The following is a 66,539-nucleotide window of genomic DNA, read 5'->3' as shown; positions in this document are numbered from 1 at the left end:
TGCGCCTTGGCCTAGGTCCCCAGTCCTGATGCCCCCTGCCCCTTTCAGCCAGAGTCTGCCAGGGTCTCTCCTGGCATGTGTGGTGGCTCTTGCTGAGGTAAGCCAGCAGTTCTCAGAGGATGGGGTTTGGATCTCACCCCACCCCAATTAGAAACACCCCAGAAAATTCCATGACAGTGCGGCTTGAAGAGGTGAGGGAGGGGATGAAGGCGATTATCAGGGGAGGTGCTGAGGAAGGACTGGCAAGCAGAAATAAGAAGTGTGTCTCCCCTGAGCTCAGGCCCAGGTTGCAGGGCAGTGAAGAGAAAGGGTTATGAAAGCGTAGTGGGGAGGGGTGGGGCGGGAAGAGAGAAAGTCCGACAAGCTCCTCTGGTGGGTCTGCCCAGAGGTTCCCTGGAAGAGTTTACCAAAGCAAGGACTTTCTGTGGGAGCCCATCGTGGAGGGAGGAGGAAACCTGCTCCATCCACCCGTCCCCTCTTTCTACTTGCCTAGCAGTAGGATTCGGATGCCACGGACTGACTGGAGCAATCCAGAGTCATCAAAAGTGCTAACAAGGGGCGCCTGGGTGGCTCAGTTGGTTAAGCGACTGCCTTCGGCTCAGGTCATGATCCTGGAGTCCCGGGATCGAGTCCCGCATCGGGCTCCCTGCTCAGCAGGGAGTCTGCTTCTCCCTCTGACCCTCCTCCCTCTCATGCTCTCTCTCATTCTCTCTCTCTCAAATAAATAAATAAAATCTTAAAAAAAAAAGTGGGGGGGCGCCTGGGTGGCTCAGTCGTTAAACGTCTGCCTTCGGCTCAGGCCATGATCCCAGGGTCCTGGGATCGAGCCCCGCATCGGGCTCCCTGCTCGGCGGGAAGCCTGCTTCTCCCTCTCCCACTCCCCTGCTTGTGTTCCCTCTCTCCCTGTGTCTCTCTCTGTCAAATAAATAAAATCTTAAAAAAATAAAATTAAAAAATTTTAAAAAGTGCTAACAAAAGTCCCCAGGCAGCCTCCATCCAATCTTGGCCTGGAAGAGAACCCACTGGATTCTAATCCTGGATCTGCCATTAATTAATTTGCTGAGTGATCTCTGGCAAGTTCCTCAGCTTCTCTGGGCTTCCCTTTCCTGTCCCCCCCACCCCACCCCAGGAACAGGTGCCTGAGGGAGGAGGTGGAGCCTCCTCCAGGCTGGCTCTGAGCCAGGAGCATGGATGAGATGACCTCCTGGGTCCCTTTCAGCGCTGGGGGTTAGAGCCAGTGGGATGGTCCTGGGCGCTTTCCCTGGTCAGTGGAGGAGGTTGATGAGGGGAATACAGGGCCATTTCATTCCTGATGGGAACATTAATCTCTCCACACCTTCTTCCTACCACCGCCCCCTTCCCCCCTCCCCAGAGCCTCCCACTGAATCCCCTCCTGTGCTCTGGGCCCCCTCCCCTGACGCTCCTCATCTTCCTGCCCACCTGGGGCCTTGCATGGGAGTAAGAGCAAACCCTGGGGAGAGAGACTAGCCCAGTGCTCCTGATGAGCAATAATTTGTTTTATGACAGAAAAGGAAATTGTCTTCAGTTTCACAAGAGCGAAACGAATTCGTTTGAAGTAGTTTGCCCTGCGGCAGGCAGGAGAAGGTTTCTCTCCGAGCTTGCCTTCACTCTCCTCTCCCCCTCTCTCCCTCTTCCCTTCTAATTACTGCAGCTTCCAAGCTGTTGGCATGAGTTGATGCCAGGCTGTCAGATGCCAACTGCCCCAGGATCTCACCTCTTGGGTGTGGATGGGGGGGATGGAGCCGCAGGAACAAGGTGGGGTGGCTCTCGGTTCAGCCTCTGCCGTGCCCGAAGCCTCGCTTGGCACCATCACCGAGGGCGGAGGAGGGCTGGGGCAGAGGGCGGCTCGCCAGGACCCAGGAGAGCAGTCAGCTCCCAGGCCTTGGGCGACCTCCAGGGAGCACCTCGATTCCCCAGGGAGGGGCCTGGAGGGCTTTCCTGCACGCTCAGCCCCTGGTGCCCCACCAGCCCGCCTTCCTCTTCCTCTGATTGCAGTCTAGAAGCAGAAGTCCTGGGGCGCATCCCAGCAAGAGAATGGACCATGGCTACCTCCTAGAGTCAAGACTCAAATATTCATGTGGGGGCAGCTAAGATGGGGAGAAGAGCATCTGTAGACCATCAATGTCCTCATTAAGAGTCCAGTGGACTGAAAAATCCTGGGGTCCTACTAGACCCATTCAAAGCGTTCCTTCCTGCCTGCTTGCCCGCCTTCCACCTATCCATCCTGACTTCCATTCATCCACAAACCTCCAACGCCCTCAGAGAATGCCAAGCACCATTCCAAGCCCTGGGAATGGAATGGACAGAAGCCCCTGCCTCCCCGGAGCTTCCATTTGAGTGAGGGGTGTGTTAGAGACACAGGGAAGGGACTGTGCCCAGCACGTGCCTGGAATGGAGTTGGCACTCACAGGTATTTGCTGAATGGGTGACTAAAGGCCCAGGGTGAATCAGAGGCGACACTACAACAGTTCAGCTGGGGAGGAGAAAATAGAATCACTGTTTAACCACTCCGCCACCATGCCCGGCCTCCCCGCTCCCTTCCTCCCCAGGGAGCCCTCCCACCAGGGTCCTGAGTGAGGGTGGGAAGGGGCAGCTGGCTGCTTCGTGGGGGGCAGGCAGACGCCGCGCTCCGGGGCTGCCAACCTGGCACCGTGGCTTGGCGCGGGGCACCCTCTGAAACAGCAAACTTCGTGTCTCTAATTCGGCACTTCCTGTTTGTCTTGATATTATCTCCTGTCCTTGAAGCCCACAGGCCCAATCAGAGACGGGGCAAAGGGCAGGAGCCTTGGGGACTCAGAGAGAGGGAGAGGCACAGCTTCTCCCCTGCAGGTTTCTAGGCTGTGCCCCCCGAGGGTGGCTGGCCAGAGGTCTGAGGTCTAACTAACGCTCCCGGGCATCAATGAGGAGAGCCCACACTACAGGAACTTCCTGGATTCTGGGTTCTGGTCGTCATGGGTTCTTGGATCAGTGACACTCCTGCTCCTCCAGGACTTGGCTTTCTGAACGCTGCAGTAGAGGGTGAATTCGGGGTGGAAATCACCAAGCTGCACTACCCTCTCTTTCTCATTGCCAACATGGCTGGGAAGTTCTTCTTGATGTCTAACTTCAGGACCTTTCATCGGCCTTTGGGGAAGAGCTCTGATTTGGGGTGAACAGTCTCAGGTTCCTGAATCAATACTGTAGGCGCTTTATGGATAGATGAACCTTCATTCAGATTTCGAAGTCTCCCTGGAACCAGCTGTCTCCCATAAAAACAGACCCTCACCCTGAGTGTGTCCACTATGCTAAGCATCGGGATGGCTGTCCTGTGGGTGGTAGGATCAGGGCAAATTCCAGACAGGCCCCCACCCGGGCCAGAGGGGCAGCCTCTGCCACCCCCAGAGCTCCAGGTAATAACCCAGGGGCCACGCCAGGCTCGCCAGCACCTGAGCCACCGGCAGCAGATAATGATGGGGGAGCTGGGCAGGCAGAGCCAACCCCTCAATCAGGAAGCAAATTAAAAAGGGGAGGAATCTCCCAGACAGACCACAACAATGAGACCGGCCCCCTTTCCAGGGCACTGCCCGCCCTCCCCACTACCCGCCTGATTTCGCCTGCCAGGTCCTGATACCAAGCCCTCCCCTCTAACTTCCCTCTCATGGGATCCTGCTGGAGGTTCTCTGGGAGACCCTGGTTGCAGGTTGGTGGTCGTGCCCAGCTGGCCAGGACACGGGATGTGGGGCCTCTCAGTGCCTTGTTGCCAGCCTGATCTTGGATTCCTAAAAGGACACTGGTCACAGTGGTGGGGGGTGAAAGAGGAAGGGTCAAGGCACACTTTTCAGGCAGCATCTTCATGCCCACAAGGCAGACGATGGGTGGCTGTGACAAAGGGATTTGTAGAGAACCCACCAACCTCCTGCCTGGTAGCCCCTTATCCTCTGCAAAGGATACAAATGAATCCAGTGCAACATATATCTACTGTACACTCCATACTAGTCACTGTATGAGATGCTGGGGTGGGGGTACAAAGATGACCAGAGAATGACCAGAGAAAATTCCAGCTCCTGAGGGGCTCACAATCTGACACACACACAACTAATGCTATCACCCACCGGTGGTAAGCCCTCTGTGTTTTAGGACTCTGGGACACAGAAAAGGGTAACTTGGAGAACTGCAGAAGGCTTCATGGAGGAGGGGGACATATGAGTTGGGCTTCAAAGGATCAATAGGAGCTCCCAGGCAGAGAAATGAGGAAGAGCATTTCAGATAAGGAACAGGATGTGTCATAAAAATGTGTGGGCAGGGGCATCTGGATGACTCAGTTAAGCGACCAACTCTTGATTTCAGTTCAGGTCATGCTCTTGGGGTTAGGGTTAGGGGTGAGACTGAGCCCTGAGTCAGGCTCCGCACTCAGCGGGGAGTCTGCTTGAGCTTCTCTCTCTCCCTCTGCCCTTCCTCCCCCTCTAAAGTAAATAAATAAATCTCAACAACAACAAAAAATGTGTGGGCAATAAGAATAAGGTAGAAGCCCCCTGTGGCAGGGACCCGGGGAGGGAGAGGGATGAAGCTGGAAGGTGGGCTGAGATCAGATGGGGAATGGGGCTTAACTTCCAGGCTGAAGGGTATGGACTTTCTCCTGTAGGTAATGGGAAGCTATTGAATGTTTTTGAGCTGAGGCATGACATAATCAGCCACCCTGGTGAGGATTTTAAGTGCCCACAGAGGGACAAAGAGGACTCTGCTGTTTCTTTCTTTCCTTTTTTTTTTTTTTTAAGATTTTATTTATTTATTTGACAGAGAGAGAGAGAGCACAAGTAGGCAGGCAGGCAGGCAGAGGCAGAGGGAGAAGCAGGCTCCCCGCCGAGCAGGGAGCCCGATGTGGGGCTCGATCCCAGGACCCTGGGATCATGACCTGAGCCGAAGGCAGACGCTTAACCGACTGAGCCACCCAGGCGCCCCGACTCTGCTGTTTCTGCCTCTGCTCTTCTCCATGGCTGCCGGCCCGCCAGTGCTTTCTCCCAGCTCCCGCTCACTGTCCCTGCTCCCTTTGCTCCAAACCTCCAACTCATTGTTCCAAGCAAGCTGACACGGCAGAGCCCATCACCGTCCCTCAGCTCTCACCCAAGCTCTGCAGGTCCCAGACATCCTGCTGGGTCCCTCCACCTCCATCACACGAGCAGGGGCCAGGGTGGGGGAGGGCGGCAGGGGTGTGTGTGTGTGTGTGAATGTCTGGGAAGCTGGGCTCACTTCCTTCATGGATCTTTGGGTTTCAAGGCCTCTGTTGTGTCTTCCCAAACTGACCCAGGCTTCTGCCCTCACTGCTACCCTCCCCAACTGAGGAGCTTCTGGAAGCCTTGATTCCAGGGAAACAATTTTCTAAGTCACTCAGCCGTGGCTTATCCACCTTTCTCAGAGAAAGGTGCCTGGCGGAGTACACGGCATTGAAGAGATTGCCCCCGCCCTCCAGGAGCCTACTGACCGGTGGGAAAGATAAGAAAACAATTCCATGGAGGGCACCTGGGTGGCTCAGATGGTTAAGCGTCTGCCTTCACCTCAGGTCATGATCCCAGCTTCCTGGGATCAAGTCCCGCATCGGGCTCCCTGCTCAGCAAGGAGCCTGCTTCTCCCTCTGCTTCTCTCTCTCTGTCTCTTCTGAATAAATAAATAAAATCTTTAAAAAAAAAAAAAGAAAACAATTCCATGGAAACGGGGCATGTGGCAATTAGTACTTGGGAAGTTCTGAGGTGCAAGCCAGTGATGTGCTAATAAGGGAAGAGCTCATTAGAGAAAGCAGGCTTTGAGCCAGAAGCTGGAAGGCTGATATGCTTTCCTGGGGCAGAGATAGGGCAGCAGGGGCGAAAAGAGTTGGAGCAAAATCAGGAAGGCTGGACATGTTTGGTGGCTGGACGTGCGGGGCTGGGCTGGAGGGCTTGTACAAGGACCAACGGAGGTGGAGGTTGCAAAGGGGACAGAGGCCAAATAGGGGGGTCTTCCCAGGTAGCACTGGGGAGCCACTGGAGGTGTTTGAGATGGAGAGGGCCAAGCCGGAGTGGCATTTCAGCATGATTCATCTGTTATTGGTTTAAAGGACAACATAGGTGGTTGGGCAAAAGTGGCAGAAACCCCATAGGAGACCTGAAAAATATTCCAGGGGAGAAGTAATTCCTGTCACCAAGTTGCCACTTCCCTAGAATTTTCACAGACCAGTTGCCCACTTGCAATTCCTTCCTTCCTTCATTCAGCACATATTTATTAAGCACTTACTAAGTACCAGGAGCCATTTTAGGCTCTTTCTTCATTCCCCCCTCTGTCTTGCTGACTTTCGGATGAGAAGACAAAGGTAAACTCTCACCCACGGCATCTGGGGGCCCTCAGCCCAGCCTCCTCGTCTCTACTCAAACTAATTCAGTAGCTTTGGTCTTTGGAGCAGGTATATGGGGAAAAAAATGAGAGCCACATGCAGTGAGGGTTTGTGGGGTTGTGTGAGGTAAGAAAGTTTGAGTGGAGGAAGGTGAGCAGCTGGGGCAGCAGAAAGCTGTTGGAGAATGGGAAGAGCAAAGTTGGCCACGGAGTGTGGAGGAGATGGGGTGCCTGGAGGAAGGAGGCTGGTAAGGAGGAGAAAGATGGAGGAGCAGAAGGAGGCAGGCCTCTGGGTGAGGATGGGGGCCGGGAGGGAGGGACAAACCCGAGAGCTGGAGGAGGAAGTATGGTCTTAGTTGCTAGAGGTGGGTGAGGGAGGAGGTGGGGGCTAGGAGGCGAGGGCAGAGGAAATGGGCCCAGGCACTGGAGACAAAAGTCTGGGAGTCTGAGCCTCTGAGGAGCCACCTGGAAGGTGCAGGCAGCGGCAACATCAAACTTGGGATCCAGGGTTGGCTCTGGGAACGACTGCAGTTGGGGGAGGGGGTGGCTCCAGGGGGAGCTGAGAGCAGGAGAGGGGCCTGGATGCGCCATTAACCCCCGCTGGTCTTCGGCCTCCTCCACCGCTCTACTCCTCCCCTTCCCTCCCAAGCGCCGACGCCACTCCAGAGCCCCGCCTCCAGCACAGAGCTCCAGGCCCCCGCTGTGCCCACCACTGGCAGTCCTACCTCATCTCTCCCTCCCACCCCTCATCGGTGGTGGGAAAGCACGTTGTTCGGTTGTTCTGGAGGTGCGAATAGAAGAGGAAAGGGGGTCCCCTGCCCAATAGGGTCTGGGTCGTGTTAATAGCTCCTCTCTCAGCAAACCAGTCAGGGTCTCCATACACCCTTTACTGATCCAAAGGCTGGGGGAAGGGGTGTGGGCCAGCAGGTCCAGGCCAAGGACTGAGTCTTCTTCTCTCCCCCCAACCCCCCCCACCCCAAGATTCTCCCATCTTTTGGACTGGACCTGCTACCTAAGCATATGGAACCAATTGAAAGAATTTGTATGCTCACCTTATAATTTATGCAAATCAACTCTGTAATTAACTATAATTTGGAGGCATCCTTTGGTATTTGAGACATTTATCCATGAGGAAATGCCCTAGTGATAATGCTCCTGTATTAACATTATTTACTCCACCTGTGTGGTCTCCCCAACTTGTTTCCCCCCCCCCCAGTCACTCTGATTTTCTGGGCTGGAAGGTGGGGAGGGACAGGGAAGCCCCTCCCTGGAGCCTGCCACAGTCCTGATGCCTGGGTCCTCCGGGGGAAGTTGTGCTGGCCCTGTCCTCCCCACTTGGCCCAGGGCTGAAGGAAGGGGTGCAGCTCTGCCTCCCAAGTCCCCCGCCACTGCTCTACTCTCTCCCGCCTGATGGGTAGCTCTCTGCTGAGCTTTTTAGTGCTCTTCTGGGCTTCGGTGTTCTCATCTCTGAAATGGGGAGAGGAAGGACCTGTCAGGGCCTTTACAGGATAATTACTGAAAAGCTAATGAAGGGACTGGGAATCCCCAGTCTAGAGATTTCTGGGGGTGTAGGGGGAGGGACAAGAGTTCAGGATGAAGGCTCCCTGACTCACCCTGTGCTAGACTCCGTGGGGGGAGGTGGCACTCGAGGCCCGGGTCACTGGGGGGTGTGCAGGTGCAGAAGGGTATACGGCAGCGCCTGGCCTCAGCGCCAAGGGTGCTGGGCTATGGCTGAGCGTGAGATGTGACCCCTTGAAAAGTCTCCAGGCCACTCTCTGATGTGGGTCAGAGCTGCTAGCTTCAGAGAGCTCTCGGAAACTGGTCTTATTCTGTTTCATCTCCTTTCTCCTTCCTGGTCTGTTGTCCCCCTCTGCTCCAGGACATGCTCCTGTTAGCTGACAGGCCTAAACTCACAACCACCCTAAAATTAAGTTCATGTAAATAGTTGGGGATGTGGGGCCACCACCTAAATTCCACTCCAGGCCCCATCTCCCTTTCCAGGCCGTATTCCCAGCATTTTCACTCTCCTGGAGTCCCAGCCTTCCTGACCTGTCTGTAAAAGTTCTTGGCTGGGCTCCGCCTCTGGTCTTAGGTGACCTCTTCTTGTCCAACCCAAGCTGCCCCGCCCCCATCTGAAGTCGGGGAGACGGTCTTGGTCTTCCCACTCCATTTCACAGTGAGAGATCCCAGATCCAAAAAGTGGATTGTTTTGGATCCTGGGGGTTCCAAGCTGGAAAGTAACTGAAAAGGGGATGAAGGAAAGGAGAAGAGAGGCCCCGGCAGAGGCAGGAGAGCCCCACTTGAACGGCCTTCTCTGATGGGGAGCCCTACAGGGAGGGGTCGATTGGCAGGGAGGGATCGATCGGCTAGAAGGGGGTGTGTGTCTCAAATCTTAAAAGTGGTACTTCTTTCTTTCCCACCAAATCCACGGAGAAAACCTCAGAAGGAGGGAGATGGAATGTGGAGAGTTCCAGCCATCCCGAGATCTCTCCACTGGATCCTGGGAGAACCACTTTGTCCCTCTCCCACTGCCATCCAACCTCGGGGGAGGGAAAGAGGGAAGGAAGTCGTGTTCCTCCATTCCCCACCCCCAGCTGCCTCTTCTAGCTGAAATCCTCCTTTCCCGGCAGACCTCAGAGACTCAGATCTCACCCCCTACCACTCCCCCAGGAGAGCCGGGGGCCACTGTTTCCTGGATTATCCTAAAAGCTTCCGAGAGAGGCCGTGAGGACTTGGCAACAGCCCTGCCCGCGACTCTCACCTCCCCCCTCTGGCTCTGGCTGTCGCCTCCTTTATAAAGCCTAGCTCTCCCATCACCCGCACTTGCCCCTCACTGCCGCTGCCAGCTCTGGGCTCCATGGACTGGTAAGAGGGGCCATTCCCTGTCCAGTTCAGGGGGCAAGAGGATCAAGTCTCCACTCTAGAGGGATCATTGAAAAGGGTTTGGAAGGCTTGATTCTCTCTGTATCTGGGAGGAAGAGATAAGAGGGAGATCCTGGGGGGCTCTATATGGAGAACCAAGGAGGATTCCTCTGGAGGTCTTTGGACTGGGCCAGGCTGCGATCTGGGGGAGAAGGGGAGTGGTCATTAATTGACGGCCAGGGGCTTCACTCTGAGAGAAAAGATGGGCAGATATTAATAGACGCACAGGGCACACACTGGCCACATGGAAGTTCATGCATGATAGAACACCTGCAGAAGTGGTAAAGGAGAAACCTCTGTGCATATCTCATGGGGAACTCCCTTTATGATGGAGGAGAGGGGACAGACACCCACCTCCAAGCCTCTGGTACACACAGGCATGATGGGTACACATATGAAAGTGTTACACACACACACACACACACACACACACACGCACACACCCCAGCATACAGATGCACTATCCTCACTCAGCTGGCTTCATCTTTTAGACTGAAAACAGATGTGGACACTAGTGATATTTGGATAATATTGAATTTGGATAATAGAATTAGTGTCCAGTGTAGTGCCCGGCCCTAGGTAAACCCTCAGTAAGTGTTGGCTGAATGAATACAGATGCACGAAAGAAAACCATTTTGGCCCCAGCTCTGGATTCTGTCCAGTTTCCTAGAACATGGGAGGGCAGGGTGGGAAGAGGGAAGGAAAAGAGGAATGTGTTGGTGTCCAGGATCATTAGTTTGCAGGTTTCCAAGTGCAGCCTGAAGGTGGGGGTGGGAAGTGGAGAAGAAGAGTGAACAACCAGGAATTAGGAGACCGGGGTTCTGGGCCCTGCTCTGCTTCTAACTTTCTGATGACTTTGAGCTACTTGCCTCCCTGTTCTGGGGTTCGGTTTTCCTACCAGTAAAGTGAGGACTTGCACTAGACCATTTTTATAGGCAGACCAGCTTTGATATTTTCCTAGTGCAGTCTCCATAGAAGGACAACTGAAGTTTAGAAAGGGCCACAGATAGAGCTGTGACTTGTCCCAGCAATCCAAGATGGGACCAGTTTGTCCTATTAAAGGCAGGATCATGGATGGCTTTGATCTGGACATCAGCTGAAGAATGCTATCCTCTTTACCTTCAGCATTTAGGGGAGCCGGACTCCCGGGGCCCAGCACTGCTGCCCTAGTGAGGCCAGATGGAGTGGCAGACAGAACAGGGCTTTGGAGCCTGACAGATCTGGACTTAGTTTCCTTCTCTGTCTCATTTAATAGCTCTGTAATCTTGAGCAGGTCATCGATCTTCTTTGATCCTTGGCAGAATTCCTCATCTGTACAATGGGAATAATGATAACAACTTTGCTGCATGCCCATGAGAATTCGAGATATATTTTTTAAGATTTGTTTTAAAGATTTTATTTATTTATTTGACAGAGAGAGAGAGAGAGATAGCGAGAGCAGGAACACAAGCAGGGGGAGTGGGAGAGGGAGAAGCAGGCTTCCTGCTGAGCAGGCAGCCCGATGTGGGACTCGATCCCAGGACCCTGGGATCACGACCTGAGCCGAAGGCAGATGCTTAACGACTGAGCCACCCAGGCACGTTTAAGATTTTATTTGACAGAGAGAGACAGTAAGAGAGGGAACACAAGCAGGGGGAGTGGGAGAGGGAGAAGCAGGCTTCCTGCTGAGCAGGGAGCCCGATGTGGGGCTCGATCCCGGCACCCTGGGATCATGACCCAAGCCGAAGGCAGATGTCCAAAGACTGAGCCAGCCAGGCGCCCCCAAAACAGGTATCATTTTTAGAGATTTTATTTATTTATTTCAGACAGATAGAGAGAGAGAGAGCACAAGCAGGGGGAGAGGCAGAGGGAAAGGGAGAAGCAGGCTCCTGGCTGAGCAGAGAGCCTGATGCAGACTCGATCCCAGGACCCTGGGATCATGACCTGAGCCAAAGGCAGATGCCTAATGACTGAGCCACTCAGGTGCCCCTCAAGATATTTGTGTAGAGTGCCTGGAACATAGTAGATGCTCAGTAAATAAATGGTGGTCATGAGTAGGAGACTAACCTGCTCCAGGTGCAGAATGATTGCTGAGTATAAATGAGGTGTGAGAAGAGGGGTGGCGGGATTGGACACTTGTGGCAAAATCTATTTACCCCTTTGGGGAAATGAGGGAGAAAGACCAGAAATGGTCCAACTCCTGGGCAAAATCTCAGTTTGTGTGGGAGATGAGGTGGGCAGCATTGCTCAATTTTGAGAAGACATAAGAATACTGGGCAGTGGTGATATTGGCAGTCGAGTCAACATCAGACCGGGGCACTGTTTAGTAGGAAACCATCTGGCAAGTGGGAAATTGGAAAGGACTGGAATCAGAAGAAGGCAAGTAGAAGGGGACCTGGAAGAAAGACAGTACCCTGAGTCAGAGGCAGAATGCTAGGCACGACAGGAAAGCAGGATGGCTGAGTTTTCTGAGACAACTGTATTAGGAACCACAGGCAGATGGAGGGTCTTTGCTCCTGGGAACCCTAGGTGGCTGCCAGTCAGGGCGGGGTGGGGTTAAAGGGGTCCTAGGATAAAAGCAGGGTGGGAAATCTACCATCGGGGGCTGGACCCCTTTCCCTGTTGCTTTCCAGGGAAAGACAGAAGGAGCCAGGAAGATAAGATAATCTGGTGCCTAGGGGAAAAAATGGGAGGGGGGACTCAGATCCCTGCTTAGATCCCTTAAAAGCAGTAGCTTCAGGAATAGCCAGAGGCCAGTGGGCTGCAGGGAGGAAGGAGGCAGAGAATGCCTACGGGTCAAATCAGACTTAACACAGGGGCCTGAGTCACAGGCTCTATTCTGGACGTGGCTGTGAACAGAGATAAAACCATGTTGATAGAGAGCTGTCAGTGTGGCAGTGGCCACAAAGATCCAGAGCAGTGCTTGAGAACCTACATCGCCGGGGTCTGAGTGTTCGGAAGAAGGAAATGCCACTGATCAGAAAGTACAGTCCTGGACATTGCCACAGCTCCTCCAGGCTTCCCAAGTGCCTTTTACCCTGCAGGGCAACTGCTCTAACTGGTTTCTAACCCAGGGGGAAACTGAGGCTCAGGGCAACCTGACCCACCAGATCAGCTTAGCAAGTCCAGGGTCGGGGCGAGAATTTAGGTCCACCAACTTCCAGTCCCAAGATCTTGCGAATATACCCTAATCCAATAAACATTTGCTGGGAACCCCACTTATTTAATAATTATAACAACATCTTCCCTTTACTGTGAGCTTGCCGGGGGACCCGGGGGCTAAGTATTTTAGGTACAGCAATTACTTTAAGCCCCGGGAATGTCTCCTAACTTGAACTCTGGTGGACCAGATGAAGAAATTGAGTCTTAGAAAAGAGGGAGATGAACCGACGAATCAGACATTGACTCTGGATATAAGACCGTGTGTGTTTGGTGGTGGTGGTGGTGGGGAACCATGCAGGCAAAGGCTGCTTTTCAAGGGGCTTGTGGATTCAGTTTAGTCGTTTTGTAGTGGCACTTAGAGTACGTCCCCAACGGAAATTCGAGCCGTGTAAAGCAATGGTGGTGGAAATCGCGGTGTAGAGGTGAGATTGAATCATCCTAAATTCTGGTCCTGCTGTGCGTGATAGACTGTCAAGACAAGAAACGAAATTTAAAAAGCCGATGGCAGAGCGCGTAGGGAAAGCCAAACAGCGCAAAGAAAAAAAAATATGGAAATCGATCAGAATTCCCTTGCAAGAAAGGAGTCACTTCGGGAGGTCGGCGAGGCGGGGAGGAGGCACCGATCCGGAAGGGAGCATCGGACTCCCCAGGCGCACAGGCCAGGCGGGCGAGGAGGAGGAGGAGCTCCTCTCGCCACGCGCGCTTGATATGTCCACCAACTGGGACCTGGAGAGAAGTTTTTCGGTGGGCGCCGTGAGCGCCCTGAAATTTTGCCAGAATGGTGCCTTGTGTATGTGCATTTGTTTTCCTTAAAGGAATCCCAGATTCTTCCCCAAACTTAAGAACCTTGGGTTTAGACATTCAGGTGAGAATCGTGGCCAGTAGGTCGATCAATTCTTTCCAGAAGTGTCCCTTCCCAGGGCCATTCAGGCGCCTGCCCCGACTTTCAGAGCCGGGTGCGCAGGAGGGGGCAAAGGTGGAGGGCGTACGGAGGCTGAGCAGCTCCCGGACCCAGGGGGTAGCGTATTTGAGAGATGGACTTAGGACGCGCTGGGGTTGCTGCCCAAGGGCAGATGGGGAGTGAGACCTGAGGGGGGCCTGGGAGACGAACAGGGGCAGGCAGGGGGAAACAGGTCAAGTGGAGGAGCAGGGGAGTGGGCAGAGGAGAAGAGGTCACCCGAAAAAGGCGAGTGACCGGAGAGGAAGAGGCAGAAAGCCGGGGCGAAAAGGCCGAGGGGAGGATGGTGGTGGCGGAGAGAAGCGGCGCGGGGCGAATGGTGAAAGAGGGCGGCAGCCCAAAGTTCTCACGGCCTAGGCCTGCGGTAGACCGGACACATCCTTGGCGCTCAGTCCTGTTTCCTTTTCCTCTCGGTACCGGGGGCAGCGCCGCGCGGCCGGGCGGGTGGGTCGAGCGCGGAGGAAGCAATCGGCGCCCAAGGGACGCTCCTAATCGCCCCGAGGACCCGCCCCCTTCTCCAGGGCCCCAGGGTCTGAGTCCCGCGTCCCCCGCCAGACCCAGCCGGCTCCCGGGCAGTTTTGCACCCGAGGGGCGGGTCTCGGAGCCTGGGAAACGCCCCGCCCCGGACCCCCGCCCGAGGAGCTGAGGGGCCGGGGGGGAGAGGGAGGGGAGGGAGGCGACCTAGTTAGCGAGCCCGCCCCCTCTCCGCCGGCCCGGCTGCGCGGGCCTCGGGTCCGGCCGAGCCCGCAAGGGTTAAAGGAGGCGGCAGGTGAGGTGGGCGGGGCCGCGGACTCGGGGAAAAAGGAGCGCAGGGCAGAGGATGAAGGCAGAGAGCGCGGGTGAGTCACGGGCGGAGCTGGCCTCGCTCGCTCACTCCCTCGCTCCCTCGCTCCCTCGCTCCCTCGCTCGCTCCCTGGCTCCCGCCCGCCCTCCGCCCTCCCGCCGGCCCTCCGCCCCTCCTCCGCCGCCCGCCGCCCGCTGCCGGGTCTGGTCGCGGCCCCCGCTCGTCTTCGGCTCCTGCCCCTCGCCGCTGGAGAGCCTGCCGGCGCGCAGGGCCCATGAGCGCCCGTCGGTAGCGTGCCAGCCTGCCGTGCCCGGAGCCCGAGCGCAGCCTCGAGGTAGGAGCCAGGGTCGGGGCGGCGAGGGGTGCGCGCTCCGGGGATCCTCTCGGAAAGACGCGCCCGGAACTCGCCGCAGCCTCCGGTGGCCTTGGGGGAGGTGGTCCTAAAGAATCCGAGGGGCTTAAGAGTCCCGGCCGACCGACAACTGGGCTGACGGGCGAGACGAGGGACCGAGGAGGCTGAAAACCGGGGAAACTGGAGCGACTGGGACAACCGGAGGACTGGAACCTTGAGGACCGGGAGTACGGAAGTCCTGACCACCTGAGCGCCGGTGATCGGGAGAAGGAGACGGCGGAAAGGGGTTAGAAGGGTGTCTCTACCCGGCTTCCTGCGTTGGGAGCGGGCAGCCGAGAGTGTGCGCCCGGCTGTCTCCCTTCCCGAAACCTTGCAGGCAGGCCATTGCATCCCCCTGGCTCTGCATCGGGAGAGGCCACTCTAGAGCCTGGGTCGTTGGCCTCCCCAACCCCTAGTCCCTGGGGCAGTTCCCAGACACTAAAAGCTATTAGGGTCCCAGGCCTCACTGTTCCCGCCCAGCCCCTTCTGGGCCGCCCCGCCTGGGCCTGAGGCTCCGTTCCTGCTGCTTCACCCTGTTCCTTTCTTGTGGTAAGGCAGCCGGAGCCTGAGTAGGCGCCCCAGTTCCCCTCTCCCCGCCCCCCCAAACTACCAGGGCCAAAGGTGGTAGGGTCAGCCCTGCTGTGGGAAGTCCCTGACCTAAACCACTGCACCTCCTCCCCCACCATCAGAGAAGGCCAGGCACACAAACTCCGCACCCGAAGCACCAGGGCAGAGAAAGATAATGTGGTTAAGAACGGGGTGGATGTCTTTAGGTTGCTGACAGTTTAGGGAAAGGGTAACAGACAGGGAGTCCAGAGACCTGGTTCAAAGAGGTACATACAGTACATATCGGTTGATTGAACAAGTAAATGAATGTTTGTTCAAGTCACTTCTCCAAATGCTGCCTCAGTTTCCTCTTTTTTAAAATAAGAGGGTTGGCCTGAAGCAGTGGTTCTCAACACTTGGCTGCATATGGGAACCATCCGCAGAACTCCTAAAAATGACCCGTGCCTAGAATGCACCCCCTTCTATAATCTCTTGGGGTAATCCGTAGTTTCTGTGATTCTGGTTTTTCTTGTTGCCCTTCGCTGTCCCCACTTTGACTCTGTATCCTTTAACGGAGTGACAATTTTACCTTCCTGAGCTGGTTAGTAAGCTCTTCTCTGGCTGGCCCCCTTCTCGGGGGAAGCTGACCCCCTCTCAGCTTCACATCTGAGTCTCCCCTAGATTGGAGGAGGGCATGGGTAGCAGCCAGACAGCCGGCTGGCGCCTGTGTGGGTCAGGACAGGAGAAGAGGCTTAACTTTCTCTGGGAACTGGCACTGTGGCTGCCCCCCAGGGAGGTGAAGTCCCTGCCTGAGGGGAAGGGGTGGGGGCCAGGCATGGGTTTGGTGGGGCCCTGGCAAGCCTGGCAGGCAGAGAGCTGAGGCGAATGGTACAGAACAGTGAAACGCTCTTCCTTACTGAACATGCCTCAGGGACGGAATGAGGTCTCTTTCTCCAATATCTCAGAACTTGCTTTGGGCTTTGGAAAGTCAAGTCACCTCAAGCTTTGAGTTCCAGAAACAGACCACCACCCTCTCCTCATCTGTGTCCTGGGTTAAACTAGGGAAGCAGAGATGGGTCTAGGCCCTCCATTGGGGTTGGTGGCCCAGTCTGCAGGGGGTAAACGCCACCGCTCCTTGCGCTGGCCTGGGCACCCGGGGTGGGGATTGTTCTAGCACTGTACTGTAGGTGTATGTGACCCACCAGCCTGGGGCCAGCCCAGCTCTCGGGATGAGCTGGGTCCCGTAGGAGGGATCAGCTAGGAGAAGGTCGACTTCCCCCCTTGGCTGAGACCCTCACACTCTCAACCCTTCCTAGCACTCCCAAATTCTGTTTATTGGTCTTTAGTCTCCACTCAGAGGTGTGTTCCTCTTTTGCACCAGCTGGCCAGCCGGAGAGGAGCACTTCGAGGGGATCTGGGTCAGGACTAAAAGTGAGTTGGTTACTTTACTCATTTCACCTCTTCTTTGCCTCCTTTAGGTCCCACCTGAGGTGCCCCTGACCATCCCTGATCCCCACCCCACCCCGGATCCCGGCAATGCTAACCGCTGTCTGCGGCTCTCTGGGCAGCCAGCACACGGACGCGCCTCACGCCTCCCCGCCGCGCCTCGACCTGCAGCCTCTCCAAACATACCAGGGCCACACGAGCCCGGAGGCCGGGGACTACCCCTCCCCGCTGCAGCCTGGAGAGCTGCAGAGCCTCCCGCTGGGCCCTGAGGTGGACTTCTCACAGGGCTATGAGCTGCCGGGGGCCTCCTCTCGGGTAACCTGCGAGGACCTGGAAAGCGACAGTCCCCTGGCCCCGGGACCCTTTTCCAAGCTCCTGCAGCCGGACATGTCACACCATTACGAATCGTGGTTCCGGCCAACTCACCCAGGCACTGAGGATGGCTCGTGGTGGGACCTTCATCCGGGCGCCAGCTGGATGGACCTCCCCCACACTCAGGGCGCGTTGACCTCACCCGGCCACCCCGGGGCGCTTCAGGCTGGCTTGGGGGGCTACGTCGGAGACCACCAGCTTTGTGCCCCGCCGCCCCACCCACACCCGCACCACCTCCTCCCGGCCGCGGGAGGGCAGCACCTCCTGGGGCCTCCCGACGGGGCTAAGGCCTTGGAAGCGGCCGCCCCGGAGTCCCAGGGGCTGGATTCCAGTCTGGACGGGGCAGCCCGGCCCAAAGGCTCCCGGCGGTCAGTGCCCCGCAGCTCTGGCCAGACCGTCTGCCGCTGCCCCAATTGCCTGGAGGCGGAGCGACTGGGGGCTCCGTGCGGGCCCGACGGGGGCAAGAAGAAGCATTTGCACAATTGCCACATCCCGGGCTGCGGGAAAGCCTACGCCAAGACGTCGCACCTGAAGGCGCACCTGCGCTGGCACAGCGGCGACCGCCCCTTCGTGTGCAACTGGCTCTTCTGCGGCAAGCGCTTCACGCGCTCCGACGAGCTGCAGCGCCACCTCCAGACCCACACGGGCACCAAGAAGTTCCCCTGTGCAGTCTGCAGCCGCGTCTTCATGCGCAGCGACCACCTGGCCAAACACATGAAAACCCACGAGGGCGCCAAAGAGGAGGCTGCCGGGGCGGCCCCAGGCGAGGGCAAGGCCGGCGGAGCGGTGGAGCCCCCCGGGGGCAAAGGCAAGAGGGAGGCCGAGGGCGGCGCGGCTCCCTCCAACTGAGCTGCTCCGGTACCGCCCCCCACGCTGGTCCCCCTGGGGGCATCAGAAGAGATTTCCCCGCCCCCCCCCCCCCCCCGGCCTGACGTCCTTGGGAGGCGACTTGAGTCAGAGGAGAAGGTGGTTATTTATTGAGGGGGAGGAAAAGTGGTGCGGGGTCAGGGGGACCGGGCGCTAGGGTTTTCTGTAATCTCTGAGGCTGAACAAGACGTGTTTGGCTGGGCTGGGAGGAGCTGCGCATGCCCCTCCGTCCTCCCCTTCCTCACTATTTCGCTCCTGTGTCCGGGCTGGGGGGGTTGGGGTGGGGTACCCTTACCGCGGCTGGAGGGCGGAGGGGACCTGCTGGAAGAGACGGCGCGTCCCCGGCGCAGAGAGGAGTGGGGCCGCCGCGGGCGCTGGGGGTAGCTGTCCGGACATGTCCTTAAGCGCCTGGGAACCGGGACATAAAAGCGCCTACGGACCCGCCCTGCGGCCCAGGTCCCTTTCATCCCCCTTATAGTGCTTCTATCCTTATGGTTTCCCGAGGGAGAGCTGAGGTGGGGTAGGGGAGACAGGGGTCCCCCTTAGGGAGGGGTATCTATCTGGTTGGGAGGGTTGTTGCTGTAGAAATAACTCCTTTGATGTGCCTCCTGATTAACCCTTCCAAACCCACTCTGATGGAGCCATGAAGGGAGAGGGGACGAGACCAGGACCGCGAGCAGTGGGGTGGAGGGGGGAGCTAGACTGGGACGGGGAGGGCAGAAAGCCCCCTTCTAAAATGAGAGAAAGGGATTTGGCGGGGCAGTGGAAGGAACCAACCCCTTACCTCTCTAACTCGGATTCAGTCCTTAACTCATGGTTTTTATGGGAAAAAAAGTTCAGTATAGTTCACATTCCCCATCTGTTACCTGATCTAGGTTTTCAAGGCAACCGGAAGCCCCAGCCCCCACCCTAGAATTGATGTAGTTCCTCATCCTGGGTTCCCCCCCCATCATTTGCCTTCCCCTTAGGGATGGAAGGAAAAGGGTTACCTGGGTTGCCTGGGGAGTAGGTGGGGTGTCCCAACAGAGGGACCTCCAGTGGTCCGCACTCAGAGTAGAGGACTCTGCCCCTGCCCAGCCATCTTCTACTCACTGAGCTTAGGTCCACTCTTTCTTTTCTCTCCCCTCCTCTTTCTCTGCTGCCCGCAAGCCTTGCCCCTCCTGTAGAGTGTGTGTTAGGAGGCTCCTTTCTCCTCATCTCAATTCTGGGCAGGGGGACTCCCCTGCCATATGAAGGAGGTGTTCTCCCATTGGAAGGGGTCTGCCCTCTGAGGTGATGTCCAGGAAGCTGTCCTTGTCCCCTTCTTTAGATGCTAGAGATACATCCTGACTTTGATCTTGGAGTGGGGACTGGGGAGGGGAGAGCCTCGCAGGGGTGGAGCCAGGGAAAGGGAAGGAAGCTGATAGGGGTAAGGATCTGGAACTAGTACCCCTTCCAAAGCTAGAGGTAGAGGCCCTAAGATTCCCTCTGATCTCCCTTGACCCCTTGCCCCTCTTTCTCCACCCAGAGCCCTATGCAAGGATTAGTTGTGTATTGATTTTTAAGTTATAAGCAAAAGTTATTTTATTTAATATTAGGGCATGTGTGTATATGCATGTTGTTTGTACCTGTGTGTGTATGTGTGTGTGTTTCTCTACTGAGCCTGGGGTCTCCAGCTAGAGAGACCCCACCTTATTCACCCTGTCCAAAGTCCTAGGGCTTAGGCCCACAGCATCTCTCCCTCCCTTGGGGATGCTGGAGCCCAGTCCCAGGACTGGGAGCTAAATGGGAAGTGGGTCTGGGGTCTGGTTAGGAATATGCGTTTGCATAGAAGGGAGCCCTTCTTAGAAGGGACAGGGTGACTCTCCCTGAGAGACTCATGGGCCTGGGGTAGTTTAAGAAGTAATGTTCTTTCTTTTTGCTCCCTCTTTTCCCTGCCTCTTGCTACCCCAGCCAGAGGTGCCTTTCCTTGTCGAGAGGGTTGGGGGCAGGAGAGAGTTGGCAGTACCTGCAGGTTGCCTGGCCAGGTGGAGACAGGGGGAGAGAGGGAGGGCCCTGTGGGTGTGGGATGCCTTTCTCCTCCACCCATCGAAACCAGCCACCCCCTCCCTGTGCCACCAGGACAGCCTTCCCCAGTGACCATTGTAAGGGGAACTCCCGAATGGGTGTTGGGGCGGCAGGGGGGACACTGATGTTCCCCCTATGGAGGCCTTGAGCTCTAAGGGTGCGGGTGAGGGCTTTGGATGGGTTTTCTTCTGCTCCCCTCCTTTATAGATCTAGGTTGCTTGGCTGTCTACCCCCTTGTAGGCAGCCCCCTAGAGGAGAAATGTAGGATTTTTTTTTCCTTTAACTGCTGTGAACCCACTTTGGGGGGGGGAGGAGGAGGAAGAAACAGCCTGTGTTTTTTATGCCATAATAAAGTCATCAACCACATCATTGTTTCATTTGTCTTCCAGCTCTGTTTTCATTTTGGACTCAGTGTCCCTCAGCAGTGACCAGGTGGGCCGCAGGGCGGGGTGGACACTTCCTTTGATCCAGCACCCCTGCTGCAGCCTCTCCTCCCTTTGTTTGGGGCAGAGCCGAGCTGATGGAAGGGTCAGATCCTTCCCCAGGAGGTGGCTGGTGCCGGAGGAGGGAGGAGCTCCCTCGGGGTTGATAGCTGGCCTAACTGTCCCTCCCTGGGGATGAGAAGGTTCTAGATATTTCCTGCCTCCTCCACATATAAGCCCCCTCTTTTCCCTCCCCTTCCAAGAACGCCGGTTCCCTGCCTTGCCAGAGAGAACCAGCCTCCTGGCTCGGTCACCCCGCCCCCATGGGGGTGTGATCGGTCCCTCTGGCTGTGAGCGAGGCGGGGGTGACTGACAGCGATTTCTTCACCCAGGATGATCCCTATCAGGGACAAGGCGATGAAAGGCAGCCAAGATATCTGATGGGCTCCCGCCCAGCTGGAAAGTATGAGGGAAGGATCCTACTGCAACTCCCAGCTAGAGGGCCCGCCACAGTTACACAAACACAGTGCGCACGAGCGCACCCTCACTGGACCCACCGGGCGGCCTGGGATGTGCAGAAACAGCCCATCTGTATGTACTCTCCCGGGCTGCCCAACGCCTGCTATGCAGGTGCCTAATTCAGGTGAAATGAGTAAAAAAATCTCATGAGTCCAGAGGCCAAAGCTAGGAAGGTTGACCGCAGAGCAGTTTCGGGCTCCAAAAGGGCAGGCTAGAGTATTGTGTTCTTTCACCTTCCCAGCCTACGTTTTGGCCACAGTTATCTTCCCTAGTGGGATTCCTGTTTCCCCCACTCCACCCCTAACCCAATCGCCTGGAGCCAAATCTGGTACCCACACTGGCTCATCGCATCACCTGTTTGGGAGAATCTGGGGTCACAAAGTTTAAGGCCACTTTGGGATGGGAGGGTATCAGCATGATTTAGGGGTTACAGATGGAAGCAGACTGGTTTTGGGGGAGTAGCTTTTTGCTTTCTCTTGCTCCTGGATTTAGAAGCCCCAGAGGAGGAGGGGCAGGCCTATGTTCCCGTGACCTCTTGCCGGCCCCACTCTGTGGGGCGCCTCTTTTGTCTTCTTGGTTCTGCGGAACTTAGACCCCAGGAACCTGGGGGAGCCCTTTCCTCCTGTAGCCCATCGCTGCCCCCAGGGACAGGAGGGCAGCTGTGGCGCTGGCTGGGCCTGTCTGGGCAGGGCTGGGGCCACCCCTCCTCCTCTTGCAGCTCCTCCTGCTGACCTGCATTCTTAGCGGGGGCCTTTGGTGGGGCTCTGATGTTTGCTCACTGGCCCGCATTGGCAGCAATGCTGCTCGGCTGGCCTGACCCCCCCCACCCCCAGGGAGCCCAAGGCCACCACTGACCCCTCAGATCTGGCGCCCCCAGGCTGAGACGACCCTGGAGGGGCCAGGGAGGAATTAGGGAAATCAGGCCACGTGGGCTCACCCTTTGGACAACCTCTCTGAGTGGCCACCTCCTCTCTCGGGAGGTGGGAGTACGGCCCTCGAGGGTTGGTGAATGAAATCAGGAATGGGAAAGTGACAGAGGAGCAGGCTGCCTGGGAACTGCAGCCTGGGGCGGAGCTGTGGCCCGCAGACACACGCTGCTCCTCCGGCCGGTCCCGGCCCCATCTCGGGCGGCCGGTGATGTGCAGGAGGGGGGCCGGCCGGGCTGCCCGCTGCTCTGGGTGCTCACATTCATCAGCACACAGCCTTGACGTTTGCTTCTGGAATGACCTCCGATGGCAACCTCACGACACCTCCCCGTCGACAGCACATCTGAAGCAGCCTTCACTTTCCTTTAACTCTGGAGAGTTCGACAGCTCCACGTCCTAGCAGTGCGGGTTTGAAAAGCATCTCAGGAACCAAACAGTCTGGCTGTCTTCACCCTGTAGAGGGCGTATTCGAGTCACCATGGAGTTTCTCAAGACACCGATTAACTCTCCAGCACCCCAACAAGTAATGTCCATGGGGGCGTATTAGAGCAGCGCTTTTCAAACTTTACACGGGGGGGTGTTGTTAACATGCAGCTTCTGACTCACCAGGTCTGAGGTGGGGCCCAAGATTCTGCATCTTTTTAAAAAGATTTATTTATTTATTTGGGGGGGGCAGAGGGAGAGAGAGAGAGAAGCAGACTCCCCGCTGAGCTCGGAGCTCAACGAGGGGCTCAATCTTAGGACCTGCGCGGAAATCCAGAGTCAACCTCTTAACCAACTGAGCCACCCAGGCACCCCAGATTCTGCATTTTTAATAAGCTTCCAGGTGATGCTGATGCTGGCAGTCCACGGACAGAGTATGAAAGTATTCTGTTGTGCAGTGAGAGTTGTGTGGTTCAAAACTAATCTCTCTCCTCCACTCCCCACCTGTGCTTGAGAATCACAGAACTAGTTCAGTGTGGTCATTTTGCCACTGGGGAAACTGAGGCCCTCAAAGGAAAAGTGACCTGCCCAAAGACACACTCCAGATCCATTGCAGAAGTAAGATGAGATGCCAGTGTTCTGAGTTTCAGGTGATGCTCTTCCTTGCCTCCAGCCCAGCTTCTAGATAATTCTTCTCTGCAAGTGGCAGTGCCTCTTCTGAAAGTGAAGACCATCTCCTTGGGGGAGAGCTTCCTCTTCAGAATCAGCCTTGGATACCTATAGGCAATTAGGAAATATCTCAGATTTCAGATCCCCCAACAGCCTTATCTGGTGCACCTGCCCATAGCCTGCCTCGAAACCTTGGCCTCATTCCCATCCCAGGAGTGACCCCAGGCTGGGATGCTGTGGCCAGAGCTCTGAGAAGTAGCCCTGACTGGTTGGCAGCATGGACGTGGGAGAAGTGGATAATCTGCAATATCTCTCCTGTCCCCATTCCTGGAGGGCTCCACAGAGCAAAAGGAGTGAGATGCATTTGCTTAAATGCTGGTTACGGAGAGGGTTGATAGAGGAAAATGACCCGGAAAGCAGAACATTTGGGATCAGAGTCCACCCACACATCAATATGTGCCCCCTTGGCCAAGACTTCTTTGCTGTTTCAGTTTCACTATAGGTAAAGGCACCAAATCTTTGGACTAGAAATTTTCAAATTTCCTTTCAAAGCTATCTTCGTAGGAGTTTGAGCACTGTGGGGCGGAATCCATCTTTTGTGGGTTGGGTGGGTTTTGAGCATATGTGCGTTTAAAAAAAATGCATTAACTTAAGTTACCCCTACACCTCCTGCCCTGTGACAATCTGACAGATCTTACGCCCTGGTGGGGGCTGGGGGTAGGTCGCACCTTTGGGTAATTCAAACCAGGACACAAGTAGCTGAGTTTTTTCCTCCAGATGCCCTAGCAATCCGCGCTGTCTAACAGATCTGCCCGGTTTTTCTTTCCTCTCTTTTCACGTGGGCTTCTTTCCACCCCCAGCTCCCGCTCCCCACATTGACCGCATTCGAAGTGCCCCCCGCTTCGTCTCAGCCTTTCTCCGGACTGAAAGCGGCGCGGGCCAGAACAGGCAGCCTAGCACGGTTTCCGAGGCCGCTCCGCTCCAAGAAGCAGTGCTGGCGCGCGCCCTGGTGGAAAACGGAAGAACTGCAAGCGCTTCGTTCTGGCTCCGCCCCCCGGGCCAAAGCCTTCCAGGTCACCTGGGAGCCTCCGCCCAATGACCCGAAGCGGAGGCGGTGGCGCTCGGGACTAAGCCGGGGATCTTGGAGGGAGAGAGGGTGAGGGGCACACCGTATCGGGGGAAGGGGGGAAGAGAGGAAGGGAGGACAGAAGAGGGGTGTGAGACTCTTGGAGGGGTTGGGTGGCGAGGGAGGGGGGTCCCGCGACTGCACCCGAGGGCCGGGCTCCCGGTAGGGCCCTGGGAGCGTGCGCTCTGCGCCCTCCTGCTGAGCCCCGAGCCTGGAGCCCGGAGCCCGTGACCGAGAGCCGGTGCCTCTGCCGCGCATGGAGTGTGTGCGGTGCTGAGCGTCCCGAATCCAACGGCAGTGTCCTCCGAGTGTCTGTTGACACGTGTTGGGAGAGGGGCTCCCAGGGGCTGAGCCCTGGTCAGGATGGTGGAGAGGTGGCTCGAGGGGGACGCACTCATCTCCACCTCTCCCCAGATGGCTTCGTGGAACCCCGACACCCCGTGTTCCTGCGATTGCTTTGTCTCGGTACCCCCGGCCTCGGCCCTCCCCGCGGTGATCTTTGCCAAGAACTCTGACCGGCCCCGGGACGAAGTGCAAGAGGTGGTGTTTGTACCGGCAAGCACCCACGCCCCTGGGAGCCGGCTCCAGGTGGGTTAGGCCTTATGGACGTGTCAGGAGCTGTGGCAGATCTAGGCATCCGTCTAAGACCTTTCTCCTCTGCTCCTCAGGCCCCGAAAGTCGCCACAGGTGCTGGAAAGAGCATGACCTTCTTGTCTACCAACCTGGCCCTAGCCTCTTTTTAGCCTCCTCGTCTGCAAAATGGGAATACCAAAACCCTTTCTGAGTGGACTCTCCCTTTCTCCCCCCTTACCTGCAGTGCACCTACATTGAGGTGGAACAGGTGTCAAAGACTCACGCTGTGATCCTGAGCCGCCCTTCTTGGCTGTGGGGGGCTGAGATGGGCGCCAATGAGCATGGCGTCTGTATTGGCAATGAGGCAGTGTGGACCAAGGAGCCAGTTGACGAGGGGGAAGCTCTGCTGGGCATGGATCTGCTCAGGTAGGGACCCTGCCCTCCCTCATCGCTATGCACTGGAAGTCTGAGAGCTGAGTACTGACCCAGGCCATCCCCCTCCTCCCCCAAGCTGGGTCACAGGGCCCTCCATCTTTGTGTCCCCCTCGCCATCCCCAGAGAGGCTGTCCCTGCTCCTCCTCTCTCCCGGGGCCCCATCTCTCCAGTCTGGTAAGGAGCTCCCAAGTGTGGCCACTTCTGGGCCTCTCCTGGCCCAGAAATAGGGCAGTGGTTTCACATTTCTTTTTTCAACAGAAGTGCCTTTTTTTTTTTCTTTCCCAAATGGAATCTCATACGGAGCCCCAATGTATAAAGCCAGTAAAAGTAGAGCAGCTGTGGTTGAAGGGAGGCTGGGGGACTTAGTGCGCTTCTCTCTCTCAGACCATGTTTTGGGCCTCTTCATGGGACCCTCAGAGCAGAACAGGAAACCTCTGGCCTCACTGCACTCCATACAACCGCTGTCTGCAGATTGTGTGGCAGGGCCCTCTCTGGGCTGCGTCTGTCCGCTGGGGCTTCCGTCACCCGCCACCAGTACCTCACTGCCCTTCTGGTCCCTGCCCCTCTCTTCGTGGCCAGGCTGGCTTTAGAACGGAGCCGCTCTGCCCTGGAGGCCTTGCACGTGATCACAGGCTTGCTGGAGCGCTACGGGCAAGGGGGCAGCTGCCGGGAGGACCCCGCACCATTCTGCTACCACAACACTTTCCTGCTGGCTGACCGGACTGAGGCATGGGTACTGGAGACGGCGGGGAGGCTGTGGGCCGCACAGAGGATTCAGGGTGAGGGCCCGGCACCGGGGCTTGCCTCCCGGGGGTGTCCCGTTTTGCCAGCCTTGGGAGGGGGTGGGATGGGGGCAGGGCAGGGCAGGACCCTTGCTTCCCCCTTCACTTGCTTAGGTCCTCTTGTGCTCTAGCCTGCCACTTCCTCTGGGGAGCCTTCCTGGACTCCCAGGCAGTCAGGTTCCCCCCTTATATGCAAGCAGGTGCCTCTTCACTGCACTCACCACAGCTGCAAGTTCACATTTATTTCTGTGATCCTTTTGTCTGTCTCCCTCCCCACGAGGGCAGGACTGTTCTCTTCACCATCATGTTCTCGGCACCTGGCACAGAGCAGGTGCTTCATGATAAATGAGCCACCCCCCCCCACCCCCCGCCTCCTCCACAGAGGGGGCCCGCAACATCTCCAACCAGTTGAGCATTGGCACGGACATCTCGGCCGAACACTCGGAGCTGCGGACCCACGCCCTGGCCCAGGGCTGGTGGGGTGGGCAGGGCACTTTTGACTTCGCTCAGGTCTTCTCCCTGACCCAGCAGCCTGTGCGCATGGAGGCTGCCAAAGCCCGCTTCCAGGCTGGGCAGGAGCTGCTGCAGCAGCAAAGAGGTCAGTGAGCGGATGGTGGTGGGCTGAGGGCTGGAGAGCCTCGGCAGTGCCAGCCCTTCTCCTCTCCCACGGCTTTGACCCAAGGCCAGAGGTCCCCCTTCTGCCCTGGGGGCCCCCTCAGCCTGTCCTCCTTCGCAGGGGGCATCACGGCAGAGGTGATGATGGGCATCCTCAGGAACAAGGAGAGTGGCATCTGCATGGACTCAGGAGGCTTTCGCACCACGGCCAGCATGGTGTCCATCCTGCCCCGGGACCCCACACAGCCCTGTGTCCACTTCCTCACCGCCACGCCAGACCCATCCAGGTGAGGGGAATGAGGGTGGGCAACCCAGGTGGGGGGGATGGGGGATGTAATAACCTTTGCTCCTTCCATCTCTGTCCCATTAGGTCAGTGTTCAAACCTTTCATCTTCGGGGCAGGGGCGGCCCAGGCCCCCCAGGTGCTGTCCCCCACTTTTGGAGCACAGGACCCTGTTCGGACCCAGCCCCGATTCCAGACTCAGGTGGATCGGCGGCACACCCTCTACCGCGGACACCAGGTGGCTCTGGGGCTGATGGAGCGTGAGCAGGTACCCCCAGGGACTAGGGGCTACTCTGGGGGCATGACTCACTTCACCCCCCCGCCCCCAATCGGGATTCTGGAAATACGAGGGGGACTGGGAGTGGAGGAGAGACTCTAGAGTTGGGGAGAGGAGTCTCTGCCTTCAAAGCTAGCTGCCCAGGAAAATGTCGGGGACCCTGTCCTTTCTCCTGCTGTGTGGGACATGGCAGGGATCTCCCCTGGATCCAGAGGGAAGCCTGTCCTGGGGGCCTCTCATCTCCACCTTTCCTGGGCAGGATCGGGGGCAGCAGCTCCGGCAGAAGCAGCGGGATCTGGAGCAGGAAGGCCTGGAGGCTGCACGGGGACTGCTGGCCGGGGAGTGGGCCCCACCGCCGCAGGAGCTGGCCACCCTCTTCCAGGCCTTTGTGGAGAGGGAGGGCCAGGTGTACGCCTGAGCGCCGCGGTGCCTCCTGGCCTGGGGTGGGCACAGGGCCCCTGGGGCAGCAGGATCGCAGCACAAGCCCTTCACTGCCCTCGGCCTTGTTCTGCGCGGCCAGCTCGGCCTTTGGCTTAATAATGTTACTTCGCGGTTCAGTGAACGTGATCCCTGGTCTAGTGGCGATGGGAGAGCCAAGTGAGGGCAAAGCGCAGCCCTGAGCTGACTGCAGGGCCTCTGGTCGTCTTGCTGGGCAGCACAGTCTTCTCACTTGGGGGATGGGAACTAGATGGAGAACGTTGTGGCAGGGGCGTGTGAGGAGAGGTGGTCTCCCCAGGTGTGTGAGCGGGTGTGAACAAGAGAACACGCCTGGCACAATATGGGGCTACCATTTAGGGGAGAATTAGAACCACGGGTTTTTGGTCCTTGGCTCGAACCTTGGGAGGGCACTCCCTAAGGGCGGCAGTGAGATGTGCCCTGGAGGACGGCATCTTCCTCAGGGCGAGGCCCGCTCAGGGCCCAGGCAGCCAGGTGGAGGACCTGAGGTGGGCCAGTCCTTTGGGTAGTTCCCGAAAGGTCCAGAAACGTGTTCTTTAGAGTTGGGATCTGTATTTCTGTGACTCCTTCCCACTGCCTTGACTGCTTGCTTCCCCTCAGATGCCCCCCAACGACATGAAAGACATACTTAGGGGCGCCTGGGTGGCTCAATCGTTAAGTGTCTGCCTTCGGCCCAGGTCATGGTCCCAGGGTCCTGGGATCGAGCCCCGCGTCGGGCTCCCTGCTCAGCGGGAAGCCTGCTTCTCCCTCTCCCACTCCCCTTGCTTGTGTTCCCTCTCTCGCTATGTCTCTTTCTGTCAAATAAATAAATAAAAAATCTTAAAAAAAAAATGAAAGACATACTCAGGGCTGGGAGACATTTTACTGGGGTAGGCTCCTGCCACAGGGGAGGGGTCTGAGAAGGAGGGGAGGCCCCACCCCATGCCCTGTTCTTCCCCAATCCTTGTTCCTGGGGTATTGCTGGTAGGGACGGGCTGCACTTCACTTCTTGATTCTTTTGGTCACAGTTTTGGTTGTGCTAGAGGCCCCAGCCACAGAGGCCTTGGGGGCTGTGGTCCCCTTCTTTGCCGGGACAGTGATTTGCTGGCTGGAAACCAGAGGGCAGGGTTTCTTGCTGGCAGAGGTAGCTTGTGGCAAGGAGGCGGGCTTGGAGGATGTCTCCTTCCCTTGCCCGGGAGTGAGAGAGGGACTGCTGTCCCTAGCCATGGGCCCCCCAGGCAGCAGGGGGAGGCCAGTGAGGGCGGGCTTTGTCTCCATCCTCAGAATGTGCTCAGTCAGGGCTGCCTGTTGTCTGCACTCCTTGTGTCTGCCCATCTCCTGTTCCAGCTCCTGGAGGAAGCCTGGGAGGGACAAGATGGGAGGTGGTAGATGGAGCCCCAAGCTTGGCAGGAAGGCCCTTGGTGGGAGGTCTCTGGCTGACCCCTGAGCAAACAAACCCACTGCCATCCCCAGTGGGGAGGGGCCTGGGGCTGGGGTCGGGAGGACGTGTCACCTGCATGCCGGGCTGACACCTGGCCCCAGTGGCACTGTCCGTCTCTGACCCAGATGCTGCTCTGGGCTTGGGGCTGCCTCCCTAGCCACCACTGCCATCTTAGCTTCCCCCGTGCCCCACGGGGCAGAGGGGAGTTCTAGGAAGAAGGGTGCAAGCTTGGAAAGCAGGGCCACCTCGCTCTGTGCAGAACGGGCCACTCAGCTCCGGGAACTCCTCCTCCTCATCACCCGAGGCTTTCTCCTCCTCATCCGAGGTCCAGCGCTCTAACACAGGCTGCTTGTCCAGGTCCAGGAGCAGCGGCAGGGCTTCTGTCACCAGCTCTCTGCAGGGCGGGAAGAGCAGAGGCCCCCCAGGAGAGCACCCATGAGTGGGGAGCCTGGGGGAGCCAGACACAAGCTGCAGCAACCACACTGGGAGGGATCGGGGTTCGCAGGCAGGGAGATGGGCCTGTGGTCAGCCCCAAAGAGCTAAGGGCTGGCTCCGTGTGGACCTCGGGGTGGGAGAGAAAAGGCGTCCCACTTGAGCTGGGGTGGCAGAGAAGGTGCCATGGATGGGGACCCCGGGTCTGCAGGCTGAGAGGGAGAGCATGTGGAGGTAGGAGGAGGAGCTTGGCCATGCCCCATTTCTTCCCGCCCTCAGGTCCTCCTCACCTGTACCTGTCCTGGTTGGTGCAGCCATTTCCAGTCAGGTTGAGGATGAGAAGGCTCTGGGGGAACTCATCTGCACACACCAGGGAGAGGGGAAGGAGGGTGTCACAGCCATCTTCTGGCCCAAAGCCACTGCCTCTTTGTACAGCCTCCCCAGAACCCCCAGAGGCTGTGCTGCTAATGCAAGCATAGGGAGATGGTGGCAGAGAGGAGGGGGGCCCCCCAACACGAGGTTTATCCCATGAGCTGGGGCCAGGCCCTTCCTACCCAGCTTCAGGGTTTCTATCAGGTTCTCAGAAAGGTCCAGAAACTGGAGATGTGGGAGGTCACGGAGGTTTTCCACCTGCTTGATTTGGTTTCCTGCCAGAGACAGGAAGCTGCGGGGGGAAGGGAGGGGTGCAGAGACAGAGCTGAATCACAGAACCACTGGAGGAAGGGAGGAGGGCACCAGGCCCCCGGCGCCCCTGGCTAAGCAGCCCGATGATGAGTGGGGACCCATGGCCCCCTGGGGTGGGGGAAGCAGAGCAGGGCTTGCTGGGTCCTCAGCAGACAAGACATTAGGCTTGGAGAGGTCTGCACCAGATCTCTGGGGCGTGACCAGGTCTCCCTCTCTCCCCCCTCCCCCGGGCCTGAGCCTTGACACCACGTACCGCAAGGAGGGGATGCAGGCCAGGTTCTCAATCCGCTGGATCTTATTCTGCAGAAAGCAAACGAGTTGGGGAAACTGGGTAGACCACGTCTCCTGGCCCAGCCAGAGAGCTGGCACTTTGGGAATGACAGCCCCGCCCCCCCCCCCGCCCCCGCCCGGGGCTCCCTGAACTGGTTCTCAGTACCTGGGGATGATTTGCTTTCTCTGGGTGGATGGTGAAGGGTGTCAACTTGGGGACTGACTACGCTTCATTAAAGTATACCCTGCTCACCCCACAACCAAAGAGGGGCCTGGAAATAAGAAGGAAACCAAGGGGCCATGGGGAAATAGCAAAAGCCTTGGTGGTGGCTTAGGTACACACAGGGAGTAATGAATATACATTACTTTGATTTGTAAACTTTCTATGCGGAAAGATTAAAGGAGCTGGGTATATTCAAACTGGACGAGACTGAATCACCACCACCACCACCACCACCAAATAGCCTTCAAGGTTCTGAAGGATGCAGAGGAATCTTCTGGTTCCCTCTTCTACTTCTTCAAAACAGGAAATGGGCTCGAGGTATATATAACATGAGAGATTTAGGGTAGACACTAAAAAGAACTTTGAGACCAAGAGAAGTGTCTGACAAAAAACAGTGATTCAAGAGCATGTTCCGGATCTCTTTTGGGAGGATTGGTCTTTCAATTGAACAGAATTCCTGATTCATCTAGGAATAGTTTCTTTCTTTCCTTCTTTCTTTTCTCTTTCTTTCTTTCCTTCCTTCCTTCCCTTCTTTCTCTCTTTCTCTTTCTTTTTCTCTCTTTCTTTCTTTCTTTCTTTCTTTCCTTCCTTCCTTCCTTCCTTCCTTCCTTTCTTCTTTCCTCTCTTTCCTTCCTTCATTCCTTTCTGATTTTACTTTTAAGTAATCTCTACACCTAATGTGGGGCTTGAACTTAGAACCCTGAGATCTAGAGGTGCATGCTCCCCAGATAAGCCAGCCAGGCACCCCATCTGGGAACAGTTTCAGTGAAGGTCTGCCTACCTGAATGCCAGGGAATGGGCAAGATGACCTGATCGGTTGCTTTTGGATTAAACAGACTCGGTCCACAGAGGGTGAAGAAGGGTGAAGGAGGGGGAGGAAGGGCAGGAGGCAAGAAGTTACCGCTTGCAGATAAAGGCTGTGAAGGTTCTGGAGGCCCTCAAGGTTCCCGATAGTGGTAATCCCCTCCCGGTCCAGGCGGACAGTCTGCAGTTCAGCCAGAGTGTGAAACCTGGAAGAACGGTCAGCAGGTGTTGTAAGGGAGCGGTGTTTGCTGCGGTGTCTCAGCAGGGAAGATGGGAGGGGGGAGGAAAGGTGTTTCAAGCAAAGCGCCTTTGATGAGATGTCGAACAACTTCTTGACTCATGAGCCGGTGTCCAGATCATGAAACCTGGTTGGCTGGGAGCCCTGGATCTTGGTCAGTAGCACTGGGAAGGATCAGAGGGTGAGAGGAGTAGAGGGCCCTTGGACTGGGAAATGGGTGATAGCAGCTTATGGTTCCTGGAGAGACTCTGAGCAAGAGAACACAAGGGAAGCCTTCCTTGGGCCAGCGTGGATGGTGGAGGCAGGGGCCAGGGCAGAGATGAGACAATCTCTGCAGGAGGATCCTTCCTCACTTCCCTTTTCAGTGGTCCATGGAAGGAAAAGCACTTGTTCCATTCACTCATTCATCCCACGGCATTTACTGCCCACTAGAGACAAATGAGAGTCCCTGCCCATCACTATTAGGGAAGCAGGCCAAACGTCTACGACAAGTGGATCACAGACACGAGTACAGGGGACTAAAGGAGTGCCTGAACTGTGCACTCAGTCCTGAATCGGGGGACAGGGAATGCTTCTTGGAGGAGGTGACATACAAGTAGAAGTTGGCTGGGAAGGTGAGAAGGTGATGAGGAGAAGGCATGTCAAAAAGAAGGAACAGTATGTGCTAATCCAGGCTTTCTCCAACTTTAATACGCCCAGAAGTCCCTTGGGGGTTCTTGTAAAAATGCAGATTTCAGTTAAGTAAGTCTGGGGTGGGCCTGAGTGTCTTCATTACTAACAACCTCCCAGGTGATGCTGCTCAGCACCAATCTAAGAGGTAAGGTGCTAAGGTGTGAAAACGTGGGGTCTTAGAGGAATTGTGAACAGCAAGAAATAAGGCTGAAAAGGCATCAGAGGTCAACTCACACTAAGGCATTTGGATTTTATTCTGGAAGTACGAGAGAGCCAAGGAAGGTTCTATCAGGGTGTGCCTGATCAGATTTATCATTTAAAAGGATCATTTTGGCAACGGCACGGGGGATCCAGGACTGGGGGCGTGGAGACTAATTAGGAGTTTGTTGAGAGGTGATGGCTTAAGAGCCTTATTTAAGGCAGTTGACTGGGCATGGTAAAAAAGCAATAGAGTAATGTTTAAGGAGGCAAAATCAATTGGACATGACCACTGACTGAATGCATGGAGTAAGTAAAAAGAGGGACAAAGATGAGTTGACAAACCAGTACAGCTCAGGGGACCGGTCATCCTGTGTGTTTCAATCGTCCAGCACCCCTTTTCTCCCGCCCTGGCACTCACATCTTCTCTGACAGATCCTCATCCTCAGGGAAGGCCAAGTTCCGCTTAGTGATAAGGGCTTCAGTAATGCACACTCCCCCTTCCTCTGGACTCTGGGCAAGCTTAGCTGTGAAAAGATGAGTCCGGTTGTTAACATTTCTTATTCTTGGAAGCCTGACCCTACTGTTATCCAACTGTTCTACTCACCACCCCATCCCCTACTCACCTCCGGGCATGATTTAAAGGTTACTGGCCTGGCATGGGATTAGAACGAAGGGAAGCTGACCAACTTGTACAGTCCCGGGTATGGCGGAACCCAGGATGGTATGAGGAGAGAGAAGCTCGGAGACTCGAAGGACAAGGGAAAGTGGTTGATTCAGGGCCAATTATTAATGAGGTGGGGTAGAAGACAAAAGTAAATCGAGGCAGGGGCTCCGGAGTTCGAGGGGTGCAAAGGGGCTGGTAAAACTGGGGAATTGTGGGTAGAGAGTGGCGGGTGCGGATCCAAAGAGCTGTGCCCGAGTCTAAGCGTCGTTGCTAGGAGACTGGACGCCAGGCCAGGCGTCGGGGAGGGCGGGCTCTCAGGCACCGGGCTCAGCGCATGCGGATTAGTGCTCCAGCCGACGTATCTGCCGGCTGCTTCCGGCCCCAGGATTTCCCACAATCCTTAGGTCCTTCTGTCTCTCCCGGCTCCCGTCTGTTCTTCCGGTGGCGATGGCTGCGGCCGTGGCTGGGATGCTGCGAGGGGGTCTCCTGCCCCAGGCGGGTAAGGAGCGGCCCAGGTCCTCACGGCGCGTTCCGGCCGGTGCTCTCTAGTTCTGTCTCCCCTCCTCCACTACTGATCCTCTCCCACAGTCTCTTAACTCCAGACAGCTCCCGATGACCCCTGGCCCCAGCTAGATCGCTGGCCGCCTTCCTCCGTCTAAAATTCCCTGTGACTGCAGACACTAGTAGTAGGCGCAGTGCAGCAACAGCGTCGGCGACAACCACAGTCTTTCTTCCCTCCGCCCGAGTCCACCTTCCTTCTCTGGGTTTCTGTAATGCACCACCCAGCTCTTGGTCGCCTCCAGTTTCCTTTGCTTGAACCACTGCCCGCCCCGACCTTGGCGCCGTGCCACCTTTCCACGGTGTCAGCCTAAATGTCACCTGCTCAGGTCTGCCCTGGCCACCTTCTGCAAAGCAGGTTTCCCCTGTTAAATCTGTATTTTGCAGCTTGTTTATGGACTCCTTTCACTCTCACAGTCTGTAATTTTGCATTGGTTTATGTGTTGTCTCCGGTATTAGACTTCAAACTCCGTAAGAGCAGAACCGTGTTCATTCAGTATAGCCAGCAGGTGGCGTGGTGCCTGGCATTAGTAGGCATGCAATAGACATTTGTTTCATGAATGATTTGCGCACATAATATAGGCCAGGCACAGTGGTAAATGATTGACATGTATTAGCTCATTTAAATCTTAGAGCAGTCATGAAATCATTATCATCTCCTCTTTACAGGTGAAGAAATTCAAGTTTAGACCAGTTGAGTGACTGGTCAAGGTCACAGCTAGTAAGTGGCAGAAGAGATTAAAATCTGGTTCCATCTGTGGGGTGCCTGGGTGGCCTAGTCGATTTAAGCATCCGGCTCTTGGTTTTAGCTCTGGTCCTGAACTCAGGGTTGTGAGACTGAGCCCTGCGTTGGGCTCGGTGCTGCTGAGCGTGGAGCCTGCTTGTCATTCTCGCTTTCCCTCTGCCCAACCCCTGCCTTTTTCTCAGGAAAAAAAAAAAAAAAATCCGGTTCCATCTGATCCGAAACCTGTGTTCTTAACTTAGGTTTTGTGGCTGCTGGCAATAAAACCTCTAACCCCAGCAAACCTCCATGCTCTTTTTTAGAGCCACCTTCTAGCTGAACTTTTCCCTGAGACCCCAGCCCAATCTTGGGAAGGGCTGAAACTGGGAAGCACTAGCTGGGTCCTTTTGTTGAAGATGAAGGGGTCACTTAGGCTTACAGCTTTCAAGTGGCTCCCTTGTCTTCTGAGGGGTGCTCTCCACCGATGCTTGTAAACAAGAACGGAGGGAAGGGAGGCTTGTTTGGGGGAGCTGTGAGGGCCGTGGAACTTCTTTTCTCTCTTCAAATCATGGGCGAAGGCTTCAGAGCAGTGCTTAGAGTGGTGGTTTTCAGACTTCAGCATGTACCTGCAGCACCCAGAGGGCTTCTTAGAACTGCTCTTTGCTGGGCTCCCCTCCAGTGCTTCTGACTCAGTAGGTCCAGGACAGGCCCTGGGAACTTGGGTTTCTAACAAGTTCCCAGGTGATGCCGATGTTGCTGGCTGGGTGCGGGGAGCACACCCTGAGAACCACTGGCTTAGACCAGGGCTTGGCATACTGTGGCAGGACTGATCACTATGTTTTATAAATAAAGTTTTATTGGAATACAGCCATGTCTGCTTGTTTCATATTGTCTAGGATTGCTTTCATGATACAATGGCATGGTTGAGTAGTAGAGACAGACTGTATGGTTCTCAAACTTAAAATATTTATTGTTTGGCCATTTAAGAAAAAAAATTTGCGGGGTGCCTGGGTGGCTCAGTGGGTTAAGCATCTGCCTTCAGCTCAGGTCATGATCCTGGGGTCCTGGGATTGAGCCCCGTGTCAGGCTCCCTGCTCAGCGGGGAGTCTGCTTCTCTCCCTCTGCCCCTCCACCCCCACTCGCGTTCTCCATTACTCTCTCTCAAATAAATAAATAAAATCTTAAAAAAAAATTTGCTCAACCCTCTGCTCCTTTTTTAATGTGTTCAAATATACTTTCTTCCTTGTTCTCATCTTTTTCTCCCGTCTCTGTGCATCTAGAAGAGCTGGAGAAATGGGAGCCTCAAAGGACTTAAGGTCACCCATTAAAGGGAAGGGGAGTTTGGGGGATTTAGGATTCCTAACAGACAATTCCTTGTCCCACTCTTGTGCTGAGTCTAGCTCTCTGAGCCGTGGTTGTCTTGCCCAGAGGTGGGCTTTTTTGCCATCTGAGGCCAACTAAGGACTCCTAGAGACTGCACGTCACAGAGTTGCCATTTCCCCTCCCAGGCCGGCTGCCCACCCTCCAGACTGTCCGTTGTGGCTCCAAGGCTGTTACCCGCCATCGTCGTGTGATGCACTTCCAGCGGCAGAAGCTGATGGCTCTGACTGAGTATATCCCCCCAAAACCCGTGGTCAACCCGAGATGCCTACCATGTCCTCCCAGTCCCCCACAGGAGGTAAGGAGGACACTGCCTATCCTTGATGCTGGGATGGTGGATTGAAGTGATCTTGTCTCTGAAGCCATAAGGAAGTAGCCCTCCAGGACCCAGCCCTCCACATCATTACTTCTGCTCTTTGACCCTGTGGGCCAGGTGCTTTAAAATGAAATGTGCACTTGATTCTGCTTGGCATTTTGGGCTCTGGATCAGACGGGCCTCCTGGATATCCTTCTTTCTTTACTTGTCTCCCCAAAATTATGTGAAGGTTATCCAAGCAGGTGGAGGTAGGGGAGAGTATCTCTCTTGTCTTGAAAGGACTTGAAGTTTCCCACGTTTGGGCATCACTGGGAGCCCCAGCACCCGTCCCCCAGGGAGAAAGGGGGACAAGGAGAAGGGCAGCTGATGTCCCCTTGGTCATCCCTTCCTGACTATAGGAGACAGGCCTTATCCGGCTCCTCCGTCGGGAGCTAGATGCAGTATTCCAAGAGAACCGAATGATAGCTGTCTGTCAGAATGTGGCTCTGAGTGCGGAGGACAAGCTTCTCATACGGCACCGGCTGCGGAAGCACAAGATCCTGATGAAGATCTTCCCCACCCAGGTAGGGAGCAGCCCTCTGGTGCGCGTACCCTGTTCCCCCACCCCTGCCAACTCGGACCACAGGGGGCCCCTCCCCAGATTGGGTGTGTTCGACCCTCCCACTGCAAGCAACCCTCCAGTCTAGTGCCTACGCTGTGGTTTGGGACCGAGGAGACTGTCGGCTTGCAACCTCAGCCTGACTTGGCCTGTGATCAGGGTGGGCAGCCCTTCCTCGCACTTGTCCCCAGGAAGCCCTCTTTCCTGCTGTTCCAGGTTCTGAAGCCCTTCCTAGAGGATTCCAAGTACCAAAACCTGCTGCCCCTCTTTGTGGGGCACAACTTCCTGCTGGTCAGCGAGGAGCCCAAGGTCAAGGAGATGGTGCGAATCTTAAAGGGTGTGCCTTTCCTGCCACTGCTCGGTGAGCAAGCACCCTTGCGGGTTGAGGATGGGGGTGAAGGGGAGTGGGTGCTACCGCAGCCTGGTGCCATCTGCTAAGTACATGTGGGTAAAACTGTGGACCTCCTTGCGGGGACAGCCTCTCATGGATGGGGACTGAGTCAGTAGCACCATTTGTTTGTTTGTTTTTAAAGATTGTATTTATTTATTTGACAGAGACACAGCGAGAGAGAGAACACAAGCAGGGGGAGTGGGAGAGGGAGAAGCAGGCTCCCCGCTGAGCAGGGAGCCCGATGCGGGGCTTAATCCTAGGACCTGGGATCGTGACCTGAGCCGAGGGCAGATGCTCAACTGACTGAGCCACCCAGGCGGCCCTCTGGTTAAGAAGGTTTAGGAAACCATGACTTAGTTGGGGGTGGGCCTGGTGGATGTCTTATGTGAGTGTTTTCTAGGGAAGAGTTAGGAAGGAAGGGAGGGGATCAGTCCCAGACTGAGGGGGAGTTGGGTGGGACAGGTGTGGGAGCCAGATTTGGGGGAAGGCTTGGAGCTGGAGGAGGGTGACAGAGCATGCGTTGGAACCTTGAGTTGGACCGTTGGTTTCAGCGGAGAGAGGCATTTGTGGGGGCCCCGCTGAGCCTGTGTTCTTCCAGGTGGCTGCATCGACGGCACCATCCTCAGCAGGCAGGGCTTCATCAACTACTCCCAGCTTCCCAGCCTGGCCATGGTGCAGGGGGAGCTGGTAGGAGGACTCACCTTCCGCATGGCCCAGACCCACCTGTTGCTTCAGCACCAGCCCTTCCAGCTGACAGCCCTGCTGGACCAGTACATGAGACAGCAACAGGAGGGGGACTCCGTCGCGCCAGCCAGTGGGCAGCCTGCTTCTCCTGACCCTGTTCCGAACTCCTAGCCAGCTTGTTGTACCCAGTCTGCCCATAAACACACTCTACCCCTGTCGCCTGCGCCCTCATCCATCAGTCAGAAATGTGGAAGCATTTGGGGTGGGGAGTGGCATTCGTGACCTGACTTCACTGACCCCGACTTCCTCAGATGCAGGGCCACCCAGGGATGCAGAGACACCCCATTTCCGAATGGAGGCTCTGAATCGCTGTCTTTGTCCCTAGTGTTCCCACCCTGGGACCTAACAGGAGCGGGCTTTTGGCTCTCCGGGTCCAGGGCAGAGAAACTGATCAGATGATGAGGTTGCCCTCTGCCTCCATGTCTGCTGTCCCTTGCTGCACGTGTCTCCCGGCCTACCCCCTCGTGGGCCCACCGTGCTGCAATAGTCCCCCTCGGTACTTGTGCCGAGAGTGGCATCTGTTGAGAGCCAGGCTCCGTGCTCACCACTTGACACACCTCCACTCTTCTCACCATGTCACCCTAACATCCCCCATTTCACAGAGAAGTTCAGGAGTCTGCCCAAGGTCATGCAGCTAATAAGAGACCGAACAGGTGCTTGAACCAGGCTGTCTCTGCTCTGAAGACCATGCCCTGGATTTCCTGCCCTCAAGCTTCCTCATTAGGGTCTGGGGTGTGCCTGAGTGTTAATTCTCCACCCTCAGGGTGTGTCACGTTATGGAAAGGTTGTGAGCACTGCTTGATGATAAAATGAAACACATTTTACTTTCTCGGTTTTGCTGTTTGCAAGCTTATCCTCCGTGTAGACTTATTCTCAGGGCTGCTTCTGATTCTCACTTCCCCTCCTAGAAAATCCTTCCTCTTTCCATGTCCAGGTCCCTTACCTCCCTGGACCAATCCCACAAATGGCATCTCTCACATGTTTGTCCTTTTGAAGGTAGCTGCCAACTTTGCCCGGTAGCCAACATGTCCCAGGTGATTCTGAGCAAGAGCTGGGCCAAACCAGAATTCTGTATTAATGAGGGGGTCTGGAGGCTCTCGAGTGGGAGGCCTCATCCCAATCTTGGAGAACCAGAAGTTCCTAATGAAGGAGAGAGAATGTTTAACTGGAAGCCTGCCCTTGTCCTTGATTGGAGTAGGGAAGATGGCTGTCGAGCTTTCCTCCCAGACCTGGGGCAGCGCCACAGCTTCCTTAGTCTTGGACAGGCACCACTCTAGTAATGACGATCTGCAGCTTTTCTGTGGCCTGGTCCAGGACCAATTTCCCACAGTGCCCAGCTCGGTGCTATGTGCTCCAGGGATGCTCGATCAATAGGAAGTGAATTAAAAGGCCCCTGAGGCTCGTGGATGTCAGAGCCAGTCTCGCCAGTGCTGCTCAGTGCCCTCCCTGACTCCCAGAACCCTGTCGGGTGCCAACAGCACCCTCCTGGGGCAGCAGGAGCCGTGCTGAGGTTCTGAATGGCCAAGAGAACAGGCATCTCCCAAAGGATGTGTAAGATCCTGTGGGGTAAACCAAGGCCTGGGTGGGGGAGGTGGCCCACATCCTTTCTGGATCAAAGAATCCTGCACTGCATCCTTCACCTGCTGGCGATGCCTGATGCCCCACCATTAAAACTCACTTTCGAGAAAGCAGCGTCACTGTCCTTAAAGCTGTCTGTCCATTTTGCATTCATTTTAATGAGGTTTAGACTTTTTTTTTTTTACGATTTTATTTATTAAGGGAGCCCATGCGCCCAAACGGGGGAAGGAACAGAGGGAGAGAGAGAATCTCAAGCAGATTCTGCGCTGAGTGCAGAGCCCTACGCAGGGCTCGATCTCAAGACCCTGAGCCAAAAATCAAGAGTTGGATGCTTAACTGACTGGGCCACCCAGGTGTCCCATGTTTAGACCTTAAGAGTTGATTTTTAATTAGAATCAAGTACTGAGCTGAACACAGTACTCTGGCAGAAGAGGTGCTCAGAAAGGGAGGCCGGGGGTACCTAAGTTGGCTCCAGCTAGCCCTTTCTAACAGCCATCTGGTCACTGCTGCAGACCTGCTCCTGATCCAGAGACTCTGCAAGCTGGGGATTTTGTGTTACGCACGGTGCCTCCAGACCCTTGGGTCCCGCCCTGGTGGGGCATCACCCACAATGACAGTCTTGGTGGGGGCCGCTGCCTGGCCCTCTCCAGCAGTGGCTGCCCTGCTGACCGTGCTGTTGGCACTGTCTGTTGTGGTCCCCCAGGGGCATCCGTCCCTTCCCGTCAACCTGATTCCTTTGCTGGCTCCAAATTTTGCAATCTATTTTCAGATGTAAAACGAGAGGGGGGCGGTTAATAAGGACATGGCTTTGGGTACTCACTGGGGTCAAGGCCATGCTAGTCCGAGTAAGCCCTTTACCACCACTGGCTTGAGGCCAGCAGCTCCCCAGTCTTCCGTGATCTGTCTGGAACTGTGCCCAGTGGGGACTCTGCCCCCACTCCCAAGCTACCTCGGTGCTGGGGAGTCCGCCCAGCCCTGAGTCCTCCCGGGAGCAGGGGGGCAGAGCTGAGCGGCCGCCCGGAGCTTAGCGGGAGGAGGGGCCGGGGAGGGGGGGAAGGTGGGGAGATCCGGCTGGAGGGGAGGCTCCAACGTCTCCTTCCTTCCTGGTTCCTGCAGCAGCTGCTGCCACTGCTCAGCTCCGTGAGGAGGGAGCGGGCCACTCGGAGACGGTGACTCAGAGGCAGAGCAGTGCGCGGGCCAAGGAGCACGGGCGTCCATGGACCCTGGGGTAAGGGGACCACGCTGGCATCAGCTGACACCCCCCGGGTAGGCTTCCTCCCACCTGAGGCTAGCGGGTCTGCCTCTCCGGAGACGGGGGTGGGAATGGAAGTGGAGATGGGGCACCGACCTGGCTCACCTCAACCCCGCAGCCCCTCCTGGCAGAGCCTCCCCCTCCATGCGCCAGCAGCGAGGGGCCAGGAGCATCCGGGGCCAGGAAAAGGGCACAGAGGTACCCAAACACCGGAAGAGTTTGGCAACTTTCAATGGCCAGATGCAGGAGTTTTTACCCCCCACCCCCCACCCCAGGTCAGCCTCTTGCACTCCGGGCCCCTCCGTCCCTGGCCACCACGACCCCACCGCGTCGCTGTCCCTTCCTGGCCTCAGCTCCTCAGGTGCTTGCTGGCTCCATTGGAAGATCTGAGCTGTTTGCCCAGCCTCGGGCCAGCCTCGCCCCTCCAGTCCCTTCCCTGTCTCACACACACAGAGCCGCATGCATTATTGATCTCCCCGTGGAGCCAGGACGGCCAGGGCTGGTGCCAAGGGCGCCTGTGGGCACTGCTGCGGGACCTGTGTGGACCTTGGCATGTTCTTGGCCACCTCTTCTCCTGCACACGGTGCCTCCATGGGCCCAGTCCCCTGCTCTGTCCGGGTGGGTGGTACTTGTCAGGAGCCCCAAGGACTGGGATGTTAGAAGGGAGGCTTTGGCGGGGGTCTGAGGGTCTCAGGTGGGCATCCTAGGGTAGAGGCACAGGGAACAATGGGGAGAGGGCTGTCTCAGGCCTCAGTTTCCCCATTGAGAAGATAGGGGATCTGGAGACCGATTGGTGGGGAGTTGGGATGAAGGGGTTAGGAGCACTCTGCAGAGGCATCGTGGCAGAGGGGTCTCCAGCCCATGATGGCGGCAGGGTGGAGGGATGTCCAGGGGTCCTGAAGGAAGAGAAGCTGGTTTGAGATCTTGCTTGTCCATTCTCTGAATTCCTCTGTCCTTTTTTAGAGCCTCTTTTGTCACTCCCATGCCTCATCTCTGATCACCCCCAGGGAATCCTGCAGAGAAAGCACTGAGTGTTTCCTAGAGCCTGAGAGTGTGGGCCCAAGGTGGGGCTGGGCGGACTTTTGTGGTTTTCTCTTGGCACCGGTCTGCGGGCTGCGTGCTAGTTCAGCTGGTTCACCTCTCTGAGCAGTGGCCACAGCCGGAGGGTGTGGGCAGGGAAACCGGCCCAGGGTGGGGAAGGGACGGGACTCGGAGAGTCCTGGCGGGTGAGCAGATGCGGGTGAGCTCTTATCTCAGATGATGCAGGAGGAGTGGGAGGTGGGGAAGGTGAGAGCAGGGTCTGTGCTCATGGGTTCTCTCTCTTGCTTCAAGGGTCCCCTCAGGACAAGGTGACATCCTTCTCCTTGCACGCCGTTCTACCTTCTGGGCAGGGAGTGGCCGCTCCCTTCTCCATGGACTTCCAAGAGAGGGTCCCTAACTCCTTGGCCGAGAGCACTCAGTCTGCAAAGCCAAGCAGTGCCCAGCAGGTCTGAGGGTGGGGAAGCAGGCAGTGGGGGGATAGAATTTGGCCCAAAAGTGGGGGCCAGATTTGGTCACCTTCCCAGCTGCTTTCCTACCTCTCTGTCCTGGACGGCAGGCCTCTGAGCTGTGGGAGGTGGTGGAGGAGCCACGGAGCAGGCTGGGAGCAGAGAGCATCATGCCGGAGAGGCAGGAAGGCCACCTGCTCAAGAAAAGGAAGTGGCCTCTGAAGGGCTGGCACAAGGTAGGGTGGGCAGGGCCAAGGGAGGGGCCAGATGCAGGGGTGGGATGGGCACGTGGGAGAGTGTGTGGGCAGTGCAGGGGCTGTGTGTGTGAAGAAGAAAAGTCCATGTGTGTGGTTGCTCTCTCCCCCATAACTTTTCCTCTCGCCTCCTGGGTTCTCGTTCCTTCTGGGCCACGTCACAGAGATACTTTGTGCTCGAGGACGGGATCCTTCATTATGCAACCACTCGGCAAGACGTGAGTCAGGGCCTCTGCTGGGGGTCGTGGGAATGCGTGTGGCCCCAGAATGCTCCGAATAGGCAGGGGACTTCTGGAATCCACCCGAGCAGCATCTGATCCCAGCTACACCATTTCTGGGTGTGGGGTTTTGGGCAAGTTCCTTCCCTGGGCCTCAACTCCCTCATCTCTAAGATGGAGAGAGTACGACGCCCCGTTTGTAGGGTTGTCTTCTTGGCAAGGGCCCTCGGGACAGTGCCTGGCACAAAAATCAGTGTCCAGGAAGCGGGAGCTTTCTCATCCATGCTCTCGTCCCGTTCCTGTGCTGGGAACAGGAACCGAAGGCCTACGCGCTCAGGCTCGCTATCCGAGAGGGTGTTTGCCTTCTCGGTCTTGCGGGTTCCTGAGAGCAGTTTTCCTGGCTCCGTGACTCCACTGAGTTCAGAATGTGACTTGACGTAGTGGGGTGTTCTGTGCACAGGAGGACAGCTGACAAGTCCCTGTTAATGCTGTGACTCGGGGATGAGGGTGAACCCACTGCCTGGCCCTTGAGCTTAGAGTCCTCTCAGGAAGATGCTGGCTCTATGGTCCCTGGGGGCCTAAAAACAGTCCCATTTCCCCCCTGCTAACCCTCCACTCCAGATCACCAAGGGGAAGCTTCATGGCTCCATTGACGTCCGACTGTCTGTCATGTCCATCAACAAAAAGGCCCAGCGCATTGACCTTGACACCGAAGATAACATCTACCACCTCAAGGTGACATTCCTGGGAGCCAAGTGGTGGCTTGGGTCCCAGCCTGGCGGAGACACAAGGGCACACCAGAGAGAGGGGCGGCGGCTGAGGGTCTGTCCCTGAGGTCGCCAGCAAGGGCTTTCCCATTGTATACAATGGCCAATGGCAAACTGCCTTCTTGGTTGTTCTGTAAACAGGCACAGAGCTAAGGGCTCGGACTCCTGGGCTCTGCCTCCCTGCAAGGAGGCTTAGCACAAGCTGGGGACCACAGGGGGAGACCACTTGCCTGGGGATCAGAGCCCCGACTTCCTGCCCCAGTGAAGCAGTCCTTCCTTTCACGCTTCCCTCCCCATCTCCATCACCTCTGCAGATCAAATCCCAGGACCTGTTCCAGAGCTGGGTGGCCCAGCTTCGTGCCCACCGCCTGGCCCAGCGCCTGGACATGCCCCGAGGCTCACTGCCCGGCACCACTCACCGGAAGGTAAGAAGGGCCCTGTGTGGGGGCAGGTGACACGGGCACCCAGGGGTGGTGGCTTCAGGGAATCATGAGACCCAGGGAGGTGGGCACTGTCCCGCCTCACCCTTGACGCACCCCGCAGGTTCCTGGTGCCCAGCTTCCAGCAGATACCAGCGCCTCGGCTCTACCTGGGGCTGGACCTCGGGAGAAGGTGTCTTCCTGGCCAAGGGACAGTGATGGGCTAGACCGCTGCTCTCACGGTGAGGGGCCCGTGGCACTGCGCCTCTGTGGGCAGGGCCCGTGCTGTTGGGTCTAGGTGGCATCAGCAGTCACAAGGAGGAGGACTGTCCCCTCCACCCTGCCTCCGGGAGCCTGGGCTGCTGGAGGAGACAGCCTTGGCCTCCAAGCCGACAGGGTCTCCTTGGGCCCGCCCTGGGGAGCACCAGTCTTAGAGGGGAGGGCAAGGCTTGTGGGGACAGAAGGAGTCAGTCCGGGCGGAGGCAGCAGAGTTGAGGTGTGTTGTGGAGACAGTGGGGGTTGGGGTGCCAGCCCTCTCAGGAGACTGGTGTGGGGCCAGACCCCGGCTGGGACGTGCGAACTGCTTTGGGCGCCTGAGCCGAAGAGGGGGATCCAGGGTCAGGGTTTCTGTGGCTGCCGGGTGAAGTGTTTGGAGGAGGAAGGGAAGCTGAGGGACAGACTTTGGGGTACCTGGTCAGTGTTGGGAGAGGGACTTCCCCATTCATTCTTCCCGCAGAGCTGTCTGAGTGTCAGGGGAAGCTCCAGGAACTACACAGACTCCTCCAGAGCCTGGAGTCTCTGCACCGAATCCCCTCAGCCCCAGTTATCCCCACGCACCAGGTGAGGGCCGGCGGGAGGAGGCAGGGGCCTGCCCAGGGGACTGGGCTTGACGCCTGTGGGCCCACCGCTTCCCTGGGACACATGCCCAGGCCCCCTTAATACACTGCAGCTCCCTGGAGAGCCACGCATTGGCCTAGCTGACTCACCGCCCATGTCCAGACTGTCTCAGGGTCGCGTCTCCGCCCCTTGGGGCCGACCCCTGCCTGCTGTGCCCACGCATCTACTAGGGCGTCCGTCTTCTTCCTCTGTGATGTCAGATGTCTCTGTGCCCCCCTCCGGGGCCATCTGCCTCTCTCCTGGCTTTCGTGGTTGCTGCCCTTCTCCCTGAGTGAACCTCCCCACCCCGCCCCATGTGCCAGGCCTCCGTGACGACCGAGAGACCCAGAAAGGGGAAACGGACCAGCCGCATGTGGTGCACACAGAGCTTTGCCAAGGATGACACCATTGGACGGGTGAGCTGGGGCGTGGACTCCAAGTCGCCGGGTGGGGCACCCTGAAGGAGGCTGTCACCTTTGACCCCTGCCCTTCACCTACAGGTTGGTCGTCTCCATGGCTCTGTTCCCAACCTGTCTCGCTACCTGGAGTCCCGGGACCCCTCAGGCCCCCGCGGGCTGCCGCCTCCAGACTATGCCCACCTGCAGCGTACTTTCTGGGCCCTGGCCCAGAAGGGTGAGCGCGTGCGGGAGGGGCGGCAGGGAGCAGGCAGGGGAGGGCGAGGAAGAGGAGTCTGACTCCTGCCCCTGCCCCTACAGTGCACAACTCCCTCAGCAGCGTCCTGGCTGCCCTGACCGCCGAGTGGGACCAACTGAGGGACCTGCACCAGGGTTCGGAGCTGTCACAGATGGGGGTGAGGCTCAGGGACCGGGGAGCCGTCGAGGAGAGGGCTTTGAGGCCGAGGCCCACAGGCCTGGGGGAGAGAGCAGAGCTGGGTCCGGGGCGAGAGTGGTTGGCAGAGGCAGTCTGTGCAGAGATCAGCGTGGTGGGGTAGGGAGGGCTTGGTCCTCCTGGCCCCTGGCCCCTCACCCTCTCCCCGCAGGTCTCCGAGGCCTCCGCTGGCCCGAGGCGCCTCCATTCGCTCTCCGTCTCCTCGGACACCACTGCAGACTCCTTCAGCTCCCTCAACCCTGAGGAGGTAGGAGCCAGGCTGGGCTGTGGGGACCCTTTCTCCTGCACCTTCTTCCTCGGGGAAGTGAAGTGAAGGCACCGTTGGTCTTCAGATCCAAAACAGGGCCCAGAAGTCCCAGCTCCAACCCTTTCATGTAACACTGTCAGCAACCTCATCGTGGTCATTCCTGCCCGGCCAGTGTGTGCAGAGTGCTTTTACCTTTAGTTTGGGGTCCTATGAGGCCATGATCCTTACCCTCAAGTTCATGGTGGAGGAAACAGAGACTCAAAGAATCTGACCGATGGGGGCCCAGGCTCCCACAATTGCGGATTGTGGGTTGGCTGAGCTGGGACTTAGGTGTTCTGAGCACAGACTCTGGGGCCGGGCTCCATGGGTTTCGGTTTAGCTCCATTCCACGCCCGCTTTGTGACCCTGAGCCTCAGTGTCCTGATCTGCAAAGTGGGGGGGGGGGTCATAATTGCACCTGCCGCATAGGGTGAGCGTCAGGATGGATTGTGTTAATACACACGGGGAAGCCTTGGAGCCCGGCTCAGAGTCAGCGCCCAGGCGGGGTGAGCGGCTGTGGGGAACCTGTGTCTCCTTGCTCCCAGTTCCTTCTGTCACACCTTCCTATTCCACTGTGTTCTCTCCCCTGCCTGACACCCGTCCTTCCCCCAGCAAGAAGCTCTGTACATGAAGGGGCGGGAGCTGACCCCCCAGCTGTCCCAGAGCAGCGTCCTGTCTCTCGCTGATTCCCACACAGAGTTCTTTGATGCCTGTGAGGTTCTCCTCTCTGCCAGCTCTTCTGAAAATGAGGTGAGGTGGTGGGGAGGACCCTGGGAAAATTGGGATGGGGTCCAGAGAGACTAGAATTTGTAGATGCCCAAATCCTTTCTAACGCCTCGGCTGCTATCTCTGGCAACACATCCGGACCTGCTGGGTTTGTGTCCCTGCTCAGAAATCTCCGCTGGGGACCGTTCTTCCGGTTCGATGTGCTTTATCCCCGTTGGTTCTCCAGCAAGATGGCTGCCTCAGCGCCACCCGCCATCTTCCTGAGAGCCCGGCAGCCCCAGCATTCCCCCGACCCCTGCCCCGGACCCGGGGTCTCAGCAACGCCCTGCTGCCCTGTCCTTCTGTACCACCAAGTCCCTGAGCTTTCTCCCCAAAGTGAGAGGGCCAGGCGTGCCCCTCCCAAAGTGGCAGGGCACACTCCCTGATGCCGGTCTTAGGGCTCAGACGCCCCGCCTCTGCCCAAATACATGTCTTCCCCCTTCCCATCAAAGGCCTGGCTGGGCAGAGTCTTGCCAGGCCCTGGGCACTGCCCAGCTGCCCGGGGAGGCCCAGTCTGCCCAGCCTCTCATCTGTCCCGGCCCAGGGCTCAGAGGAGGAAGAGTCGTGCACCAGTGAAATCACCACCAGCCTGTCCGAGGAGGTGCTGGACCTCAGGGGAGCTGAGCACTATCAGAAAGGTGCCTGCTGGGTGTGCAGCCATGGGGGTGCTGGGGAACGGGTAGAAATGGTGTTTGACAACAGCCAAGGCCCCTTGGGAGGCAGTCTCTTGGGGTGACTGGTGGGCTGACAGCTTTGGGTGCTGACTCCAGAAGTGACCCCAGGAGATGAGGAAGGCTAAGCTGTGAGCTACAGAATGTTCCAGAAGTGGCTCCGGGGGTGGGTCAGGCTCAGGCCTGAGAAGGTTCGCACAGGGCCTGATTCAAAGGCAGAAGCTCCCACCTTGCCACTCTACCAGTGTGGCTTTGGACATGTCATTTTACTTCTTGGAGCCCGCTTCCTCATCTATAAAATGGGCCGAATAATCTATATCCTGACATCGGTTTCTGTGTTTATGGTGGGGAGTTGAAGATAAAGGTGGGGGGCTCAGGAAGGGCTTCTGAGGTGCAGGGTTTCCAGCAATGGGGACCACCCTCTCAGAGTGGTTCTCGGCCCCACTGCCCCCCCTAAATCCCCCAGGAGCTTGTCTGCTGTTGGTTCCCCAGCTGCCCCACCCTGCCCCGAGTCCAGAGGGGCCTTGGGAGTGAGTCTATCTAGGACGCCCTCTGTGTGTGTGGGGGGGTCACTGCCTCGGGGCTGGCCTGTGCACCTGCTAGGTCTGGGTGCCGCACCCAGAAGGGGAGTGACGTGGCCGGGTGGGCCCCAGGGGCATGTGTTCCAGGGAGAGCTGCGGGGCCCCCGCGTCGCCGCTGCCTGCCAGCAGCCAGTGGGCCGGGAGCCGACGTGAGCCTGTGGAACATACTGCGGAACAACATCGGCAAGGACCTGTCCAAGGTGTCCATGCCCGTGCAGCTCAACGAGCCGCTCAACACCCTGCAGCGGCTGTGCGAGGAGCTGGAGTACAGCCGCCTCCTGGACCAGGCCAGCCGCACGGCTGACCCCTGCGAACGCATGGTACCCCGCCAACTCCCGGCCGGCCCCCTCTTCGCTGCCGGACTTCCACCTCGGGCCCCCCAGTCCTTGCCTGCCGTGGGGTGGCACCCCCCTTCTCTGACGCCCTGCCCCCCCAGCGGCATCTCCCTGCCCTACCCCCTGCAGGTGTACATCGCGGCCTTTGCCGTGTCTGCCTACTCATCCACGTACCACCGAGCAGGCTGTAAGCCCTTCAACCCCGTCCTGGGGGAGACCTATGAGTGTGAGCGGCCTGACCGGGGCTTCCGCTTCATCAGTGAGCAGGTGTGGGCCTCATGGGGGCCTGGGGCCGGGAAGCGCCCGGGCTTTGGAGGGGTCGGGGCCTGGGGGAGAGCGCGGCGCCAGGCACTGGGCCGCATGGTGCTGGCGCACAGGGCTCTCTGCTCCAGGGAGCCCCTTGCCGAGTGTGCGGGGCTGACTTGACCCAAGGAGTTACGGGGGCCATGTTCTAGATCCGGGAGCCTGGAAGCTCACAGGCCGCTCTTCAGTCCCACCCAGGAAGGCAGGCTCTGGGGGCTGATCTTGGGCTGTCTTGAGGGAGGAATTGACGGGCACCAGGAGTACGGGCTGGGAGGGCATGGAGAACGGGATGCTCCAGACAGTGTAAAGGAACAGATGGAGCATGTTTAGGAAGAGTAAGAGACGCAGCTGGAAGAACAGACAGGGCCAAACCCTGAGGAGCCCTGTAATTGAAGCGGTTGTTCTCAAATCCCGAAGGCAATGGGGAGTCGTCAGAGGGTTTTAGGCCGTAGAGGGACAGGCTCCGAATTGCACTCTATCAAGAGCACTAAGGCGGTCTCGTGCGGTTGGGTCAGAGAAGGTCACCCCTGTAAGAGCTGCCGAGGGCCTGCACTTGGCCGCTAGCAGCCGGATTGCGTGGACAGTGGATTTGGCAGCTGTGTGTGTCACTCTTGACAGGACTTGGTGGTCAACAGAATGTTGTTACGCGTAAGGGATAGGGGAGGTTGTCGACGGGAGGGAGAAGTTGGAGGTGGCCTTGAATTTCTGGTTTGGGGGATTCGAAGGCTGTGTGGCCATGCCAGTGAGCAAGATGGAAAGGACGAGGGGAGAGTGACTGAATTAGGGCGACTCCTTATCCATGTGGGCTTGCCTTCCAGGGGGAGGTGTCCGGTAGGCCCTGGACCACGTTGGGCATGGAGCTCCTTGGGGGGCACAGGGTGGGGCTGACAGACCTGGGAGTCACCAGCTTAGAGGACGGGTGATGTCACAGGCTGCTCGGGGGGAGGGTCTGGACAGGAGAGATGGCAGGGAAGGCGGAGGAGCTCTGAGGTGAGGGGGTGGGCAGATGGTCCACAGGACTTCAGAAAGTGTCGTTGGTTTACTGAGTGAGGGACGTTTCAGAGGAAGGCTGGGGGCCGAGCCTGGACTACAGCGGGTGTGTGGTAAAAAGAAGTAAAATAGCGAAAAGTGCTACTTAAATGGGGTGCCTGGTTGGCTCAGTCAGTAGAGCATGTGACTCTTGATCTCAGTCCCACGTTGGGCGTGGCGATTACTTAAAAAAAAAAATAAAATTAGGGGCACCTGGGTGGCTCAGTCAGTTAAGCAACTGATTCTTGGTTTCAGCTCAGGTCATAATCTCAGGGTCATGAGATCAAGCCTATGTGGGGCTCCTCTGCCCTCCCTTGTATGTGAGCTTTCTCTCTCAAAAAAACAATTAAAAAAACAAATTAAGAAAAATTAGATTAAATTAAAATAGAGACAAATGCAAGTTGTTTCCAAAACATTTTACCTGGAGGGAAAGAAAGGGAGAGAGGGTTTCAGCCAGAGGTGGGGATAAAGAGTTGAAGCAGGTTTTTGATTTGTTTAGATTTTAAGTGTTTTTGGTTTTTTAAAAGATTTTATTTATTCATTTGAGAGAGAGAGAGAGAAGATGAACAGGCGGAGGGGCAGAGGGTGAGGGGAAGCAGACTCCCTGCTGACTGAGCCACCCAGGCACCTTAGATTTTAAGTGCTTTTGAAAACATAGTGAAAAGTTAACATAGTCCAATAGTACAGTAGAAAATGACCCCCAGGGGGTCTGGGTGGCTCAGTCATTAAGCGTCTGCCTTCGGCTCAGGTCATGATCCCAGGGTCCTGGATCAGGCCCCGCATCGGGCTCCCTGCTCAGCGGGAAGCCTGCTTCTCCCTCTCCCACTCCCCCTGCTTGTGTTCCCTCTCTCGCTGTGTCTCTCTCTCTCAAATAAATAAAAAATCTTAAAAAAAAAAAAAAAAGACATGACGGATTCCTCCCTTGGAAAGGTGGAATCTTTTTTTTTTTTTTTAAAGATTTTATTTATTTATTTTAGAGACAGAGAGAAGGACAGAAGGGCAGGGGGGAGGAGCAGAGGGAGAAGCAGGCTCTGCACTGAGTACGCAGGTCTCAGTTTCAGGACCCTGAGGTCATGACCTGAGCCGAAACTAAGAGTCGGACACTCTTAGTCGCCTGAGCCACCCAGGTGCTGCAAGGTTTACTCTTGTTTAAGGTGGAAGAAACAGGAGATATTTCTATTCAGAGAGAAAGAGAAATGGAGAGGGAAAGACTACAGGGCAGGGGGGATGGGGAGGGAGGAGCCCGCAGGAAGGGGTGCGAGGGGGCAGGAGGAGGAGGGGGGCTGGAGTCAGGGTGCGAGCCATAAGCTGGTGGAAGGAGTCGCCACCTCTGCTCTCCCTCTGATTGTGGGGGGTTAATGTGGTGCGAAAGGGATGGTTTGGATGTTGGTCCCCGGGGGAGGACTGGGCCCGGGGCTGGACACAGCGTAGAAGGAGAAGTTCCCAGTGTGTGCTGCGTGTGTTCTGCGGCCCAGTGGCTGTGTCTAAAGAGCAGGGAGCCAGGGGTGGGCACAGAGGAGGCCGGTCGACGCCAAGTGTTGTGGAGGGTGGTGGCGCGGGTTGTCAAGGGCGCCGGGTGAGAGGGTGCAGGTAACAGAGCAATCTCAACCAGGGGGGACGGAGGTGAAGCTGGGGCTGACGGGCCACCACAAAGCAGAGCAGCCGGACGTCTCGGGAGGCGCCATGGGCCACAGGGAATGGGGAGAGAGGCCAGGCTGTGGGCCGTGGGATACCCGAGTTCCAGATATGGAGCCGTTCCAAGGAGGACAAGGCCAGGTTTTTCCAGGGCTGTGGTGTGGAGGCTGTGACAATGGTGAGGGACAAGACGGTGAGGGGAGAGGGGGTCCTCGGCAGGGCTGGCTTCCAGGCAGGGCGCGGGAGGAGGCCCCAGCCGTCACTGCTAGCCGAGTTCGTAGGCTGGAACCGGGGTTCTGGGGCTCTCGGGGGCGTGAATGAGAAGGAGGAATGTGACAAGAGACAAGAGACCTGGAACTAACTGGTCTTCTGGGTTGAAGGGGAACTGGGAATGGGGGTCAGGGGCTTCGGGAAGCCGTGCGGTCAGGAGCAGACCCCACGGTCCTCAGGGGCAGCGTCAAGAACCCTTCTTTGCTCACAAGGTCTCCCACCACCCCCCCATCTCGGCGTGCCATGCGGAGTCTGAGAACTTCATCTTCTGGCAAGGTGAGGAGTGGGGGGCATGGTGGGGTGGACGTGGCGGTGAAAGGCATGTGGGGGCGGTGCTAGAACACTCTCTGGTCTCATTTCTCCCTCTCCCTCTCCAGACATGAAGTGGAAGAACAAGTTCTGGGGCAAATCCTTAGAGATTGTGCCTGTGGGGACAGTCAATGTCAGCCTGCCCAGGTGAGTAGTCCTAAGTGCTCAGCAGCCAGGCCGGGCCCACAGGCTGTCCTCCAGGCTGGCGTGGCGAGGGAGTAGGGACAGTTCTAGAAAGGTCTGGCCTGAGGCTGCTTGAGCCGGGGCAGTGTCTGTACATTTTACACCTGTATTTACAGTGTTATGTATAAAGAAAGGTGAAAAATCTTAGAATAGTAGAGCGGGAAGGGCTCATCAGGGTCATCTGATGCAGTGGCTCTCACGCTTTTTTGACCATGACTCACAGTAAGAAATGCATTTGAGACTTCAGGCCAAAGCACGGATACACCCAGACACGCACACACCCACAGAACCCTAAACTGACCTCAGCACCGGTCACAAACCACATTTGAAACACCCTCATTAGCTCATGTCATTTTAGAAGTGGGCACTGCAGCCAGAGAGGGAAGGGCCTTAACCGGCATGGGCCAGGCGTCAGCTAGAGGCCAGTGCACAAGCGGGAAGCTCCTGGACTTCAGAGTCAGAAGTCCTGGCTGGGAGTCTTGATTCTGCCACTTAATAATTATGCAAGCAGCGAGGAGACTTGATGCCCCAGGGCCTTGAGTCTGCTCTTCTATAAAATAAAATAAGAGTAGTGAGTAGTACCAGGAGAAGTGGGAAGTGAACCGGGTAATATATGTGAATAGAGCTACCCTGGTCCCTGGCACCTAAGGGCAGGGACCCTGTCTATGTATTTATTCCCATGACTTAGGCCCTCAGGAGATTTATCAAATGAGTGGAGACGTGTTGGCTCAAAATTTTCTGCGAAGGCTGCTCTGCTTGATAAATACATCCTCCCTCACGGCAGAGGCAGAACCAGGACGCCTGTGCTCCTTCCACAGACCCCCACGACCCGCTCCCTGGCTCGGGGTGGCACTTGCACCCCGGGGCCGGCCAGCTGCCCTCCCCCGCTCTGTCTCCCTCAGGTTCGGGGACCACTTTGAGTGGAACAAGGTGACGTCGTGCATTCACAACATCCTGAGTGGCCAGCGCTGGATCGAGCACTATGGGGAGGTGCTCATCCGGAACACGCAAGACAGCTCCTGCCACTGCAAGATCACCTTCTGCAAGGTGGGCGCGCCCCCCGACCCTGCCTGGTCACCCCCAGCGGCTCACCCGGCGGAAGGGGAGGGGCACGCCCCTAAGTGCCCTACCCCCACCCCCACCCCAGGCCAAGTACTGGAGCTCCAACATCCACGAGGTGCAGGGTGCTGTGTTCAGCCGGAGTGGCCGTGTCCTCCACCGACTCTCTGGGAAGTGGCACGAGGGGCTCTACCGGGGGACCCTGCCCGGCGGTCAGTGCATCTGGAAACCCAGTAAGTGAGGCGGTCGGGGAGGGCTGGGCAGGGGTGAGGGTGGCTCTGGCACGGTCCACCTGCCCCAGCCCCTTGCCTTCCCCCCAGACTCAATGCCCCCAGACCATGAGCGAAACTTCGGCTTCACTCAGTTTGCCTTGGAGCTGAATGAGCTGACGGCAGAGCTGAAACGGTCACTGCCTTCCACGGACACGCGGCTCCGGCCAGACCAGAGGTCAGTGTCCGGCAGGCCCCACCCTGGAACTGTGGGCTCCTCCCTCCCCGACATGGGTTTCCACACAGAGCTGGGCCTGCCCTTCCTTCTTGGAGTTGCCTCAGGGAGATGGGTCCTGTGTGGGGGCAGAGCTGGGCAGGGGATAGAGGCCTTGGGTCTGGAGGGGGCAGTTCCGCTGACTGCCGTCTGGAAGCTCAGGTACTTGGAGGAGGGGAACATACAGGCCGCTGAGGCCCAGAAGAGAAGGATCGAGCAGCTTCAGCGGGACAGGCGCAGAGTGATGGAGGAGAACAACATCGTCCACCAGGCTCGCTTCTTTAGGTACCTCTCCCCTCTCCCAGGGTCTCTGCCATCCAGGCTCCCCTCCAGCTCCCCTAGCGCCTTCCTGCTCTGAGCAGGGGCATGGGGGGTGGGGGTGGGCGCGGCTGTGGGAGGCAGCATCCGGGAACCCTGGCCTTAATTCTGCCTGTTCACCCCTCTCCTTCCCCCAGGCGGCAGACAGACAGCAGTGGGAAGGAGTGGTGGGTGACAAACAACACGTACTGGAGGCTTCGGGCAGAGCCAGGCTACGGCAACCTGGACGGGGCCGTGCTCTGGTAGCCCCGGCCCCCGGGGGCAGGAGGCTCGGATTCCTCCCTCCTGCCTCTGCCCCACCACGGACACACGGGTGGGGCCAGGCTCCCCCGCTCACTGCCCTGGAGACCAAAGGGGCAGCTCTGGCTCCGTCCCCTCTGCCGGCCAGAGGGGCTGCCTCTCAGCCCATTGCCCACCCCGTGTTTGGGGTGGGAAGCAGGACCTGTGCTTCCCCAGTCTTGTTTCCCTGGACAACCAGCATGTAAGCCCCTTCTTGCTCCGTCACTTCCCCTTCTGTCCCCCTTGGGGTACTTGGGGGAGACTCCAGGCTCTCCAGGATCTGTTCCCCATTTAGTGCCTTCCTAGGACACAGGGGACCCCTTGATGCTCCCCAGGCTTCCTATGCCCAGGGCTCTGGCCCCAGCAGTGCAGTTGGAGTGAGTGAAGAAGAAGAGATGGCATTTTCTTCCACCCCCTGTCCCTCCCATGCCCCTCTCCAGCATCTTCTGCCCCATGCCCTGGCCCGGCGGGGCTCCCTTTGCTTGGTCCTTGGCAATCTCTCCCATCTTCCTGGATCCCCTTCTCCCAAACTGCTAAATGCCTGCGGCTTCCGCCTCCTTCGGCCTTGTCCTCGAGCGGTTTCCTTCCGTCGCAGCTCAGCAGGTCCCCCCAGAGTGGAAGAGGCCTGTCCCAGAGGCAGGGAGCCAACGGAGCAGGCAGGGCGCCTGGCCTCAGACCCCGTGGGAGTGAGTGAGCACGTGTGAGTGTGAGTTTGTGTAGGAGTATGTGCATGTGTGTGTGTGCCCGTGTAACTGCTTGCAGGCGAGCAGGGTCCCCCATGTAGCCCAGACGGCCCGTGCCGGGTGTCCGCCACCGTTGCGGCTCATTTCCGCACGGTCTGCCTCTGGGGAAGGTGAATCGCAGTGACATTCCAAGCTCCAATAAAGACTGTCCCAAACTTTGGCCTGAGACCATTCATTTAAAAACACATAACCTCGGGCACCTGGGTGGCTCAGTGGGTTAAGCGACTGCCTTCGGCTCAGGTCATGATCCCAGGGTCCTGGGATCGAGTCCCACATTGGGCTCCCCCTGCTCTGCGGGGAGCCTGCTTCTCCCTCTGCCTCTGCCTGCCATTCCCCCTGCTTGTGCTCGCTCTCTCTGTCAAATAAATAAATAAAATCTTTAAAACAAAACAAAACACGTAACCTCGGGGTGCCTGGGTGGCTCAGTGGGTTAAGCGTCCGAGTCTTGATTTCGGCTCAGGTCATGATCTCGGGGTCGTGAGCTTGAGCCCCACTCAAGGGATTCTCTCTCCCTCTGCCTCTGCCCCTCCCCATCCCATATTATAAATAAATAAATAAAAATTAAAACACATATGCTCGAGTTCAGTGAAGGCCCACAGCTACCCATTCACCCGGACTAAACATCCCATGGCCTCCCTCTGCCTTAATCCTCACGCCCTGTCCATTCCGTCTCAGATGCCTCAGCTCTGGCTCCTTCTCTGGATTGGCCCCGGTTTAGGCTGAGCCTTTAGCAACCCTTACCTGGATTATCGCCTTGAAGCCCCCTGGGGCACTTCCGTTCTAATGCTGACTTTTAGGGTGATATTTTAAAAGAGGAGATAGGCTGCCTCATGCCTGTTTCAAATACATCCATTGCTTCCCAGTGCCAAAAGGAAAAACCTACACTCTTCAATCAGGCTGAAAACTGTGTGGTCCCCGTCCCCCTCTGGCGTAGAGTGTTGACCTTTGCACCCAGCATCCGCGGTCAGGTCTCCACCCACCCCAGACTGATGAGTGTCCAAGGAGAGGTGGAAGTGGGGGACCAGGGTTAGAAGGGACCAGAGAACAAGTTCTGCTCCCCCACCCGAACCAAAACTGAGTCCAAATCCCAGCTCTGTTACCACAGCTGTGTGGTCTCGGTCAAGTGCCTTCCCTTTCAGTTTGGAGACTTCGTTCCTTCATTCGGCTTCTCTTCCGTCAAAGGAGAATGTACGGGAAGCGGCCCAGGCTCCGGATCTCATTAGCTGTCCCTTAGCCCCTCACCCTGTCTCACTGCAGCAATAGGCCCCCAAGCCCGGGGGCTCTGGTTTGATGGATGTGCCCAGAGCAAGTCACACGTTCTCTGGGAGGGGGGTGTGTGTGTACGGCAAGACCAGAGGGGACCCCTGAACTATAGCAGCCCTTCCAACCTTGCTCCTTTTCTTCTCCCCTCCCCCTCCACATTTCCACAGTTAATTTCGAGGGTGTGAAAGTTAAAACAAATACACTCATCCTGACACCATGTACCAGAGAGAACCTCAACCCATTCCAAATAAAGCCAAAGCAGGCACACACTGAGGATTTTTAAATACAAGGTCCACTGCCCTCCCCACCCCTTTCCACTCGGAGCAACACAGCACCTGACTGGCCAGCACATACGTGTTCTACTCGCACATATTTTGCGAAACAGAGTTTTGAACAGACCAAATTCCAAAGTTATCTTTTAACTTCTTTGCCCATAGGAACCAGGCCCTCGGTGGCCTGACCAGCATCCTCCCCCAGCCCTGGGTGCCAACTCCCTGGCAGGAAGATGGTTCAGATTGGTTTTGCTCCTGTTGGGGCATTCTCTGCTGGAAGACTGTTGTCTTCTTAGAAACCCCCTCCTGCGGCCCGGGCTTGGTGGGTCCTCACTGCCAGGGCGCTCAGGCCAGGCTTAGGGGAGTCCGGAGTTCTGGCCCTGGGCTGTGCTCTGGGGACAGTATGTGCAGGGCCCAAAGCAGCTGTGGGTCCAGAGGACTGTGGCTGCCTTTCAGAAGCTGGGAAGATGGGTGTGCGGGTGCTCAAGTCTGGCCTGACGAAGGAATAGTGCGCCCCATTCTCAAGCCTATCTCAGTCTAGTCCGGTGACACACAGGAGCATTGCTCACCACTGGGCTTGCGGCAGCCCCCCACAGACCTGGACTCCCAGTCTGGGCTGGAGGATACGGCGGGCATAGGGCAAAGGGGAGGAGTATGGGCCCAGTGGCCACACGTCTCATCTCGGGAAAGGGGCGAGGCAGCATGTACCTGGTTTGTAAATCCAGGGACCTACTTCCCTGGATGAGTAAAGGTCAGAGCTTGAGAAGCAGGGAAACACTGGGGCCCAACAATGGTGGCAGAGGGAGAGGGAGGTGGACAGGAGGTGTCAGTCCTCACCTCACCCACTTTGGGCCCTCGGACCCCAACTTCTCCATCCAAAGAGTGGGAAAAATGGTCTTTTTTAATTTAGCCATTGAATAGCTGTTGGGGACACCTGAGTTGCCAGGGGCAAAAAGGTCAAGAATACTTATAACCTCCAAATTTCCCAAATCTTCTGAATAAAGGGTGGTTTAGGGTGTGTATGCATATGTGTTTATAATAAACCAGAGAAGGGAAAGACTGTTGAGCCAGCCAGGGAGCTAGGTGTCAAAGATAAACACAGCCAGACATTAAAGGGGTGAAAACAGATTTTATTCAGTAACCACTGACAGTCGGGGGAAGAGCTGAGCTTGGTTCGATTTGCACAGAGGTGACGGGGCATCTCAAGGAAGGAGGGAGGGGTGAGCAGGGGCTCCAGTAGTCAGAGAAGTGAAAAATGACAAAGGATTGGCCAGTGTAAATGCAATTAGGCCAGGGGTGCCTTCTAGCTGGCGATGATCAAAGTCTGGATTCTATCCTCCCGCAGAGACCGGGAGACAGGTCCTATCCTTCCTGATGATCACATTTCAAAGGAATGGCTTTCAGGTCCTTGAGACAGACACTCCTGAGTTGTAGGAAATACATGTATACCTCAAAGGGACAGAGGAAAGAGTCATCATCATAAGCCTTTTTAGGGAAATGTTCTCAGAAAGGTAAATCAGGGGCCTATCAGCAGGTGTTTGACAGAACAAACACTAAATTCTCTCTGACAAGCCCTATGCTTCTGGAAGCTGTGCTAGAGGTTGGTGCAGGGGGTTGAATGGATTTGTTATATGCTGGGTTCTGCAGTTCTCACGGGCACTTCACATCCCCTCCTTGAGATCAGGGTGAGGGCCTGATCCCTCTGAAGCTGGAGTGGGTCTTCACGGCGGAAGGAGGCCAATCTGCCTCCCTGCTTCACCCGATGGCGTGTGTCTGAGACGGATGGTGTGGGCCCCCCCACCCCACTCTGCAGCAGAAGAAAGACAAGTCGTGGGAGCAATGGTGGGTGCCCACAGCTCCTGACCGACGCCATGGTACAAAATCCTCAGTTCGCAGAAAGGACTCCCTCCGTATACGCTAGGGTTATGGAAGCATCTTCAGCAACCTCAGGTAAGCCCAAACCGCCGTCACTTAGCCCCATGATGCCAGGACCCTGGGGATGCTGGGTCCTCCTGGTTCCTAATATGAGGGGTCTCTAGAAATTATGGGGGGGTGGGTTATGGGAAAGGTGGGGGTGGAAGAGGAAATCGGAGGGTGGGGCAGGAGCAGGAAAGAGGGAATGGGGACGAGAGTTGTCTTCAGAGCCTGTGCGACCAGAACCAAGGTGGTGAAATTCTTCAAGCATCCTCCAGAGGGCGCCTGGGTCTCTCGAAAGGACTAATTCAGGCACATCCTGAGCCCACCGGGCAGATGGCTGCACCCAAGGGCCACCCCGAGTAGAGGCCCCCAAGAATCTGGCAGTGGCGGGGGCACGGCTCAGCAGTGATAAGTGACAGTGTAGACACTGTCCTGCCCACATTCCAGCAGACTGCCAGTGCACTCAACCGCTGCCCCCCTACACTTTCCAGAGAACACTAGGTGGGGAAACCCCTTCTTCTCGGGGAGACCCAGGTGCCCCCACCACTCCTAGAAGCTGCCCAGGTGGGCTGGGGGAGAGTGGTCAGGCCCCCTCTGCCTCCTCCCTGCCAGATAACTGCCTGCCAAGGACAGCTGGTCCAGGAGCACCCCCCCCTCCCCCCGCCGGCCGCAGCAGAGCCATCAAAAGAGAACCTTCCTCTGGGTCTCCACTAACACCCCTCCCGCTTCCTCCTGCTTCTGCAGTGCCTAGAACTATCACACACTGGAGCGGGGCCCACGACAGTGCCTCATGGGGCTAGGATCCGAGGGGCTGAAGGAATGTGCTACAGACCCCTCACGGATAACATTCTGGATACCTGGACCCTGGAATTCCTGATCAACTTCTAGATCTTTCCCAGTACACCCTGTCAAGGATTGACTGTGCCCACCACTGCGTTTCCCCCCTCCCAATGCATGACAGATGTGGGGGTCAGCCATTAGCCTAGGGCCAGGTCTCCCTACACTGGCGAGGAGCTCAGGGGAGTGTGAGAATCCTAAATTCCAACCAGCTTTCTCCGGTCATAATGAAGTTATATTTTGTGAAGGCTGGAAGACAGAACATAGTTTAAGCTGTTTAGCTTAGCTAAAGTATAGCTTAGTATTTAGCATAGGATATATGGGCCCGTGTTTTACTCCTGTCCTGGGCCCTCCCAATGTTAAGGGCAGGCCTCAGAAGATCCCTTGGGTAGTGCTCCTGAAGGGTATGGCGGGGAGGGTCCCCTGTGGCCTCCTGGGAGGGATGAGATTGGGGATGAGAAGGAAGCTGGGCCAGGGCCAGCTTGGCTGGTGCAGGAAGCCAACTCACCGAGGACCCCCGGAGAGAGCCAGCGAAGGCGGGAGGCAGGGAAGGAAGGTCCCGTTGTCCCTCTCTTGCTTCTCTGTCATTTAGCAAGGCATTGGCACAGGGTAGCCTCCCCCCTCCTAGCTGGGCCACCAGAGGCCACCGCACTTCCCTTCTGCCTCCTGCCAGGCAGGGTGGGCAGGGGAGAGCACCGGACTAAGAGCCAGGGGGTCTGAGTTCAGGGCCTGGCTCTGCAGTTTCTCCCGGTTTTCCCTTTGCAGAGTGGCCATAATCCTAAGAGTCCAGCTCCTCCTTGGGTTTTCCTCTCCTTTGTCGAAGGAGAACGTGGGTCGCAGCGTTGTGCCAGCAGAGGAGCACCAGGCAACGGTGGCTAGTGTCGCCCCTGGCTCCGCTGCCCCCACACCGGAGCTCCCCACCCCACCCCCTTGCAGCGGCAGGTCCTCCCTGAGACCAGGGAAGCAGAGTTCCGAGTGTGGGTGTGCGGACGCCAGGTGCTGCCCTAAGCTTCCCAATACTTTTGCCAAGAAAAGATACAAAGCATCTCCCCCAAATGGTGAGGGGGTTCACACATAGGTCAAGGAAGAGGGGGCAGTACCCCTCATCTCTGTGGCGCCCTCACCACCCGTCTCTGAGACAGAACGGATCCCCTCCCTAGTTAGGGAGCCCCGGGCCGCGAAGCTCCTGCCGCCCCCACCTCACACGCCCCGGGAAACCTGGCTAAAACCCGCCAGACAGTCCTCAAGGCCAGCAAGTCCGGGCGGACCAAGGTGAAGGTCGACCGGGCAGAAATGGGCAGGTGCTCCCGGGCATCACCTTCAGCGCGCGCGCTGGCACCCCCACCGGGTGGCTGGGGCCGGCGCGGGACCGGGGCGCGTGCGGCCCGCCGGCGTCGCGGGAGCCCGGGGCGCAGAGCCGGGCCGCCCAGCCCGGCGATCGGCTGCAGCCGGCCCGGTGGCCGCGGGGCGGAGCCCGAGGACCGGAGACGCCCGAGCGCCGAGGGAGCGGGCGCGCCGCGTCCTCGGTCGCCTCTGCCCGTTGCCCCGGTTGCCCCGGTTGCCCCGGTTGCCCCGGTTGCCCCGGAGCCGGGCTGCAGGGCTGCGGCGCTGTCGCGCTCGGGACGCGCGGGGTGGTGGGGTGGCGGGGCGGCCGTCCTCGGAGCCGGTGGCTCGCGGCGGGGAAGCCCGGCTGCGACGCGGGACGGAGGGCGCGGGGACGCCCGGCTCCGGGGCGGGACGGAGGGGGCGGAGTCTCCGCGCACACGAAGGCGGGTCCCCTCCCCAACACCGGCACACGGGGACCGCGCCTCGTGCAGAGAGAGCAGGCCCACGGCACCGCAATCCTCTAACGGCCTCCCCCAACACAACACCCTCTACCCCTCGCCCCCTCCTCCATCTCAAGGGCTTTTGGGTGTGTCAGGGGATGACTATCTGAAAAAGAGTGTCCTGGCGGAGGGGAGGATGGAAAAGGGGAAGCATGGGGCCGAAGAGCCACAGGGGGTGAGAACAAGAGGCGCGGGTGCAGGGATGTCTGAAGGCAGAATAATTTAGGGCCCCATGCCTGGAGAGGAGGTGGTGACCAAGTTCTCTTTCTAGGTTGTCAGTTTCTCCTTGTATTCCTTTCCTTTCTTTCTTTTTCTTTTCTTTCTTTTCTTTTTTTTTTTTTACTATTACAAATGTTTATTTGACAAAAAAGCTCAATAGAAAATGATTTTTATATTGTAGTAAAACAGGTGTTATGGAGAGGGGACATGTGGAAGCAGTTGATTTTTCTGCTGAACACACTCATTGTTCACATTCGGTCCAAGGCTTCTAACATGATGAGACTATTTCCCCCTATTACCACCATTCCATTTTTCTGTTGCCCACTAGCTGCCATCTCCACACATTCATCTAGCACAAGATTCATAAAGGTATCGAATTCCTGCCACCGTTTAATTTCAATGATAATTTCTTGTCCATAAATTTTTTCCGCTCGGGAGGGGGAGCTTTGCTCATGGTGTCTACTTTGCTCATGGTGTCAAAGATGCCCCCAAACAGAATTCATGGCGTCCTTCACGCTCTCCTTGTATTTCTTTAAAAGGACTACATAGGGGTTGAGTATCTGACTCTTGATTTTGGCTGAGGGCATGATCTCAGGTTTGTGGGATCAAGCCCCAGTGGGAGCCGGGGTTGGCCTCCATGTGGGGCTCCACCCTGAGCAGGGAGTCTGCTTGAGATTCTCTCTCCCTCTGCCCCTCCCCCTGCACCTGCTCCCACACTCTAAATAAATAAATACATACATACATACGTACATACATACATAAAAAAATCTTTTAAAAAAGACAACATAGCACAAGGATTTTGCTTTACCCCTCCTCACCCCTGTTAAAAATAATGCATGTTCATTGTTGGACAATTAGAAAATAACAAAAAGAGAAAAGCAAAAATACAAATAGCTCACAATCTCATATCCCAGGGAGGGTCTTTCTCTTTCTTTCTTTCTTTCAAAGATTTTATTTATTTATTTGACAGAGAGAGAGAGTACAGCCAGGGGGAGGGGCAGAGGGAGAAGCGGATTTCCCCACTGAGCAGGGAGCCCTACATGGGGCTCCATCCCAGGAGCTGGAATCATGACCCCAGCCAAAGGCAGACGCTTAACCTACTGAGCCACCCAGGCGCCCCATCTTTTTTTTCTTTTAAAAGATTTTATTTTTAAGTAATCTCTGTACCAAACGGGGACTCGAACTCACAGCCCCGACATCAAGAGTCATAGGCGCCACAGACTGAGCCAGCCAGGCACCCCCAGGGACTTTCAATCATTAACACTTTCTTCTATAAATGTTACATGATCACACCATACATGGTTTTGCCTCCTAGTCTTCAAAAACATGATTTTTAAAGTATATGGAATATTCCATTGGAGAATAAGAGACTTAGATTTATAACCTTTAAAATATATCATAATAATATAGTAATGAAAATCCTTGAATCTTTATCCTTATCTGACTTCTTAGGCTAAATTACTAAAAATGGAATTATTAGATCTAATGCGGTGGTTTCAAGCCTGACTGCACATTCCATTGCTCTGAGAAGTTTTACAAAAGGCCATGGGTGGGGTCTGGCCCTCGGTTTTGTTTGTTTGTTTGTTGTTTTTTTTTTTTTTTATGTAAGCTCACCACGGAAGGTGGGGCTTGAACTCACCACCCAGAGATCAAGAGTCACATGGTCTACTGACAGCCAGCCAGGCACCCCTGGGTCTTGTTCTTTTGAAAATGTTCCTCAGGTGATTCTCATGTGCAGTCCTGGTTTGCAACCCCTGGTTTAAAGGTAGGAACATTTTATCTCCATTTATTTCTATTCTGAAAGTAACATATCCTCCTAGAAAAATATTCAAACATAAAGGAAGGTATAAAAGACCTCAGACATGATAAACAACCTGCCCCCACATTCTCTCCTACTCCTGGGAGGTCCCCATTAGTTGTTTGGTGCTGGTGGCCCTGCCTTTTTATGTGTGTGTATGTGTATAAATACATGTATGTGTTCAAAACCAAACAACAGGCAAACAACAGTGCCCCCCATACAAATAAACAAATAAAATAATACATATTATAAAAACAAATCAAATACTATCATAGTACAATAGTGTACCCCAAAAGAACTAGATTCAGGCAGATGGCAACCTGAGCCTAATACCATTGAAACTAAACCACAATTCCAACCACTATCATTTTGCTTTTTGTGAGAAGACAGAACGAAGGGGCACCACAAATGTTTTGGGGAGAGCAGGAAAGAGCAAACGGCACTACTTCTGGCAAAAGTTAGCGCTCTCTCAGCTAGTGCTGTAAACTGAATGTTTGTGTCCCCTCTCACCAAAATTCGTATGTTGAAACCCAATTCCCAATGTGATGGGATTAGGAAGTGGGGGGATGCCTGGCTGGCTCAGCTGATAGAGCATGCAACTCTTGAGTTTGAGCCCCACATTGGGTGGAGAGATTACTTAAAAAAAGAGAAAAAAAAGGAAGTGAAGCCTTTGAGAGGTAATTAGGTGATGAGGGTGGGGTCCTCATAAATGGGATTAGTGCCCTTATAAAAGCAACCCCAGAGAGTTGGCTTGCCCCTTCTCCCAATGTGAGAACACAGCAAGATGGCCGTCTATGAACCAGAAAGTGGGCTCTCACCAGACACTGAGTCTGCTGCTGCATTGATCCTGCACTTCCCAGTCTCCAGAATTTCTGTGGTTGATAAGCCATCCAGTCTATGGTACTCTGTTATGGCACCTGAAGGACTGAGCTGGGGTGGTGGCACTGATGTCCCTATTCACCAACCCCATCCACACCTTGCTTCCCTCTCAGCCCCTAGACTCCGCATTCACTGATTGGACCAGCCTCCCTCTGGAACCCTCTGCTTGCTAGTCCCTCTCTTTCCTGCTGGCCTCCAACCTTGGATCTTCCCACAGTCTCCTCCTCCACATGGAGCACTACTGTATGATAATTATACTTCAGTTAATATTGTTGAAATAAATTCATTTGAGAGAGAAAAATACGTGCGTATATTCTATCTGTGGTCTTCACCTGAAAACCACTCCATACACATTTTTAAAGTAACTTTATAATTTCTATTGTTATTTATTCATTCATTTGTTCCTGGGTGGGACACTAAGTTGTTGCTATTAAAACCAATACTGCAGTAAATATCCGTTCCTCTTTTGTGCTTTTATATGGGATAGTTTCAAGACTGGGGTGCCGGAGTCAAAGGGCATTTCTCTCCATGAGTGAGTGAAAGCAGGCGGTGAAGCTCCAAAGCCTGAGGGACCTGGCAGGAGTGAGTGCTGCTCAGGACAAGAGCAAAACTCTCCATTGTCATCCCTCACCCCCCAACCCTCCAACCCCCAGCCTTGGAGAAATCAAGCCTCTTCCCTATTGCCTGCCAGCCTTACCCTACTCAGGCTCAGAGGTTTTAGTAACACCAACAATTAGTACATTGTTGCAATTAAAGTAACATTCATAAAGTTTTAGTAATGCCTGAAAGTGTTCCTGCGGAATATAAAATTTTACAGCAGTATGACCACAGCAAGGAAAAATGAATGCACTAAATGGAAAGAAATTATCTAAAAGGCAGCATTTATCATGGTCTTCGGTGGCAGGAACATGAATGATTATTTTCTCCTTTTTGCATTTCCACATTTTTCTATGCATTAAGAGGATCGGGTTGTTTTTTAAATCATGGCATCAATGAAAAGTTGATGGGCAACTTTATTGTTCGGAGGCTTCGAGTGATTACCAACCAAAGCCACAGATCAACATTGGCATCACTAGGAATGGGACAACCTGACATTATGTGCCTTCTGGGGACATGAAATGTGAAGTACTTAGCACTACCACTTAGCACCACTGAAACGTCCTTATCCAGTAGAAAAGTCAAAGCTGAATCTAATCAAGCCTTTAAACCTAACTTAGTGTTCACAGGAAATACAGAGGATAAAGGAACAAGTTCAATACCATCACAAAGGCACAAAACAGACAAATCCGGAATATGGGACATTGTACAGGATAACTGGCCTGGTTTCTTCAACAAGATAATAGCATGAAGCAGGGTGAGAGCAAGTAATACTCTAGATTAAAAGTGTGTGGACTTGAATAAAATGTAAAAAAAAAAAAGAACTTAAAAAGATTTTGAAAAAATAAAGGAAGCTTAGAGGCTGAGGCAGAAAAAAAAGTGTGTGGACTTGGGGTGCCTGGCTGACTCCCTAGAGCAACACGAGACTCTTGATCTCAGGGTTGTGAATATGAGCCCCATGTTGGGTGTAGATGTTACTTAAATAAATAAACACATACATAAATAAACAAATTTTTAAAAAAAGGATATCCCTCACCTCCAAATAAATTCTTTTTTTTTTAAGATTTTATTTATTCATTTGAGACACAGAGATACAGAGAGAGAAAGCATGAGCAGGGAGAGAGACAGAGGGAGAAGCAGGTTCCTCGTTGAGCCAGGAGCCCGATGTGGGGCTCGATCCCATGACCCTGGGTTCATGACCTGAGCTGAAGGCAGACGCTTAACCATCTGAGCCACCCAGGTGCCCCCAAATAAATTCTTTTTTTAAAAAAAATTTTATTTATTTATTTGAGAGAGAGAGCACATGAGAGGGGGGAGGGTCAGAGGGAGAAGCAGACTCCCTGCCAAGCAGGGAGCCCGATGCGGGACTCCATCCAGGGACCCCAGGATCATGACCTGAGCCGAAGGCAGTCGCTTAACCAACTGAGCCACCCAGTGGTCCCAACCCCCAAATAAATTCTTAAATAAAATAAAAGTGTGTGGACTTGGGGCATCTGGGCAGCTCAGTCGGTAAAGTGTCTGCCTTCGGCTCAGGTCATGATCCCAGGGTCCTGGGACCGAGGCCTGAGTCAGCCTCCCTGCTCAGCGGGGAATCTTCTCCCTCTCCCTCTGCTCCCCCCGCCTCAATTGCACTCTCTCTCTCACTCACTGGTCAAGTGTGTGGACTTGACCAGATCCAGATTCAAATGAGCCAACTGTAAAAAGAGATTCTTGGAACACTTGGAAAATCTGGAAAGAAATGGACTAGGTGTTAGATGACACCAGATAATTACTATTATTTTTTTTTTAGCCATCATAATGGCACTGTGGTTTTGAAAAAAAAAAAAATCCGTATGTTAGAAATGTAGAGTTAGGGGCGCCTGGGTGGCTCAATTGGTTGGGCGACTGCCTTCGGCTCGGGTCATGATCCTGGAGTCCCTAGATCGAGTCCCGCATCGGGCTCCCTGCTCAGCGGGGAGTTTGCTTCTCCCTCTAACCCTCCCCCCTCTCATGTGCTCTCTCTCTCTCATTCTCTCTCTCAAATAAATAAATAAAATCTTAAAAAAAAAAAGAAATGTAGAGTTGAAGAGATGTGAATTCTGGACTTTCAAACAATAATAACAGAAAGAATAGATTAGGCAATGTGCCAAAAGCTTGATAATTGCTAATTTTGGGGGATGAGAATATGGGGTTTCACTATATGCCCTCTCTACATTGTTCGTTTTATATTTTCATAGTAAAAATTAATAATTTACACAACAGGTGAAGATCACAAATAGTTGGTGGGTATCTTGGGATAAAATTTCCAGGAACAGCATCCTGCATGATGCAAAAATGGCTTATTTTCA

The 66,539-nt window shown here is 56.1% G+C and overlaps 5 protein-coding genes across 12 annotated transcripts; 4 read left to right on the top strand and 1 right to left on the bottom strand.

Annotated features, from left to right (window-relative positions):
- Nucleotides 1–16,638: 16,638 nt before the first annotated feature.
- Nucleotides 16,639–17,769, top strand: SP6 (Sp6 transcription factor). The gene has a single exon (XM_028089936.1). It carries the CDS (start codon nt 16,639–16,641, stop codon nt 17,767–17,769), a length of 1,131 nt encoding a protein of 376 aa, XP_027945737.1.
- A 6,103-nt stretch (nt 17,770–23,872) lies between these two features.
- Nucleotides 23,873–28,193, top strand: SCRN2 (secernin 2). 3 transcript variants are annotated; one of them, XM_028089797.2, is made up of 8 exons: nt 23,873–23,948; nt 24,333–24,506; nt 24,736–24,917; nt 25,506–25,659; nt 26,240–26,306; nt 26,445–26,610; nt 26,694–26,874; nt 27,143–28,193. In XM_028089797.2, exons 2-8 carry the CDS (start codon nt 24,333–24,335, stop codon nt 27,299–27,301), a joined length of 1,083 nt encoding a protein of 360 aa, XP_027945598.1. In that variant the 5' UTR covers nt 23,873–23,948; the 3' UTR covers nt 27,302–28,193. The 3 variants fall into 3 exon arrangements, with proteins under 3 accessions (XP_027945598.1, XP_027945597.1, XP_027945596.1); XM_028089796.2 differs by having other exon boundaries at nt 26,117–26,306; XM_028089795.2 differs by having other exon boundaries at nt 25,506–25,705; nt 26,091–26,306; nt 27,143–28,192.
- LRRC46 (leucine rich repeat containing 46) lies at nt 28,183–33,195 on the bottom strand. Of its 2 annotated transcripts, none has more exons than XM_088028298.1 (8): nt 32,907–33,195; nt 32,702–32,807; nt 31,270–31,420; nt 30,129–30,175; nt 29,746–29,855; nt 29,482–29,551; nt 29,002–29,153; nt 28,183–28,748 (listed from the first exon to the last, which is right to left on the bottom strand). In XM_088028298.1, the coding sequence occupies exons 1-8, from the start codon at nt 32,914–32,916 to the stop codon at nt 28,321–28,323; spliced, it is 1,074 nt and encodes a 357-aa protein (XP_087884424.1). In that variant the 5' UTR covers nt 32,917–33,195; the 3' UTR covers nt 28,183–28,320. The 2 variants fall into 2 exon arrangements, with proteins under 2 accessions (XP_087884424.1, XP_027945601.1); XM_028089800.1 differs by having other exon boundaries at nt 28,183–28,679; nt 29,005–29,153; nt 31,270–31,378.
- Nucleotides 33,196–33,342: 147 nt separating this feature from the next.
- MRPL10 (mitochondrial ribosomal protein L10) lies at nt 33,343–38,484 on the top strand. Its single transcript, XM_028089801.2, has 5 exons — nt 33,343–33,446; nt 35,735–35,904; nt 36,321–36,485; nt 36,737–36,881; nt 37,510–38,484. The coding sequence occupies exons 1-5, from the start codon at nt 33,395–33,397 to the stop codon at nt 37,764–37,766; spliced, it is 789 nt and encodes a 262-aa protein (XP_027945602.1). The 5' UTR covers nt 33,343–33,394; the 3' UTR covers nt 37,767–38,484.
- A 1,830-nt stretch (nt 38,485–40,314) lies between these two features.
- Nucleotides 40,315–54,764, top strand: OSBPL7 (oxysterol binding protein like 7). 5 transcript variants are annotated; one of them, XM_088028297.1, is made up of 25 exons: nt 40,315–40,461; nt 40,939–41,068; nt 41,449–41,549; nt 41,818–41,972; nt 42,083–42,208; nt 42,391–42,444; nt 43,066–43,179; nt 43,526–43,636; nt 43,755–43,872; nt 44,367–44,470; nt 44,830–44,922; nt 45,007–45,139; nt 45,223–45,317; nt 45,507–45,602; nt 46,254–46,391; nt 46,951–47,044; nt 47,731–47,978; nt 48,123–48,260; nt 51,443–51,506; nt 51,608–51,686; nt 52,625–52,769; nt 52,870–53,014; nt 53,102–53,228; nt 53,427–53,549; nt 53,720–54,764. In XM_088028297.1, exons 4-25 carry the CDS (start codon nt 41,898–41,900, stop codon nt 53,826–53,828), a joined length of 2,529 nt encoding a protein of 842 aa, XP_087884423.1. In that variant the 5' UTR covers nt 40,315–40,461; nt 40,939–41,068; nt 41,449–41,549; nt 41,818–41,897; the 3' UTR covers nt 53,829–54,764. The 5 variants fall into 5 exon arrangements, with proteins under 5 accessions (XP_087884423.1, XP_087884422.1, XP_027945593.1 ...); XM_088028296.1 differs by having other exon boundaries at nt 40,939–41,103; XM_028089792.2 differs by lacking the exon at nt 40,939–41,068.
- The last annotated feature ends 11,775 nt before the right edge of the window (nt 54,765–66,539 follow it).

This window comes from Eumetopias jubatus, unplaced genomic scaffold (genome assembly GCF_037043125.1).
Source record: "Eumetopias jubatus isolate StellerSeaLion01/CBP00866 unplaced genomic scaffold, mEumJub1_p1.0 scaffold_10, whole genome shotgun sequence".
In the NCBI taxonomy this organism is placed as follows: Eukaryota; Metazoa; Chordata; class Mammalia; order Carnivora; family Otariidae; genus Eumetopias; species Eumetopias jubatus.
Note: the sequence above shows the minus strand (reverse complement) of the source record. Positions and strands in the feature narration are given on the sequence as shown.

Excerpts from the sequence above, each read along its gene's own strand:
- SP6 (XM_028089936.1), top strand. The coding sequence starts at position 16,639 with ATGCTAACCGCTGTCTGCGGCTCTCTGGGCAGCCAGCACACGGACGCG.
- SCRN2 (XM_028089795.2), top strand. The coding sequence starts at position 24,333 with ATGGCTTCGTGGAACCCCGACACCCCGTGTTCCTGCGATTGCTTTGTC. Across the intron at positions 25,706-26,090 it reads GGCCGCACAGAGGATTCAGG|AGGGGGCCCGCAACATCTCC; the intron begins GTGAGGGCCCGG and ends CCTCCTCCACAG. Across the intron at positions 26,307-26,444 it reads GCTGCTGCAGCAGCAAAGAG|GGGGCATCACGGCAGAGGTG; the intron begins GTCAGTGAGCGG and ends CCTCCTTCGCAG.
- LRRC46 (XM_088028298.1), bottom strand. Across the intron at positions 31,421-32,701 it reads GAGGATCTGTCAGAGAAGAT|CAAACACCGCTCCCTTACAA; the intron begins GTGAGTGCCAGG and ends GAGACACCGCAG. Across the intron at positions 30,176-31,269 it reads ACAGCCTTTATCTGCAAGCG|AATAAGATCCAGCGGATTGA; the intron begins GTAACTTCTTGC and ends TGCTTTCTGCAG.
- MRPL10 (XM_028089801.2), top strand. The coding sequence starts at position 33,395 with ATGGCTGCGGCCGTGGCTGGGATGCTGCGAGGGGGTCTCCTGCCCCAG. Across the intron at positions 33,447-35,734 it reads GGGTCTCCTGCCCCAGGCGG|GCCGGCTGCCCACCCTCCAG; the intron begins GTAAGGAGCGGC and ends TTCCCCTCCCAG. Across the intron at positions 36,882-37,509 it reads GCCTTTCCTGCCACTGCTCG|GTGGCTGCATCGACGGCACC; the intron begins GTGAGCAAGCAC and ends GTGTTCTTCCAG.
- OSBPL7 (XM_028089790.2), top strand. The coding sequence starts at position 41,898 with ATGGACTTCCAAGAGAGGGTCCCTAACTCCTTGGCCGAGAGCACTCAG. Across the intron at positions 45,140-45,222 it reads CTGGGCCCTGGCCCAGAAGG|TGCACAACTCCCTCAGCAGC; the intron begins GTGAGCGCGTGC and ends CTGCCCCTACAG. Across the intron at positions 51,687-52,624 it reads GTCAATGTCAGCCTGCCCAG|GTTCGGGGACCACTTTGAGT; the intron begins GTGAGTAGTCCT and ends TGTCTCCCTCAG.